We start from the raw sequence: 72,089 nt of genomic DNA on the forward strand, positions 1-72,089 counted from the left end.
CTGTCTTCAACACCCAAAACCCGGTCTGTTTATCTTCCTGTCATCCGCTCAGGTTATCCTGCTTGCTCCACACAATCAAACACTGGCTGAACTCTTTATTTGCCATCTCATCACCATTCTCGATGAATACATTGAACTTGTGCAAGTCCTGGTCTGGGTTCGGATTTTGAGTCCAGGAACCAACCAATCCTAACAAGAAACTCCTAAAATATTTGTTCTTGTAACCTTTCCTTGTATTTCCTTTTACCTGTGGCCCCTTTTGTCTCCAAGGAAACAGCAACATCCTTTAATTTTCTGGCTCCTTTGAACTGAAAAAATAATGACTAATTTGTTATCTTTATTTGGCTCATTAAAAAGGGTAATGTTGCCAATCATTTTGAACATGTTCTCCTGCTTTTAACAGTCACCTGAATAGATTGCCTGTCCACCTGTCCTTGGTTAACCCATATTTTTCAGGATGTCAAGCCGTGGCGCTGTAGAGTCTTGCCATTACAGCCATTATTTATGTGTATATGTTTATCCTCGCCTCCCTTCACTGCTGCCTGTGAACTTAACTGAACTGTTTGTTGGTCATGTTCCCTGTGCCAGTTAAGGGGGCCGTGTCCTTTTGTCTTGTGTATGTTACAAAAAACCCTTTCTCTTGTGTAATACCAACACTGACCACTGGGCGTTAATAACTCCCAGTGAATGTGCCCTTGAGGTTGCTCTACATTCTTCTTTACAGAAACTTATACAGAGAATACATTTAGACAAATAGTACAACAAGTACAACTACATCTTAGACTGAATAAGCTACATAAACGGCCTCCTCCATTTGAAGTAACTGCAGATTTAAAGAATTTACTTCAAGTATAAGGAACGTTATAAATCTAAAATCTGAACAACTGTTACTCTAAATTACAGTTTCCCGCAAACTAGATTCTCATATAATGTAATGAGTTTACAGCCTAGCAGCCACGTTTACTCAGCCTTGTGTAGCCAAGGCAGCAGGTTTTATGAAGCCAGATCCAGACTGATCCAGTTACACCTCTGCTGTCAACTGAGCTTTGATCGAAACGTGACAGGGTGCACTGCAGGGCTGGAGCTTTCCTCAGATGGCCCAGGTCCTAGAAAGATTTCATGAGAAGTGGAGGGTTATATAACATTAGCATTTTATGACCAGGTGTGGCAGAGTATGAGCAACTCAGCCAGAAGTGATGATTTGTATTAACACAGGACAAAGGGGCAGAAATTGTCATTTAATTGGTTGCAGTATTGACCTGTGTGTTTTATCATGTGTAAACAGTCATTAGAGGATCAGCTTTGCCTCACGAGACTAAGAAATAATCATCACACATTCAGTTGCTTGACTCAGGCCAGTCTGATGTATAAAGATAACTGCTTAATAAGGTTAATGGAGCAATTATCTGCGTATCTTTACCAATACAAGTTAATGTTTTAGAGGTATTCTCTTATTGAATGTGTCATTTCACATGAAAGAATATTCAGCATGTGGTCGTCATTGTCCTCCCAGAAAAGTATCTTAATACAGCTTGATAAAACTTAACAGTTGCACAAAATCTTAACCAGAGTTGCCATAAATCCAAAGTACTTACAGGATCAGATACTGACTTTCATGTGGTCGTCATTGTCCTCCCAGAAAAGTATCTTAATACAGCTTGATAAAACTTAACAGTTGCACAAAATCTTAACCAGAGTTGCCATAAATCCAAAGTACTTAAAGGATCAGATACTGACTTTCACCATTTTTAAGAAAATAGGAAATAAACGCCTTGAAATGATGAGACATTCACATTTTCAGATGTTTTTTAATTGATCCTTCATCCATCCTTTCCACATCTTCACAACATAGCTACCACATTATAATATTGTTTCTGTGCATACAGTACATTGCTGTGCACAAAGACAGCAAGCAGCCCCTTCAAAATATGTTACAGATTTAGTCTTTCGGATTACAATAAAATAAGTTAAAACGACTTCTCTCCGGCCTGTGAAACCAGGTAAATAACAACATCTCCCCTCACTACTGATGGTGCCCCTTGAGAGTTTTTTCTATAATATACAGCAGCTCCACAGCATTGTAAGGCATGGTGATTAAATGCCAGCTGATTTCACACTGCACCGATCAGGTATGGGCATTAAAAGCATTTACATGTAAATGTACCCTACAATTCTTAGCTGTAAGGAGGCAGTTAACAGTGTGTGACCCTTAAAAAACTCGTTCCGAGTCTGGTGGCAGGCAGGGAGTAGAAACAGAAGTTCAAAGGGGCTGCTCAGTAACCTATCAGATCAGTTGTTTTGGAGTCCTTAAATACAATAAGAGGTTTTGTCTAAAGTTTCAAAGGACAAAATATTCAGCCTGTGGAGTCTAAACAGCATTCACAGCAAGTGGTAGTTTCTGAACATCAATAAATAAGGACAGATAAAAGGGAGTGCAGAATGTTCACTCTGCATCGCCCCCTCTAAGGTTAGAAACTCTAGTTGGCATGAAAGCTGTGAGTAGACAGAGATTCAGTATCCGTCAGCCACCAAAAGTTTTCCACCCTGTATCACTCTTGTGTGACTGATGTTGACAATTTTTTAACTAAAAGGAGCTTGATGGCATGGCTCTGCAAACTGAAAGTACCAAGCTAGTGTTGTCATGGAAACAGAATACAATACAAGACTTGTTAAATAATGTGATTAGTTTGTTCGTCTTGTTAGAGTCAAAGTACAGTTTAGCCGAAAAAAAAAGAAGTTTTATGTTTAGCCACTTGAACGATTGTTTACAACCAGACTTTATAGAGGTGACACTTGCTGAATCATCCAAAGTGCCACTTTCCTAACCATATACACCATATTTAAAAATGACTAAACATAAAACCATATATTAAGCATGAGCATGCCTAAAAACAAACAAAAAATACAGTAAAATGGCATTAAATATTCTGATTCTGATGACTAGCTCATGATGTTGCTGATTTCAGGTATGCAACAAGGTCCCCGCGCTCTCCCTTCTTCTTGATGCCAGCGAAGATCATTTTGGTCCCAGGAATGTACTTCTTGGGGTTCTCCAGGTACTCCATCAAGGTGGCCTCACCCCACACAATACCTGAGAGCAGACGGATGATCAGTGATTAAAGGCGGTTTTAATTAATCTGATCAAGGCAACTGATAGGGACCTGACCTCAAAGCTTTAGGCGGAGAAGAGACCAGATATCAGAGACCCAAGTTCACACACTGCTTATGTAAAGACTTCAAGAGGAAGCTTTACACTTGCTTCATTCTAGCGACATATTGTGGATATGTGCCATTATAACACATATAATCCAGGAAGAGGGTTATAAAAAGTGTCTCTTCACCACCAGGGAACTGACCTTTACTCTTGTTGGCGTCTGTGTACGAGTAACCCTCCGCCTGCCCGGTCTTGCGTCCGAACAGACCCCAGAGGTTGGGGCCCACTTTGTGCTTGCCCCCCTCTTCTACTGTGTGGCACTGAGCACACTTCTGGACGAAAGCCTTCTTTCCCTTAGCAATGTCTCCCATCGTCAGCTGAAGGGGGGGAAAAGTTAAGACAGAACAGACAGAACAATAAGACAATAAGTCAGAGGTATAGTAATATCAAACTGTCACTATTATAAACAGTATACATCCTTGTGCTAAATGCACTCTGGCTAATACCACGTGTGATTTTAGATCTCTAAATACAACCACCCATCTATCTAATTATAGCCCATGGTTATGGGAGGAAGCCCATACACTGCTGTCTCTGACAGACGCCATCTTGCGAAGGTCGTTTAAGGTGATAACTTTTTATGCACCGGTAGTACTGCTTTTATTAACACTGCATTCATGGCATTGCTCCCTGTACAATGGCACCCTGCCGAGGTCATTTCAAGGAACAAGAAAACTGGACATAAAAAACAGCACTGAACCACCGTTACAAAAACAAGTCAGCCTCGCTTCTCCTCGCTCCTGCTATAGCACTGTAATAGCTCCACTCGGGTTACTCTATAGAAAAGCTCCCCGGCTGGTCCGGTAACTAAGGTTTGTATTAAGGGTTGAGCTCATGTCACCCTGGAGCGGAGCCAATGAGTATAAACGAGCCGACATTTATGTGCTTAAAATGTGTCTTAAAAGACTGGAGCCACTGCAGCAGACGACTGACAGGTGTTATGCCGAAATGTGTTATATTGCTTGTCTCGTCTTCAAATTACTGACATGTAAGCCTTTACGCTGAATGAATAAGGTCATAATTACAGTCTGAAAACTTTGGACGCTTCCATTATAAAGTATATATTGCTGTCGTGCTTTATGATAAATGCATGTCAAAGGGAAACATTTTAAAAAGGGATACACATTTTTCCGTAACACTTCCCGGGTTTAGCTGTCCTCACGTGACCCACGTCTACATCCGCAGCAACGAGACAAGACCAAAAGCAATTAACAACACTGTTATCTGAATTTAATAAACTAATGTATCAACAATATTATGACTTCTTATCGTATTTAACCAGGTCAGTTCACCAGACAATATGCCTTCAAAGGACAGACCGACACAGACAGACCTTAATTACATAATTTATAACAGTAATTTTCTCATCTATATCTTACGCACCTTAGAGCACACAAGAGCTTGGTTGAGCACTGAATCATTTGTTCAGTTAAGGTAAGTAAAGGGGGCGATATAGTCCGCTTCAGCCCTGTAACATGGCCACCGGCTGACACATCCTTCACTTAAAGCTTCAAGGACATAAAACTACATCGCTGTCAAACACAAAACGAAAGTAGCTTATGCACATCTTCGTTTTGATAAGGAAAAGCCCGCTAGATTATAACGGTATTATATACACGCCCTGGCTGGCCTGCTTGTAAGCTTAGCCGCGGATGTGTCACCCACCCAGGCTGTCAAGGATGCTTCAATGTCGGCGTCCGTAAATCGCCCTTATAGGCCCAACAGGCACGTCTGGAGACTACAAACAAATCTCTCCAGCAAATCTAATCCAATATACTATTACCGAGTCTAGTCTTGAATAACGGGCTAGGTTGATTAACCCTTTTCGTTTACGCAAAGACACCAACCGAGCTATTCACTAACACAAGAGCTATCCTACTGTCAGGGCTCAAGCATCTCCTGTTTCATCTCTCTACTGAGACATCATTTTCAACAATAAAACCGCAAACCAGTCTCTATTCACTATAACGAACAATAACAGGTGTAAAAGCTTACCTTTTGATTCAAATATGCAGAGCTAAACTCTCTCCAGTTAGGGTACGGGCTGCGTCTCGCGACCGATGAGCGGTTTCTGGCGGTCGGAAAGAAGGTCACTTCACTTTAGAGGCACCGGCTTTTGACGTCATCATCAAATCACGTGCCGGGTCCTCTATGTCATGACGCGAGCACTACTATCCGGCCCAGTCTCATTTCAGCAAATAGATGTTTCCTAACCTGACTCCTTGTCTGTAGTTTTATTTGGAAATCGCTGTTATTGTGGGACTGGAACTTACATTAGAGATAACTAAAACACCCATATCCAAAAACAAAGATAATGTCATTGATGTGAAGTTATTGATGAGACAAGGGTTCAAGGAAGGAAACTAAAATGGTGTTTGAGTACTGGTCCCTGCTTCTTGTCGCATTCCCCAGCCTCCATTGTTGAACTTAAGGCACCTGCTAGAGTATCTTTATAAGGAGATGAATGAATAGCCCACATTAAATTGAACAATTCTTAACTTAATTTTAGCATCCAAACAGAACGTTTTGTCCTTATGTTATATTCAAATTTCCAGGGTTCTTGAATATGTAAGAACTTAAGATATCCTTATATTTTGACTCTTTTTAAGATAAAATCCTTAGAGTAAAGCTGTTGGTGCTTTTATATATTATTCTATCTGTTCTAGGAGTGGGTTAATGGTCCTTTTTACGAACAGGATTCACATAATTTAGGATCAAATTACTGTAATTAAGTGGGAAAATTAAGACACAATTTGATCTCGTCCAAAGCATGATTTCAACCAAAATTCCGCACTGTATCTAATCTCATAGTTTATCTGTGCTACAACAGCAATAAAGATATGAATAACCCTTGTCCTCAAAGGGGTCGCTCAGCACTTGTCAAAGACACACACGCACGCACGCACACACACACGGTAGGTTGTGGCACAACTGTAAATCATTTATGAAACCCATAACCCGAAACAAGTCACAAGCCTCTGACGTCGCATCATCAGCCGACTGCCATATGTATGTGTTGCGTGGGTCAGTGACGTAATAATATACGTTATCCAATATATAAATTAAATAGCTTATTATATAGTCCACTTCTTATATATTTTGTGGTTGACACGTTTTACGTTTTTGCTCCACCACAATAATCTGACTATTTAGGCTACTGTACAGATAAAGATCTTTACAAATAAGATCATAAAACAAAAAAAACAAAAAATGTTTGAGATTATGAATCAATCGACAGTAAATACATTGGTTTAACTGAAATTATTGGTTAGAAATTTTGCACTATTAATTGGGCATAACAAGCATTGTGAAGGTGTCATTCCAGACTATATCAGTCGATTGATGGAGAAAATGGTCAGCAGATTAATCCAGAATGAAAATTATCATAAATTGCAGTCCTACACAATAATTCAAATTAGCTACACCTCAACCAACTTCAGTACAAAAATTCTGCTTTTACATAAATTCCTGAGAAAAAATAATCTAATTCTATAATATAATTATAATAGATGATCCACAGGGATCATTTTCTGAAGAGGCCTACTGCAAATAGCCATAATTTTCTTTGTAATACTTCAACATTGGGCTACTTTAACTTATGTGACATTTTTAAGATAAGATACGATAATCCTTTATTGATCCCCAGGGAGGAAATCCGGGTGTTACAGCAGTACCAAGGCAAAATAGCAAGTCAGTGAATGCAGTATAAAAAAAATAAGAATAGATAGATATAAAATACGAGGGATACATATAAAAATACAAGGTATATACAACTGTTATACAAGTAGGAGTAGGTGACAAGATAAGTAAAGTGACAGTTGTGGGATAAAGTGACATGGTATGCAGGATGAGGTTATACAGTATGGTATGAGCTTTAAGGTTTTAATATAGAACAATATAAGGTGCAGTAAGTAGGATAACGGTAACAATTGCAATTATAGTATAATATAGAATAGTGTAAATAATATAGTATACCGCATGGTATGGTAACAATAACAATATCGTAATAATGTACATTATGAACATATACATCCAGAATACTACAATATAACACGCTTAATGATATACTACACTTTGTAACTGTGACCATTAGATATAATAGTATAAGATAGTGCAGTAAAGTAGTAAGTACAGTACAGTATATGAAGATATAAGCACCTGGTAGATATAACAGTATATGGCAGGTATATACTGTAAGTAAATCAGAACAGCAGAGTCAGTGAGGTGAGAGTGATGAGACCTGTACTAGAGTTCAGCAGGATGACAGTTCATGGCTTCCACTGCTGTTGTACAGTCTGATGGCAGTGGGCACAAAGGAGCGCCTGAATGTGCTGTGCATCTGCCACAGCTCATCATGGAGAGGGTGAGAGGGGTTGTCCAAGATGGCTTTAACTTTGTCCCTCATCCTCCTCTCAGCCACTGACTCCTCAGTGTCCAGTTCAAGCCCAACCACAGTCGGCCTTCCTCACCAGCCTTTGATGTCACCCCACCAGCACACCACAGCAAAGAACAGTGCGCTGGCCACTACAGACTGGTAGAAGGTCTTCAAGAGCCTGCTGAAAACACAGAAGGACCTGAGTCTTCTCAGGAAGAACAGCCTGCTCTGTCCCTTCCTGAGGAGGGCGTCAGTGTTGTGAGAACAGTCCAGTTTGATTTGGACCCCAAGGTACTTACTTGTCTGAGTCCACCCTCTCCACTTCCTCTCCCTGGATGATGACTGGGGCAGGGGACCTCCTGTTCCTCCAGTAGTCCACCACCAGCTCCTTGGTCTTGCCGATGTTGAGCTTCAGGTGGTTGCTGTTGCACCATGCGTTGAAGCTCTTTATCAGTCCTCTGTACTCCTCCTCGTCGTCATCAGTGATGCATCCCACAATGGAGGAGTCGTCGGAAAACATTTGGAGGTGGCAGGAACCAGAGTTGAACCGGAAGTCTGAGGTGTAGAGAGTGAAGAGGAACGGTGCCAGAACAGTTCCTTGAGGTACGCCGGTGTTGCTTGTCACCAGCCTTAATGCTAGAAGTTTACTTTTAATGGCATTTACCAATATGTACCAAAAACATACTGTTTTTGAAGTGGGGTAGTGTTCAGGGCTTGACATAAACACCCGCCTACCTGCATTTGGCAGGTAGAAATGAGCAGTGGCAGGTGACTCACTCACTCTCACGAGCCACTCTGGCGGGTGGCATTCTATTTTTCTTTAGTAAGGAGACTGCTTTAAAGTAGGAACAAGTTAAAATCGTTTAAAAAATTATTAGAATAATTAGGGACAAAAAAGCTTTAAACAAGTTGAATGCTCAACATAAAAAGTGCATGGAGATATAAATATAAAAACAAGCGAATATTGTCTTAAATTAAAGATATTCCACCTTTATTGGATTCCCTTTTTGTAGTGAAAGGGACAGAAATTGCACAGTAAACATATCACCTATATTATTTGACATAAATAAAGGTTACAAGACTTTCAAAGATTAAAATATAAATCTAAAACTTTACAAAATAATCCTTTAAACTGCAGCAATTAACTGCAGGCTGTTAAAAGAAAACTGAAATATTCACCTCATTATTCAATTTCTTCTACTGATTCATAAAGTATCCAGTCTGTGAAGTTAAATGCTGAATATCATGAGTCGCATTTGCTCCTGAAGGGTGTGTGACTCTATGCTCCTCAATCTGTCGCCAACTAATTTGCCGAAAACATTATAAGGACCGTTTTGGCTTCAACTCAGGCTTTGAGCAATGCAGTTGTTTTAAAGCAAACAATTCAACATCGACTGCAGCATTACAACCACGCACCCACCTTCAGCTCAGGACATTTTTCCTCTGCTGAGGCAGGTACTGTGGCCAGCGAGGAGCCCTACCCATGCGGTTACGCTTATAATCTACCAGGTGGCGACAGAGCAGAATAAATAATACAGTCACATCAATTTAGCAGAAATTTACAAGAAGGTTATTTCTAATTAGTATGGCTTTGATTTTTTTTAAAATCCAGAACTTAGAAAAATGATGTGTTCCGAACCGAGGTTATAAGTAGGAGCTGTGCAGGTCGGACCACTAAGCCATGGCTTGTAGTGGTAAGAGCTGGGTTAAGACGATTTACCCCTCATCCCTGCTGGTCGTTCCGCTAGCCTCGTCGTCAGTGGACCTTGGTAAGTGAGAGGCTAGGACGATGGGCCGCTCCACCATGTCAGGTCGGCCCTGGGCCATGGCACTAGCAGATCTGGTAGTAGGACTGCACTGTTCTTCCATTGAATGGGTTGAATGGGTTCTCTGTCTTTCTCTCCCTCTTTCTCTCTATCCCTCTTTCTTTCTCCCTCAAACCAAATCACCTCTGAAACATAAGCCAAGTGCAGTATGTAATTATTTTTGTTTTACAAAAATAAATGCAAAGGTAATGTTTTATAACTGACAACAGTGTTTTTCACTCATTTGGGGAAAGCAATAATGGAGTTTTGTTATGTATTGTTTTATATCTGTCTGTGTTACATTTTCTTTAGTAAATGATCCGAATACTTCACCCAATAAAAGCCCTCTGCAGCATCTTTTTGTGTCTGACAGACACTGTCTGTCACCAAGAACAGTGCTTTTACACCTCCCACACAGAGGGTGGCGGTAAACGTTCACAGTCTTTACGGCTATATTGATAGCTTCATGACTATGGGAATTGACACGATTAACTTACTATCCTTTGCTAAGGCAACAGTAAGCCAAATTTACGAAGCAACCCATAGGGAAAATATTGCAAATAAAAATAATATTGAAGATGGTATGTAAATGGACACGGTAGAATTTCATTAAATTACTAACGTTTTTGAGTGATTAATAAAATATAGCGTATAACTGAAAAATCAAGGGTAGTACCGGGGAGCACTTGAAGGCAGCACCAACGGCTACCTGGACCATTCACTTTAGCGAGCATCAAAGATGGAGGAATACCCGTCTAAACAAGGAACCGAAAACCTCGACGACCCACCCAACAGCCGGCTTTTCGCCGTAACAAGTCGGTCCATAACTGAAGATGAGCTTCGGGAAAGTTTTTCGGTGTTTGGGGACATCCAGGGTGTTTGGGTTGTCAAAGACAAGCAGACAAAGGAATCCAAAGGAATCGCCTATGTGAAGTTCGCCAAGTCTTCGCAGGCCTGCCTGGCCATGGAAGACATGCACGGCAAGGTGTTGGTGGAAGGGACTAAACCCGTAAAGGTAACGTGAATGGTTAGGTCGCCAAGCCACTGGGCTTACTAGCTAGCTAACATCACCAGAGCATTTGACCGTTAAAAATGTTAAAGTGTCAGTTAAAACGTTTGAAGTGTCACTATAAACGTTCGAATCACTAAAAAAGTTGGTCAGTAACGTTTAGCTTGTTAGCTTGCTAGCATGATACAATACAATGTTTACGTTAATTAGCAAGAATTTTATTTCCAATTTTCTGAATACGGTCTAAGAACAGTCCGCTTGTTCAAATTAAAAAGTTACACTATATTACTCTATCTGAATGGTGTCAAGAGTTAGCAACGCAGATAGCTATTAACTGAATTGTTGGAAGCTTGAAATATACGTCGCTGATACTAATGCCCCGCCCCTATCCGCCAATACAACTGAGGTGAAGAGAATTTGAAACGTTATTTTATAGTATTTGTTGTTTTAAAATCTTTAGTAGACTGTTCCCTTTGGGAAGTTTAATTAACTGTCAGTGGGCAGATGAAACATGGCAACCTCTTTGTTTTGGACGAAATGTCAAGCTTTACAAAAGGGAATCCCAGTTGGATTACAAAAAAACATTCAATTGCGTTAGATACTATTTAGTTGACCATTTTGCGTTTGTAACCATTTTATTTCCTTTTTAGGTGTTTATTGCCCAGTCACGATCTTCAACGAGACACAGAGACGTTGAGGATGAGGAGCTGACCAGGATCTTTGTCATGATCCCCAAAACCTTTTCAGAGCAGGACCTGAAAGACACTTTCAAAGTAACATTTCTCACTTTGTCACATACAGTTTCTGTGTTTTTGCGTCTCATTTCTTACATATATTTTTGTAAATGTATGTAAAATATAGCTTAGATTAGCATGTCAAGTAAATCACATGGAGTTTTAGATTGTAGTTATTCCTTTTGTATTTACCTAAATTAAAAATGGCAGACTTCCCAGTTAATTGAAACAGTCTAAATGTTGATTTAAGACTCTCTTAATTATGTGAAAGTACTATATTGGAAATAACCATCATCTCTTGCGACATTATATGTTCATTCCTGTCTGTTGCCTCTGTCCGTGTCTTACAGGAGTATGGGGATATTGAGTATTGTGTGATTATCAAGAATAAGTCCACAGGGGAAAGCAAAGGACTCGGTTACGTGAGATACTACAAACCCTCCCAAGCTGCAATTGCTATAGAGAACTGTGACAAAAGTAAGATAGTGTTAGTTTATTGTGTAATTCTTAAACCCTTGTGTGTGTGTGTTTGTGAACTGCTGTGGACATTTTCCAGCGCTCAGAACTGTCTCATTGATGACGATGATGATTGTGTTGTCAGCTTACAGGGCCATCCTGGCTGAACCTCGCACAAAGACTACAACAACAGAAGAGTACAGCGGGGGAGCAGCCAGAGGTGATTACATGGGTGGCGGTGACTCTGCTAACCAGTATGCCTTTCCAATGGGTGCGTAATCATTTGTTATTATTCAGTACATGTTTTCTGTTATAATTGGGTAATTGTCAGACTTAGGACTTGGCTACATGGCTTGTAATGTCAAATCTCAAATTCGCAAATGCCCCAGCTGTGATTTCCAGAATGCAGCCAACTTCTGCAACTGGCAGTGCCACACACTTTTCCAATCTGTCTGTGTGCCTCTGACTTTAGCCAAACTTTGCAGCAGACAGTGGTTTGCTTGAAATTGAACGCTACAGAAAGGAAACACTTCCTATTTGCCTTGTAGATATTTTACCTGTGTCTGAAGAGAAATTCTGTATTAAGGGAGCTCAGGGAAACAATGGCCGCTCAGAATTGAAACTAGCGGGATAAAGTGAAAATGTATTTTCATTTTTAAGCTAAGCATCGTCCTAAACCTTAATTTCTTATTACTTGAAAATGTATTAATTGCCCAGCTCTATTTATACATAAGGCATAGCCCTGATTCTTTCATTTTGTGTATGCGGTTAGATACTTTAAAGTTATTTTGTACAAGTTAATGCAACCTGGGAACATGTTATTACATAGGTCATAAATAAGATCTGTTGTGGGACTGTTCAGAATATATAACAAATATTGGTAGCTAGTACTTAAAGGTGGAGGTTTTCCGACCTTTCATAGCGGTATGGAGCAATGTTTGTAAGACTAGAGTGAGTCCCAAATGTTTTGAGGATCTTTGAGTTTATGAAATCTATTACTGCCTTGACTCCATCCTGTTATTGACCCTGGTGTTGTTCTTCCCCTTTACAGCTGAACCTGGCAACTATCAGGTGATGGACTACCGCTCTGGTGACTTCACACGTTGCTTGATGATATCAACACGGGCTGCACTAACCCAGGAGCAGATTTTTGCTCTGTTTGACCTCATTCCTGGCATGGAATACTGTGAGCTGCAGAGAGACGCTTATGGAATGAGCAAAGGTTGGTGGTGAGACATAAAATATGGGCTTCATTCAGTTATACATTGAAATCTCAGAAACTTCCGGAGTCTTTGATGACCAAATTAAAGTTTGTACTTGGTGACACTCAAAAGAATATTTTTTCTGGGTGTTCTTCAGTACTCCTGTATTTTTGGTTGACCACCGGGGTCAGCCCTACACATGGGACTGTATGTGAGTGAGTGAGTGTAGTCTATATGGCTCTGGGTACTTTGTTTGGAGAGTAGGTGGGGCTGCTTGTCCGCTGTCCTCACCTATGTCCGCAGCGTGCACCTGCTTTCAGACATGTTGTCATCGGCCTCATAAGGACAGTTCTTGTAACACTGCCCACAAAAACACACATTGACCTGATGTATTCCCGACCGAAGACTGTATATATAGATGGACGACGCGTTAACAGCAGAACAGCTTCTTTGTGCTGGTCTGAGATTAACGTTTACAAGTATGGAAATTTCAATGTTTCCTCTCGCCATTTGTCCTCCACTCTGCTAATCCGCAACTGATTGGCTGCAGGAGCCGTGTTTGTCAACAGCTGTCATGTCGTCCATCTTTTTATACATTCTATGGGTCAGCCATGTACTAGGTTTTGACCTAGTCTTGTTGACTTTAGCTTTGAAGAAGAGGAGACAGAACAGTTCAGCAAATGTAGTTCTCCTCCTGTTGAGTAGTTTTTATAATGACATGAAATAAATAAAAGGCTGTTTTTGTTTCCTGCGTCTTGTGCCTTCAGGTCATGCTTTGATTCGCTACAGTAACCTTGGATCAGCGGTTTACGCAAAGGAGAAGCTGAATGGCTTTGAATATCCACCTGGCAACAGACTGGCAGTGAATTTTGTCGATGACGGAGAGGACCGCAGCAGGTACACATGCATGCATATAATTAAAGCGGCAGTACACTCTTAAAAATTTTTAAAAGTGAAATACTGACATTTTTACCAAATTTATAAAAATCAGCATATCGTGGATAGGCGATAGCTCAACGCCATCTACTGTTTGAAACCAGCCTTTGGAAGGCCAATGCGCACAGTCAACTGTCTCACCCCTTCCTGCTTTTCAGTATATTTAAAAATGATGCAGTGGGTGCAGCTAGGAACCTGGAGGGGGTGAAGTTAAATTTTAATGCACACAACAGCAAATAGTCACATTGTGTCTGCAGAAGGGTCATGATTAATGGACGTTTAGAGCAAAAATGCCCTTTAGAGTTGATATGTCCATTAATTTTAAAAGAAGCACCTTAATAGCACTATAATTAGCAGTAACCTTCTCTGCATGACTTCTTAATCAGGTTTTATTTATGGTTAATATTCATTGGTGAGTGTGACTATTATCCCCCCTGGGCCCAAGTGACCGGGCAGTTGTTGTCCCGAGTACTCAGAAGATGATGAAGAAGAAGAAAAGGTGTCTATATAGTAAACAACTTAGCATGTCGTCTGATGCAGTGGAAGTTGTCGCTACCACACATATATAAGACTTAGTGGAAAACCCCACCTGAGCCATTGATGTTTGATAAGCAGCCTGGGCAGTAAGCTGGTCGGTATGCAGTCAGGAAAGGTCACTATCTGAGTAAAAGTACACTAAAAAGTTTAAAATTTCTATAAAAAAAACATTCCACAAATGTAGTCACTCAAAATGAGGCAGCCTGGTCATTTAGAGAATGTTGTGAACAATTGATGATCATATTGAAACTGTCTGCTTCCTTTTCCGTATGTAGTCCTGTAGGTCGGATGGCCATGCAGTTAGTTGCAGCCCAGATGATGTCTACAGTGTGGAATGGACCCTCTCCCAGCCAAGTGATGAAGCCTCCTGTGAGTACAATCACTCAGTGCCTTATTTGTCAAGATGTATCTTATCACTTTAATTGAGTGATTTATACATTTTTAAAGACCTTTTTGTTGAAGCAGCGCTTTAGGTAATCTTGACTTCAGAACATAGCTCACAATATAAATATCAATTCAAGGTTAATCTGTTCTGTGTAATTAGTCCACCAGGCTTTCTCTGCCACCTTAATAATTTGAGAAAAATTAATGAAATGAAAGTTCCAATTTGCACACAATTTAACATAATATTTGATCAGTTAGTTTTATACAGTAAGGTGTTAAAAAAAGGGTTATAGGCAGTGTATCTGATCCTGTGTGTGTTTCCTGATATCCACCAGGGCTTCCCTGCTGTCTCCCCCATGCCCCGGGTTCAGACAGATGTCAACCTGCCCCCTCCAAAGAAGCTCGCTCCACCCGACAGCAAGTCGAAAGAGCGCTTGTTTGTTGTGTTCAGCCCGTCCCCGCTGCCCCCAGATGTGCTGGAGGATGTTTTCTGGTAAAATTTCACGTGTTGATTCGAAAAATTCTTTAACTATAGCGTTGTTAAAGTACATATTGTGCGACTGTCACAAAAGTCATACATTTTAAAAGTAATGGTCCAAAAGCTAGAAGGTATAAGGTTCAATTGACCTTTGACTCTAAGCATTGTCACGGCAAATGACTGGATGAGAGAATGAAGTTCTTTTCTCCCACTCTGTCTTGCTACAGTCGCTTTGGTTCCCTTATTGAGGTCCACTTGGTTCCTGGGAGGAAGGTTGGCTACATGAAGTATGCAGACAAACAGGTGAGACTTGAAGTGATGCAGAATAAACAATGAAAAAAGAAGGTCAAGTTGAAAACACAGGAAATAAGTAACACTTGATGTTACAATAGCAACAGGGATGGAAGTTTAGTGAAAAGTTTGGATAAATACAGTCAGGAGGGAGGATTAAATTGAGCTATTTCTCCCTAATTAAATTTCCCTCTGTGTGTCTCTTAGTGCGCAGACGAGGCCATGGCAGTGCTCCACGGACGGGTCGTCAATGGGGTGAAGATGAAGGTGATGCTGGCTGATCCTCCCAGAGAGGAGTCTCATAAACGTCCACGTACCTACTAGGACTGACGTGACGGAAATGACCGGTAAGTGCCAATTTTTCTACTGCAGGGAACACCAGTGTAAATAACTGGCCAGTTGAGTACAAAAGTATGATGTATTTTGGGACCAATGGATTATATAAAGTACAGTGTAAATGTGTAAGTGTAAAAGGTTTCTGAAGGACACTCAGGTACATTTATCACTTTCCTGCTTAGGAAAATATGAAGTCAGTTCTTTTAATGCATCAGAATCATATGCTTCAGGTAGTAATGCAAACTGGCAAATTAGTAAAGAAGTGTTCAATAACAACAATATACCAATAAAAAGAGTTACCATATGAAATGTGGTACATAATGTTTAGTAAGTAAAGCACTATCGGTGCAAACAAGGAAGCGGTCAGGGGCAGGTTGAGGACACAAAACATGAGACCTCACTGTAACAGTGTGTTGATGGAAATGCAGCTGACTAACTTTTCTTTATCCAAACCAATTTATTGAAAAAAAACAACACAATTTACCTTGTTTAACCTAAGATAAAGTACCTCTTCCAACTGTATTTCAAGGATACACTACAACTACAACTGTTTCAGACAGCATATGTTTATCAGACCTAGCGTCAGGTACTTCTTATTATAACATTTTCCCTCTGGTTGAACATGCAGACTTTCGGTGTACGATGATACAATAAAGAAAACAACAACCCTGCCCATTTCAGACTCTGCTCAGGGGCAATCAAATCTTGTTAGCATGCTAGCAGAGCTTTCTCTGAAGAATCTAGCATGGGTGCTACACATTTTCGTCCTGAAGTCTCGCACCTTAATCCTGCTCTCATTTTACGGTGTCAGATTAATGTTCAGTACACAAAATACTTTCATCCTAAGCCACACTATCTAAAAAAACCTTTAACTCCCAGTGAAAATACTTTGGTCACACCTGTGCACTGCTGTAAAACAGTTTTTACCATTTGTAGGAAAGCACCGCTTACTCTGATCAAGTGTCTGATGACAGTTGAGTTATCTCTGTTCCTGTGAATAACACTGCAGCTTCTTGTTCCCTAGGCGACTGTTGTCATGACACAATGACACCTGACCTGACAGACAGACCGAACGACAGACATCAAGACCTTCTCCCGACCTCTGACACGACCTTTGACACCTGTCTGACCGAAACTTCTGATCAGTGACCTTGCTGTGACTCACCAATAGAAGTGCACAGTAGCATGTTCCACTCAAATGGAGTCTTAATTACAACAGTCTGTGCAGCAACAACAGTGTCAGTGTGTGTAGTTTGTGCTCAGTGTCATCCTTCAATGCTTTTTAGTACATTATTTCAACCTTTATACTGCTGGACTAAATAATGTAGACTTAGCAGTAGCACACAGACTACTGAGGAAACAAGTTTAAGTTTTAAAATCATAAATGTTGGTTCAAGTAGTCGACAGCACTTTCTTCTTTAACTGTGGACAGGAAAACAGGATTTGTAAAGTTGAATCTACACAGTTTTGTTTCTTCTTCTTAAAGTATGTCCTGGTATTCCATGTTGAGCTTAGATCAAATGTGTTTATCAGATTGACTGTGAACTTTTTTTTGTCTAAGTAAAAATAAAGATAAGTCCAACATTCATTCTGTCATGTCTCTTTTTCTTCTGTTGTTACCTGATGCATATCTAGACAGTTCATTGTTGTTGCCAATTATTTTTTAATTTTGTTGTTTTTTGATCTTGTGTGTGTCATCATTCATCAGCATTGTGATGGGAAAATGATCACACATAGATTAAATGAGCATTAAGTAATATACCAAGCCTTCATTTATATATTGAAAATTGTACTTGTAATTCTTTTGGGAAGAAGATGGACTGTGTACATTAAAATAGGTTTTATGAGTCTAGTTGCTTGAATAATCGGGCGGCTGTGGCTTAGTGGAAGAGTCAGTCGTCTTTCAATCGTAAGGTCAGAGGTTCGATCCCCAGCTCCGTCAGGCTACATGTCGAAGTGTCCTTGGGCAAGACACTGAACCCCAAATTGCTCCCGGTGGCATAGCCAACGGGTATGAATGTGATATCTGATTGACAGTTGGGCACTTTACGTAGCAGCCTCTGCCATCAGTGTGTGAATGGGTGAATGTGATATGTAGTGTAAAAGCAGCTTTGAGTGGTCGCAAAGACTAGAAAAGCGCTATATAAGTACAGTCCATTTACCAATAATGAAGACAAGCTGCTCAACAAGCCTCCCTTGGTAAGTATGAATGTGTCACAGTTGTAAATGTTGGATTTTTAACAATGTGAGCTAAATTAGTTTTCTGGTTTAAAAAAAAAAAAGTTTTACATGTAGTTATGGGCCACTTTAATGAAATACTGTATGTATACATTTATATGAACCTCATCATGGGACACAAAATAATATCAATGAGGAATTGTTCAAATTTATTTTGAAATCAAACGTCACGGTCACCAGAGTATTATCCATCTGGAAAAATTGGCGACTGCCTGTAAGCCTTAGGTTCACTGTGATTTGCTTTGGAGTTATAAATATCAAATAAACCAGTATTAGCTTACAGGCAGAACCTGTGTAAGATTCTTGTTCTAAAACCTGAATTATTGAGTTATTACAGAGCTTTGCTTACATGATACACACCTATATGTAATGCATTCCTCAGTGAAACTACCACATTGATACATCGTGAGTTAATATCTTGCACTTAAAGCTGTAGCTGAAAAGGACACTGAAAGCAAACCATAAGATTCGGGTGTGGCCAACTGTTTCTGAATGATAGTGATTAATATGCTTAAAATAATAATGTGCATCATCCAAGAAGAGACACGCTGGATGTACAGTAATCTTTTATTTCTTCAGGAGGCATCTCATGAGAAAATTATTTACATTACAGGGCTGGTAATGGGACCATTTGGTTCCCCTGCTGGGGCGCAATTATAGCATTAATCTGGTCTCAGAAATAGGGCCAACACTTGTAATTATAAGGGGCTTTAACATCAGCTAACTGAAATCAATTTGAGGGAAAACACTGTTCCCTAGAACAATGACTGTGCACCCTGAAGCTTTTATTTTGGTATGAAAGCAGGCGAAGCGCTGAACAGATTCAGTTTCTTAAAACAGAATCATTCCTGTTCATTTGCCACGTTGTATGACTTCAGTTTGCAATAGATCTTTTCTCACAGTACAATCTAACGGGTATAGTGCTTTAATTTTAAAGCCCTTCCAATGTCTCACTCTTAGATCACCTTTTTTAATATTTAACTTGTGATCAGGTAGAGAAGCCTAATTTATCAACATTTATTTTAATTTCATTGTAAGCCAGCAATTTTGTTGAGCAACAGAACGTGCACAACAGCTTTTAAGGAAATTCGGAACATTCATGTGGAGTTGGCCCTGGTGAACTCTAATCGGCCGCTCTGTAGAAATTTGAACACCCGGTGGTTAAAAAGTCGAGGACGTGGTGGTATGTGAGAGGGGCAATACAGAATAACAGAAGGGGGCAGTGATGTCATGAAATTATCAAGCTTTATTACTGGAGTCTCTGAAATTAAAATCATCTGGTCTCTTTGTTGTTTAGCTCCATGCACCCATCAGTCCCTCCCTTTGTCACTTAGTCCGTCCTAAAGTCCACCTCACGCTCCCTTCTTCTCTCGCGCTTCCTCTCAGTCCTCCAGCGCCAGTGTGTTAAGCTCCTCGTCCAGCTCCTCCAGATCTTCTCCCGTGAATAGGTTCTCATCCACCGGTACCTCTTCTTCCTCCTCCTCCTCCTCCTCCTCGTCCTCCTCTTCCTCTTCATCCTCCCCTCCCCCGTCCTCCCCGCCTCCCTCTGCCCCCGAGAGCCCGTTGGCTTCAGCGCCACCGCATGCTCCGTTCAGCTGCTCGTCTGGAGGTGAGCGGAGGAGAAGAAGCATGAAAGAAGATAGAAACAGCTTTTTTAGTCATGTTGTTTTATATATAAGTGTAGCAAAAGTTCTCAAGTGTCAGTCCTGATTTTTAACAATTAATTTGCTGGGTAAAGATTGTTTTTCACTCTTAAGTTTATGAAAATCATTCACTTACCGTTGTCTGTTTCCTTCGGCTGAGTCTTACTCCTGGATGTGAAGCGGTCTGTGGATGCTACGGTAATGCCTGTGTTGTCGACCTCTTGTGGAACAAAACGGGATAAGTCTATGTCCTGGATCTCTGCAATATTGATCTGAAATAAAAAGTGTAAACAACGTTTAAACGGGAAAGTGAAATGAGAGTAGTTTAACAACATACGGTTATAAAACTGAACTCTCTAAAAGCAATTTAGGGTTTGTAGCAAATACAGATTTGTTTTTAGCTGTATAAGCTACCGTTACATCTGGATATTGAAAATATTCCCAAAAACTAAATATTTCAACTAAGTTAATTTACAAAAAAAACCAGAAACATTTTCGCTGTAAGAAATGCTTAAAAAAAATCCTGTTAGTACCATAGAAAAAATAATTAATTCAACACTTGTTTAATTATCTTCAGATGAATTGAAGGAAAGAAGAATGGTTTATTCAACAGCTCTTGTTCGCAGCCTGGATCTAATCAGCAGCACACAAGTGTACAACAGGTGCAGTTAATTAATGTGAAATCAGTTTCAGCAGGAAATTAAGAGCATTTGGAAACAGAAAAAAAATTGCACCAAACCACTTTGCATTACCTGTTAGTAAGAGAGCCGAACTATAATTGTTTACTGATAAGGCCTAATAGTGTACTGAAAAATATGGCTCTTATTTTTGAGAAGTGGGAAGTAAAGCGGTATGTATGTATTGTTCAGCCCAATTGATCGCCTTGTTATCTGTTGATAACTTTTTAACACTCTTCCTCTACATTTATGCAGCCAAGTATACATTATCTGTTTCTAGCAGTCTGTTAGCTAAATGTCATATTTACTGCAATGCTGGAGTAGCAGCCTTGAACAAGTTGATTTTGCTTGCTTTCATTCACGTATCTACAGTTTCAGCAGTACAGGAACAAACGTATTTTCTGTTAACTGTTTTTCAAAATATGTAACTACTTAATGGTGTCATTGAAATATTAAAAAAATATATACATATTCCAGGACCCACAGACAACTGCCTGACAACACTGACCTTGCAGCATTATTAGTAACTCACTCAGACTGGCAAACAGTGACGAAATCGGTGCCCACATAACAACACTGTTATACTGCAGTTATTTTGTTCTAACAATGCAAACAACATTAGACATCAAACAATGTTGAGAGCAGTTATTGTGCTGGGACATCTCATAGAGCACAAATGTAATATTAAGTTACACAAAGCCAAATTAAATAACCATTGACTGTAAGAGGTTATGATCTGCTCAGAGGGCAGAGACTTGCACTCAGTGCCACAAATAAGTTCAGTGAAGTATTGATCTGTTCATAATTACCTGTTCCTCATCATCTTCCTCATCATCGCTGGTGTATCGGGTGTCAGTTGCTTCAGCATCGTCATCGTCGACCAACTCTGGACGGAACTCGAACACCTCACGGCCACTTACCTACAGATACATGTGATTTTAATTAAATCCTGGATTACTGTGAAGGTGTACACTTATTAAGTAAACAGAAACACAAGCATCCATCCATCCTTTTACGCTTATCAGAGTAAGATCCTAACACCCTGAACTCCTTGCTTGGGGTGGAAACTCGTTCCCAGCAAGGAGACAGAAAACAAACAGTTTTCCATAAATCTTTGTCACCACACGCACGCCATTTAGAACCATACTTACCACTAACGATTTTCCAGCCTTAAAGTCTGCCTTCTTCTTCTCCATCTCCTCCCTGGCTTTGTCCACCTGTTAATCAACGGCACTTTTTAAAAAATGTCCAAGTGTGTCCACACAATCTTTAAGTTTGATTTAGTTATTGAAAAGAAATGTGTAAAAATGTCCTTAATCATTAGAAGACCTAAGAAGACATACAGAAGACAAGTACACAAAACTAATGTTATTTAGATGATTTAACACATTCCAACCTTCTCCTGCCTTTTCCTCTTCTTCCAAGCCAGGAAAGTCTCCAGGGTGATCCGAGTCACGTCAGCTCCCAGAGCGGCACGCTGCAGGGACAGAGACAGGCATCAGGATGTGGAGAGTAGAGAGAGCTTCCAGGGTAAAATCAGTCACACTGAGTGTTAAGACATCAGATCTGAGCGGTAGCCATGCTACATGGCACTCATATTTTGGGACATAATATTTGAAGTCAGCTTGTTACATTTTGTAACATTTCATTTCGCTGTTTCAAACTTGATTTATTTCAGTGTTGCATTTGAATGGCTGATGACCTTTCTTGTGCTTCCATTCCAACCGTTTAGATGGACATTTTACAACTTTTACTACTTACTTAATTGTTTTAGTAAGCCTGTCTTAAAATTGTTTAACTTTATTTTCTTGTATTATACTTTTATTTATTTTATGCACTTTTTGGCTTTTTTTACATTTTTTTTATGTGCAATAATAATAAAGTTTACTTGCTTAATACTTTCTAGTACTAATGTCAGCTGTTCAGCCAAAAACTTGGTAAGCTAACCAACAATGTTTTGCTAACACATCTGATTTAAACGCCAACTTCCTACTGGAAGCTAGCTATGGTTAGCAGTTCTGTATTTGTGTTTAAACTGTCTAATTAAAACACAATAGTAAAACACTTTTGTTTTAATCATTTAAGCCCACGCATATCTCCACTTGACCTAAAATCTGTGTCTCTTCCAAGCCCCTTATCTCGCTCTTATTCACCCCAAGAAAGGAAAATATTACAGTTTGTTCTTTCCCGAATCAATTAACTGCAAATTGCAAAGAAGGGGCATCTTTACCTCCTTTTCTATCAGTTCCTCCAGCGAAATTTCCTCCTCTTTCTCTTCCTTCTTCTTGTCTTTTTTCAGCACAAAGCCAGGCGGCAGGGCGTGTCGGTACATACATGTATCGCCACCTCCCGGACACACCCAGAACCAGCCGTACTTATTATTCTCAATGGCGTCCAGGAAGTGCTTACACACCTGAGGACAACACAACAGAGTAAATCATGTTATACAAGAGGGGACAGGGTTATATATAATCAATTACAAAATTGACTTTTGGTTGTCCAATTTCATGCAATTGATGTTTCCCAAAATTAATCCATCTCCACATTTCCCTGTCTTCATTCATCATCAGAACAGACTTACAATTTGTGTTTTGGCTTTCTTCTTCTCGGCCTCTCCGTGTTTTTTGTTGACCACCTCCTCCAGCTTCTTCTCATCCCAGTTCTCCATTGTGTCTAAAAGGGAACACAGCAAAGAGTCAGGTGGAAATCGTGTGTGAAAAAAAAACATGTCTATTTCAGGTAGTGTATAATTTACGCTTGACTATTCACTACAAATGACAAATTTGTTTTAAATATAAATAATCAGAGCCACAGAAAGTGTAATTACTGCAATTTTAATACTAAATTCTAAGTAATATCTCACGCTGTGGATATATGGACTGTTATATCATGCATTACAATTTTTGTTAAGGAAAAACTATTATGAGAAAGCACAGCACTTTGTAGTCACCTACACTAAACACTGACCTTTCTCCAGGTCTTCATCTCTTTCATCCACATAGACGCTTCTCTTCTCACATTTCCTCTCCATTGACAAATCATGGCTGAACTTGCACTTGTCACCTTTAGTACACTGGCCCTGCTTAAAGAATGCACACAGCACCGACTTTGGGTCGACGCCTGGAGAGAAAGAAGGAAAAAAACATGTAGTAGTCACATTACTTATTCTCTCTCTCTCTCACACACACACACACACACACACACATTCACACTCACACACACACAGGAACAACCAGAAAATATTAAGTGTATTTGTATGACAGAACTTAAATAAAAGACCAACAAAGTCAGAGTAGATTATTCCTTCTTTACTTTTACAGACTTGTAACTGTGTTGGTTACCTTTGCTGACTTTCTGGGCTGCGACCACAGGTTTAAACAGCTCGTTGAGTTCGTCCAACTCCTTCTTCTTATCAGTCTTCTTGCCCGTCTTGTCATCGCCAGCCTGCACAAACACACACAGCCGACATATTTCAGGATATTCTCATCCAATTAAGTGAGCTCACAAAGATTTAAATGGGTGGTTCGTTTTTTATCAAAAGCAGATTATCCACCACACAGACAGGTGACCAAAAACTCCTGACAGAAGGCGAAATATAGTCAACAATGAGCTGTCTTTTTCTTCTGTGCTCTCTTACTAATGTGACAATTTCACAGCTGAAATAAAAAAGATTTGGTAGAGAAACAGTGAGTCAGAGAGACAAGGATGTTTGATTTGATGGAGGCAGATGGTGCAAACACAGACAGTGAGAATAAGCGTTGTCTCTTACCTGTCTGGCACTTTGTTGTCCATACTTGACTTGCTGAGTGACGTTCTTGATGAACTTTTGCTGCTTGGCCCCTTTCTTGTTCTTCAAGCCAAATGTCTTGTCCTTGAAAAAAACAAACATTAAAACAGTTACATAATTAACTTCTAAAAACATCCCATGAGTAAGCAGTTTCAACTGAACAAAAACAAGTTCTTGTTGTCGTTTCCCTTTATTACAAATACACAAAATACAAAGGATGAGGGGAAACTAAAATCTATGAACACAGAACATAACGCGGCTCTTCTTAGGACACCAGCTTCACTGCTAAGGGTGCAGTACACAGCGGAGAAGGTCTTTAATTCAGCAAAAATACTGAATGACTCAAACCTACATTTACCATTGCACAATGTGATATGATTAAGATAAGATGACTCAAACTTTCAGAGAAACAAGATGCAAATTTGAAGGAGATTACTGTTGTTAAAAGGGGACCTGTCTGATTTCCCACTGATCCAAGCTGAAGATGTAAATGTTTTGTTTAATTTTAATGAAAGGGGTTTTGTAATTTCCCCAAATTGCCTGTCTTAACTATTAAGTTTAGTTATGGTTTTTAGGGACTAACTTCAGCCCCAGATTAACATGTCCCTCAGTGCACCAGAGTGGCTAAGTTTTCCATTGTTTTCTCAAAAGCAATGAAGGAGTACTCTTTATGATGCTTTGGATACACATACAATACTTTGTGGCAGAATAAAATGATTGATGAATATGGCCATTATACGTAGCCTGATTTAAAGTCTATCAAGCATCCTTTAAAATACTATACATGGCATACTAAGTCCTATCACACTATTGGGCTTCCTTAGTATTACTACCTGTTGTGAAATTAAACAGGAAATGAGATATTTGATAAAACTTGACAACTAATGATTGCCATACCATCCAAATAAACTATTTATAACAAGTCCCAAAGATAATATACAAACAGGCACGTAGCAGTACAATATGTGCTTGTGTATGTACAACAGCAAAAGGCGGCTAACGCTGACCTGTCGTATGGTTACGTTGACAGAGAGATAGGACTTTGTTTTATGGTTAGCTGAATCACCATCTGCTTTTAAAGAGCGATAAGGAAATTAGCAGTACACTGACCTTTGTCAACAAACAAATTATGTTTAAACATGAACAACTTTTAATCTGTTAAACTGGGCAAGGAAACCAGCTCAAATCTGGTCACTCATACGTCCTGAAGGGCCGACCACAAGCAGGCCCGTTACAGGCCCATTGATGCCCGCTCATGTAGAAAAACAAAATAAGCTAAAAACTTCTTACAACATAAAGACGTTGTGTAAGGGCTCCTTGTGTTAGCTTAAGTCTTTAAGGACTTAAATCAACCTTACTATGACAAGTGTGAACACTTTGATGCGGCATCACGGCCCTACTAGCGGCTTGACCGCGTTACACATTAGTCAAAAATGAACAAAGTCAGACACCTGACAGCTGGTTCACTCGTTCAGATTAAATAATAGTGATTAACACATGTGTAAGAATATATCTAACTTAATCCCAACGACTATTACACAATAAGGTAAGACTGACAACTACCAAGAGTCAAGTATAACTTAGACGTTCACTTCAGAGCTCTCGTGTTAGCTTCGGTTAGCACTGACAGCCAACCTACGGCGCGTGCAGTACGTTGGCTGGTTAGCTAACGCTAAGCACCGACATGCTAACTCGTGAAATTACCTCAATTATCTTCTCCTTTTTCTTCTCTTGAGTTTTTTTATTTCCCGCGGGCTGGGCGGGTTTCTTCGGAGGCATGTCGGCTCAGGTACAGATATGTACAAAAACACGTAAAGCAGATAAATAGATATTTTAATGTGGTGATTCGGCTGAGAAGTCAGCTCCACATTACCCAGTTGCTGCTAGCAGCAAAGCAACGGCGCGCCTAGGCCACATGTGAGTTGTTGATGTTCTATGGCGTCATTACGCACCGAAAGAGGCATCATGGGTACTGTAGTCTACACAAAATAACACTTTTTACATTTGAATAAAACCCACTGAATACATAAATTAAAATTGAACCTGCTTCTTTGAATAGATACACAGAAACACGATTAATCCGGGATTTATAATTTTCACAGAAACATTTAGAAAAACATTACTCTTTGTATTTGTCAGACAGTAAAACTGAAGCATATTTTCATTTTCCATCCACTGGTATTATTTTTTTTAGCTAAGCCAGTATTTGCTGTTCCTTCCTTTGCTGCTTTTTATTATATTTTGTTTTATAGCAGCTTTGCAGGCTTACAAAACTACCCCAGGGGGCTATCTAGTTTGGTTAACTACTTACAATAAGTAGTTCAAATCACTTAGTGATAAAAAATTAAAAATTACAGTTTGATAAATACATTTATTTATTCTTGAAAATATGCCACTCGGTTATTGCAAAATGTCTTTATAATTTTGGAATCATGTGGGAAATAGTGGGGAAAGAATAATATAGAATTGATTTCCTAGAAAATCATTCCAAAAACTATAATTTATACCAAAGTATTCTTGTGTATTAAATCTGTTAGCAACTCAACTGCAGGTGGGATAATTGGGCTCCATTCAGGGGATACTGTAATTGTATTGTAGTTCTATTATTATACCGCTAGGTGTCAGTGTTGCAATATCTGCAAGTTAAAGTGACACGTAACAGATTAGAAAGGTACTGACTAGTTTAGTGGTCGAGTATTGTCAAAGTTTAAACATATATCTTTAGAGAGCAAAGAGCTTATATCAGAATGAGAGCATGAATAAAATAGTCCTCTAAAGCAACATGTATGGAAACTCTGGATCAAAATGAACACTCTGGTGTTAATTTAATAAAAAGTATATATTTAGACTAATTATAACTAATATAATGAATAATTAATAAAATGTCCTTAATATATTAGTGTAGAAGAGCAGAATGGACCTATAAGTATTTGATTAACACAGACTCTCTAACACACACAATTCCTAGTAGGCTGTTGTCTGCAGAGGTAAGGTGGTAAAACTACCAAGTTTGTCAACTTCTATTATTACGATTCTACTTTGTGAAATTAAGTTACATTTTATTTTGCCATTTTCTTGCCAGAGCAAAAGCAGCCGTAGCTACAAAATAATCAAGACCAGAGAGTCAGAAATTCAGCTGGAAGTCAGAGTGGGGTTATGCCAAATATAGCTGAATTAAGACTGAATTAATGTTTTAGGACAGGTTTACACAGTTGGCATGAACTTGTGTTTGCATCTGACTAACATCACACTAAATAATCATGAGGGAAAAAATGTGTTTCTACCAGAGGTGGTTTACAAATAATTGTTCTAAGCATAAAAAAGGCTGTTACTGAAGCACCATCTGGCTTGTGGGTATGAGACTGTTTTATTAGCATTTTGCCTCTTTTTAATAGTTTGATTATATAGACTGCTGGTCAATTAAGACACCCCTGGTATGACTTTTACTGCCTGAGAATATTATGAAAATGTTCACCTACCTTGAAACCTTTGCTGTGTAAGACTCTAAACTGTCATTACTTTGGGGGGAAATTAGGAGAGAGTAGAAGAAAAGTGGCCACAGGGCTGTGGTCCTTTGTGTTTTTTTTAAGTCCCGTTAAGACTAAAACCCCATTTTGTTGTAACCAGAAGCGTGAGATGGTGTCATGGCTGCAGGGCGGGAGAGACAACCAGCAGTGGATTTACCGCCTCAGCTGCTGATTCAACTTGATTTAATTAGATTTCACTTAAGTTACTAATGTGATTTCATTTGGCACATTTGACATGAGTGGCCTTCATCCACATCCTGTTTCAGTTCATCGACCAGTTCACTATTCAGGCAGTTTGTGTGTGTGTGTGTGTTGCACAGCAAACTATGCTGCAGTTGCAAACCGAAATGGGTCACACACGCCTGCTCCTTTTGGGCTCTCATTTGCTCTCGTGTGTTTTAATGAGCCTTGGTTTTTTTCTGAGAGTAAAGGACAACATTAACTCAGTTTGGGTGCCCACATAATGACAGTACTAGTAGTGCGCTTTAATGAGTCCCAGAGTGAGACAATGAAATTACTCTAGTGTCACCATCTTAGGCTGCAAACATGTCGTGAAGCTATGTGTTAGCATCATCTCCGTGCTGCCTGTGTGCCCGCTTCATTTCAACTCATGTGGAGATCTTTATTTACAACATGTTCGTCATGCATGGCACCCTTCCACGGCTCTGCTCAGTCAGCCGAAGAATGCGTGTGTGTGTGTGTGTGTATATAATAACCTATATTGACACAACTCCTGACTGCATGGCTGAAGGCTAGATTTAAAGACAACAGAGGTGGGTAATAATGCCTGGAGCAAACTTTCTCTCTATTTCTTTCTCCCTCCCCCTCTCTCTCTCTCTCTGTGAGGATCTTTGTGCTTGTGAGAGCAGTATCATAAATCATTATATCTGCTACATGACTCTGTTTCCCTGTAACAGCCTTCTTCATATTCATACAAACATCGATCTTTTCTGCACAGGGCCATGAGTGTCGTGTACACACAAACACAAGCACACACACATAAATGCACTTGATTTCACCTGCAGATGGGAAGAAAACATCTCCTGCCTAATTAGCAAAGCACAACAGTCGATCTTCTTCCCGTGGCATCTGAGAACACTTGACACCGCACAACCTATCGCCGTCCAATTTTTCCGAGTCGGTAATCGAAAGCGTCCCGGTTTTCAGTCCGGCTTGGCCTCCTCCTGCTTCCAAGGACAAACCGCAGCACCTTGTCTGCGCCGCTGACTGCTGAGTGGGTCATCGGCTGTCAGCCGCTCCCCGTCAGGCAGCTGCAGGACACCGGGGGCGAAGGAAAGGGCAGGAAAGATTGCCTCCAGCCAGGCCCACCCAGGATACTACCTGCGCCGAAAAGAAAAAAAAAACTTTACATAGCATGGAAAAAGAGTGAACAGCTGCAAAAAGCCCCAGACCTCCCATCAGCTCACCTGCTTTTACCTGCGCACCACATGCTCCTTGCAATCTTTGAGTTATTTTGTGCCATAGACTGTATACAGGAAGTGGATGTAGCCTATGTGACGTTACCCAATGGTTTGTGTAGTTTTTTCGGTGTCACCATCTTTGATGTTTGCAGCCAGATTTGACCAAATTTGGACGTCATTCTTCTAACTCATTGTTACGTCTCTACCCTGGGTTGTCGCCATAGTAGCGACTTGTCAATCACATGTAGCGACACTCAAATCATACCCTGCTTTACATTTTTAACTTGACTCTAAATTGGACCATAATTTACAGAATAAACATCGTGCTCTGTTTTAGAAGACTTGAAACTAGAATTTGTGACCATAAACTCATTAAGAAAATGTTTACTCAGGTGATAAATCCAGTGAGAAATTAGGTCATTTTCTCATAGACCAGTGGAGTCGCCCCCTTCTGGCTAGTCGAAAGACTTCAGGTTCCATGCACTTCAGCACTGACTTCACATTTAAAATCCAACTGCTTCCACTTGTATACAGTTTCACGCTGTTGTTTTCTGCATAGTCAATTTAATCATTTTGTCTTTTTCTGACAATTACTTTATGACAACTTCCTACATTTCCCACAATCCTGAGAGAACAGGTGTGAACTTGTTGTATTACCTCTGCGTTTATGTTCAGGTAATGAGCGATCGTAGGAGCGGGAGTGATAGTGACAGCGAGAGAGCATGTTTTTTTCATCTGAGAAAAGAGAGTTTCGTATCCTTTTACTGATAACACAGTTCGTCTGCTGGATGTATTGTACTCGGCTCCCTCGGGGATACTGTAGGTGGAGAGATTGTTGTGTATTCCTCCTCTCTTCGTGGATTTCTTTCTCCCTGTGTGACGGTTGAAAGTCGGTGCAAAATGAAGAGTCTAGAAAGGAGCGCTTTGCTCAATAATCCTGAGGGACCGACACCAAAACAGGATGTTTAGACTATTTATGATGTTTTATAGAAATTTAGTGCTGCGTTTGCAGGCCTTTTAACTTTTTTATACATGTGTAGCTGCAGTGGAAACATCTGATGATACTCACAGATATACTGTTGCTATTTTTAAATGATGTTAAACTGTTCTCAGGAGGATTTTTCTTTCACTAGCTGTCCCATTATTCACTCACAGCAAAACTAAGTGTCTAGACTCCTTCTCACAACTGAATGGAGCTGTTTGTAAACCTTATTACTGTCAGTCATAAGTGCAACCAACAATGTTGTTTTGGTGGATCCACCAGCATAACTGATGCACTGATGACTGAGTTCTTTTAATGTTTTTTTTTTCTAAGTATATTCAGCTGTTGACGTCCTACATGGTTTTACAGCTCTTGTTGGTCTGTAACATAAACGTGTTTGTGATTTTAGGTGTGTTATTTTATTTTAGTGCATTTCTACAATGCTTTTTTATTGTGCATTTCTATTTCAGTGTTTTATTGTTAACTCCATCTGCAAACCATATTCATCCCAGGGGACGATAAAGATTGAATTGAACCGCACTGATGGAGGAATTGCGGGAGGTGTTTTACTGACAGAAAACAATGCACATTAATAAATAATGTAATTCCTTTTGAAGCGGTTATATTGATCAAACCATGTTATCTTGATCAGTTGATTGAATGTACATTGACCAAGTCCTTAAAATGATCAGAAAAAATGGACAGTTCCATGAACAAACACTGCAAACTCCATCTGCTCATGAAGACATCACTGTCTGAACTTTCAACCTCATAACAGCAGCTTCTAATGTCAGTTTTTTTGTAATGAAAATGCAGTGTTTCAGTAGATCTGGTGTGGTGCTTATTAACGGCTATGGCTGAGCTTCCATTTGGCTGTATTGACGAGCTGCTTGTAACGTTGCCTCAAGGAAGGGAAACATACTTAAAATGGGTAGAAGGCAGCAGAATAATCAAACAAAAGCAGGTAGTTGAGATGCTGTGGTAAACTGTTGCCACAGGCAGTACAGTGTCATTTATGTTCAGCCGTGACAATGCATGTGAAAAAAATATTGGCTGCTCTGGATTGTTTACAAAGATGTTGGCTGCTTGGATATTTTTGAACATTCACTACAAGCCATGAATTGAAGTTGGCACACGCTTCATTTGAAGGTGCAATGAATTTAAATAAAGTGATAATCTATGTGGCCCAAACTGGAAATTGTTGGGTAATGGAGCTCACCAATATTTCTTGGTTGGAGCTACAGCCAAGCTAATCAGAGCTCCAGGGGCGTAAGCTTTCTGTTTCACAGCCAGAAATATAACCGTGCATTCAAAGCAGTTTGTTTTGAATCTATTTAGATAAATGGCAACTCTTAAAGATCCAAACAGCTATACTCAGTGGAGCTTGTTGCAATACCAGCTGTTTTAAGGTCAATAACAACCTTATAACCCAAACTTTTAGGCCATAATGGACAAAGTATTAGTTTGTGAAGTGCAGGGAAAAAATATAAGTTTAAACGTCTACAATTCCTTTAAAGCTCAATTTAATTAATCTGCTAACCAAGATCGAGACTGCTCTTGGTTTGTTTAGTCACCAGTGCAAGCAGCATTTTACCAGCCATATTGGTAGGTGGTGACCTCTAGTGACTGTAGGAATTAAGATGGTGCAAAGCATGAAGTCAAATAACGTAGTTTACAGAGCCAGAGAGTCCGTATACGAGATCAGGGTGAATGGATGAGTTGAACAAACAGGACTTTCGACAAGAGGACAGATGTTCCTGTGTGAAACCAATAGTCAAGGTGGATTTAGTTTAAGTAACATCAGGAGTACAAGTTAAGAAACCTCTCCTATGAAGGTCTGTTCATACCAATGACTGTATATAAAGATGGACGACGCGTCTCCATCTGCTCCCATTGTACGAAAGTGATGCCAAAATAGCCCCTGTGATAGGCGCTGCCATCTTGCGATGGTGATGTCATATGGAGTCTGCGAAGTAGATATCAGCAGGAGGCACCACCGTAGCCACTTCCACTAACCAAAACGCACACTTAACTTACCGAAAAAAACAGCAAGGGTCTCGCAGCGTGTTTAACAGCAGAAGAGCTTCTCTGTGTTGGTCTGAGGTTAAAGTTCACAGAAGTGGAAACTTCAATGACTGTAGTGATTGCTTTAGTTACATCTCCTCTCGTCTTTCCTCCTCTGCTCTGCTAATCAGGAACAGATTGGCTGCAGGATCTGTATTAGTCAACAGAGCTGTCAATCATCCTTTTTACAGCATCAAATAACTAATTACAAATAAACTTGTCAGAAAAATTAGCACTTGGACGTAAATCAGCATGATAAGAACAAACTATAATGACAGAAACCATGTTTGAGAAAAATCTATTGGGCGTGTATTTTGATTTTATAGTTTGACTCATGTCCCATCTGTTAACATGGAGGAGGCGGGCTTTATGACCTATACTGCAGCCAGTCAGCAGGGGGCGATAGAGAGGGTTTGGCTTCACTTTTAGGGAGCTGTCATGTTGTCTATCTTTTTATACAGTCTATGGTTCATACAGAAAGCTCATTTCTTGAACATGCCCTGCGAATAACTTCAATATGTCGTTAAACAAAACTCTGTGGAGACGCACACAGCTCTGTTCGTTACGTGTTTTCCATTTTGTGTCATTCATGCATTACTTTGGACTTTGGATGTAATCTCGTTGCCCTAAAAATGTTCATAGCTTTTGGTCTGAACACCAATTTGGAGTGTAGCTGTATGAGTTAGAGGACCTGTTGGGAAAAACAGCTGCTGAATTGAAATTGACACACATAGAAAAGGAAATGAACAAGATGTCTACAATTAATGTTAAATTTTTGATTATATATTCCCTCATGTTAGCCACTAGTCAACACTTGTCGAGTCCTTTCCACAATAGTCCTCACATTAAAAATGTAAATGTCTCACTGTTGGATTCAGTCCTTCTTCATTATTGATACCAAAAGACAGTGAAGGATCATACACGAAAATCTACCGAGCATTTCATTTGCAGATTTGACAAAGGAACCGTTATAAATCACTGCAGGAAGATGAGGGAAGGTTACATATAAATGATTTTCATGCCTTTATAAGAAGCTCGTGTTTTTATGGGACTCAAATCTTTGTCCAGATCATGATAGCAGAGAGTTCACAGATTACAAATTGCCAGAGATTTCTTCTCTTAAATAAAAAATGAGGACTTTCATTCTAAAATTAGATATCACCTCTTGGCGAAAAGAAGAATGTATAAATATGTGATATACGTATATGTATCACTCCCACCAGCGGGTGATTGCTGGCAGTAAAGCTCGGCAGCATTAGACTTTAGAGTCATGTCACGTTTCCTCCACAAATTGTTACGATTTAAGGACTTAATAAACTGTGTTTCTGAAATATTAACAGATGAATTTCAGACAGTAAAGAGAAATTTACTGCGGCCTGAAATGAAACCTGTAAATCAGTTTCAGATCCATGACTGAGGCTCCTCTTATTGCCAATAAAACACTACAGATGAACATTTCACCTGCTGTCATTCACAGCTTGAGGGGACGGCTGCATTTTAATAATCTTTTGTTTTTATCAACGCAACATGGAGGATAATTAACTCATAAACTGTTTGTTCAAACTTCCACTGAACAAGGGGAATGATCCTTTTTTAACAGTCCAGTCACGTCCTGAGTGAGCGGCGTGCGGCTCCACTCAAACTATTTTGATTGGAGTCGAAATGAACTCGGCTTTAATGATCTGAGCGTTTCAGTTAAGATTTGCAATCAGCTAAATGACTCAATTTAGAACAACTGAAATAAACCAAATAATTAATTTGGAAGCGATGGAAAAGCGCTAAAAGATTAATTTTGAGAGCGACAGAGAAGTAAATGATTCATCGGAGCAGAAGTGGAAGGAGCTTAATGTTGAATGGAAGCAAGTGATTCATTCAGAGGAGTCAGTCCTATACGACTCTGAGCCAGTTTCATCCTCGAGTTAAAAATAGACTTTCTGTGGTTGAAGAAGATCACACACACACACATACACACTGACACATGCACAGATTCTTGCAGGCATGTTGGTACACATTCTGTCACACACACACACACACACATGCGGATATACACAAAAAATAGGGGTGCAGGGACCTAAAAGAACCCACAATTAAATTTTCCTGAACTCACTTACACACACACGGAGTCACACTTTCTGTCACCAGCTCTCTTTTTTGTTCTCTCACTTGCTGACACACAAATACACACACACATGTTCCCTGACACAATCCCACTCCCTAACACACACGCACTCACAGCAACACACATTTACAGACACACTCTCTCTCTCTCTCCTCTCTCGCACTCTGGCTCATGAATTAAAGAGCAGAGCTGGTCCAGAGGGAAGAAATTATTCAGGCAGATCTGCTCTCTGACAGAGGAGTGGGAGGGAGGAGAGGAGAGGAGAGGAGAGGAGGGGGGGGGGGGGGGAGAGGGACAGGGATGAGGAGAGGAAGGGAGGAAAAAAGAGGAGAGAGAAAACAGAAGGGAAGAGAAGAAGAAGGCCGTTAATAAGGAATGCACTGATTTGACATAGAGAGACGATCAAACCCGCTATACCACGCTGTGTGTGTGTGTTTCAGTTAAGATCTGTGTCCTGTATGTGTGCGTGTGTGTATGTGTGTACTTCTTATTGATTGTGTGTGTATGTAATGACTGTGGGAATGCATGTATCAATGTCTCCCAGTATATGTTCAGAGTTCAGTCTTTATCTGTGTAAGCATTTAAATGTGTGTGTGTCCAATCCACTTATATGTTATTCACTGACTGGCATCTCTGTTACTGTGACCTTACATGTTGCACTAAAAACAGGTGATAAAGGGCGTTTTCTGTCCAAGCTCCCCGATGAGGTGAAAATTAAAGGCAGGCTGATAAACCTGCTGAATATTCAAACATGTGGGTGTTTATGAAAGCTCCGACTCTCCGTATGGTAAAGGTCCTGGAGTAAAGATCTCCACTTATGTTGGAAAATATGACTCATATCTTTGTGCTAATCGTGGTAAATATAGTTTTATATCTTAGTGATATATAAATCAGGATACAGTCATTATTTTGTAAATTAGATTGAGACATTTGTTTATAATTACTAGTGTTGTTCCGACACCAATAACAATATCGGAAATCGGCCTCCGATAATGAGTGAAATGCACTAGCAGGGATATTTCATGGGCCAACAGAGAAGAGTCAGAGCTTGCATCACCAGGGATGTAGAGCCCCTTTTACACAGCCTGTTCAAGGCGGGACTGTTATTACTTCTTTATGTTTACTTTTCTTGTAATCTCAATCAATTCAGCATGACCAAATCAGTTATTTTAAAGAATAAGAAAAAAAAACCCGTACAAAGAATCTCAGAATTCTGTTATGTTGTGAGTATCTTTATTTTTGTTAATTCATTTAATCTACATGAATGGGCTTTCCTCTTTCCCAGTTTGTATTGATTTTTGTCAAACAGCGCCCCTCTGGACTGTAATAGCAAATACATGTAAGTACTTTAGTGTGGTGAAGGAGGGTACTGCACCTGTCGAGTCCCCAGACAGGAGACCAGGTGAAATTAATCGTCCTTGATTTAGTATCAGACCGTCGTGACTTTGTAAAAATAGCTAGCACGCAGTTTAAATTTAGAAACGGTAAAGTTAGCAAGTCTTAAATTGTTTACAATATAAGCTGAACTGTTAAATTAGCTAAGTAGCAACTGAATGTGGACACAACGCATTTGGAAATTATGAAATGGATTAACCATTTCGCCTCAATTAAGCAAAAGATAAAGGACGTCATGTGAGTCAGATACTCCCTATCTGTTTGTCTGTCTGTCTGTCTTTGCTTGTCTAAACTGCCTTAACGTCCCGCTGTGGATGTGTGTATTTAACACAGGGGTGACAACATGAACTGTGGCTTGTTAGCATTGACACTGGAGCTGACAGACTGTAGTTCGTCTGTTGAGGATCTGGATCACCTGTATGGATTATTAAGTCACCTGTTGACTTTGTGTGTGCTTTGTGAATAATGTAGCCTGTGCAGAAGCTTTGGTAATAGGCCTTTTTCACAGCGGACGTTTTTTTATTTTTTATTTTACATCCAACAGGAAGAACAACGCAGGTGTTTATAGTAGCATTAATGATGGCTGTATTCCACTTAGCTGCTTCAATTTCATGGCCCTGGTTGTGTGCATGCTGACTGCCTGTCATGGCTTTCTCAGACACCTGAATATAACAGAACCATTGTTCAAGTTATTATTAACACCTGTGCTTTTCCTCCTGTTGGATGTATAAATGTCTGCTGTGAAATAAGCCCATTGCTTGTTAGAACTGGCCATACGTCTTATAGGCAAACTGTATAATGTGTGATTAGCTTTAGGCTATTTTTTTGTATGCAAGGCAACCATACACTTGGTACTTTATATGTAAACATGGGCTTAAAAAGTCGTATTTACCTTCTTCACAAGATTTGCTCATAAGTAGTGTGTATTTTTGTAGTGCAGAACATATTAAACATGTGTTGTTTGTTTCACACATGCAGCGTTGCCATAGACTTTAAAAAAGAAGTGGACGTAGCTTAAAAGTGTAAAATATAAGGCGATGAACTGTTAACTGTAGGTGTAAACTAGAATCAGAATTTCTTAATGGAACAGTGCACAATTTAATTTTTTTTTATTCTTTATTTATCAACTGTGATTATGCCTCTCTCATTTCCTGTGTCATGACACTGCTAAAAGTAGCGCGTAGTCTCACAGTCATATTAAAAGCCCTCTCTAAAAGGATAGGATTTGTAAACACTTATATAACATGCTAATTTCGTGTTTTTCAACACATTAAAACTCGCTTAATGTGTTTTCCTTCCGTGCAAAGAACGGACACACTAGAACTAATATAATGTGTGACAAACATGTCTCAAAGTGTTTCAGGTGTAGGTACAAAATGCAAATGCTAATTGAAAGCCACAAAGAGAGGAGCAGTCACTTCCATGAGATGACATGTAAGTGCTGCAGCTGCTAATGACTGCTGATCACAGGCGCTGAGATCCCCAGACTGACAGCTCGGCTCGGCTCGGCTCGGGTAATAAGAGGTGAAAACATCAAAAAAAGGATTGTCAGATTGAAATTTGATGCTGATATCTAAAGACAGAGAAACACTTCGTCAGTGGAACTCCATGAGGACAAAACAAAAGAGCAATTTATCTGTCTGGTATCTTTGACACATGTGACATCGACTGTCAGATGTTTTCTTTTGTTACGTTTGCTGATTTAAATGGCTCAAATATAACAACTTTACTTGAGCCATTTAAATGCACAGTTTTGTCCATACAGAACCTGTGTCGCTACATAAATGTCCAGTCAAACGCCCTTTAGCATTTAATGTGATTGGATTTAAATTCAGTGCTTCATACATGTAAAAAAAACAAAAACACATATATAGATATTTTATTAATTACACTATACCACACTTTTCTACCAATTTTCTATTTCTGTCCCAGGGTTATTCAGTCTGGCACAACCGAAGCAGAAGAGCAGAAACATCCTCAATAAGAGGCAGTATAACAATGTTTTTTTCTGTTTTCAATACAAGGACACCTCAAAGTGAAAATGCTGACATCATAATCAGATTCCATTAAACTGGTGGTGAGGGCCATTTTCTTAAGGAGGACTTGGGCGGCTTGAGGTTAACTGTAATGGCTGTTTTTTGCCCTGCCATGGTAAAAAATACATCACATTATTGTTGGATTATTTGGCTGACCGCCGGTGTCAGCCCTACGCACGGGTCTGTATGTGACTGACTGACTGACTGACTGAGTGAGTGACGGTACTTTCAGAGACGTAGAGAGAGAGAGAGTTGCATCGCAATGGCGGATCACGGAGCATATTGGACCTCCACTGACGCGACTCTTTGTTTACATGGCTCTATATACTTTGTCCGGGGAGTAGGCGGGGCTGCTCCTCCGCTGCTCCTCCGCTGTCCTCACCTACGTCCGCGGTGCACACCTGCTTTCAAACACGTTGTCATCGGCCTCATAAGGACAGTCCTTGTAACACATTGCCCACAAAAGCGCACATTGACCTGATGCCAGACACATACTAGGTTTTGACCTAGTCTTATTTTCTTTAGTGATGTCATGATTATTGAGGCAACATATTTATATGCTTATATAGCTTTATAATAAACGGTTAACAAAGCCCTGGAGACAGCTTGCAAACATACTAACTCATCTCAACAGTTAAATATAAATCTGATCTAATATTGTCACTATCGACTAAAGTGTCATTAGCTTTATGATTGATTAGTTTTTTAAATACTGAAAAACACCATCAAGATTTCACAAAGCCATAATAATAATAATTATAATTTATTTGACTAACCAGTCCAAACTCGTTTAATTTAATTAATTAACAGCAATAATGAAAAGCAGTTAATCTTCTAAATTTTAGATACACTTTTCACTTGATACAAGTAGGCGGTTCATTAATTAATGTTCTTGCTCGTGACTAATTATATTTTAACTGAATAATTTATTGTTCCAGCTGTAGTTTTTTATAATTGAGGTTCAATTGATTAAACCATTAAATGCTTTAATGAAGAACCATACAGCGACAAGTTTGCAAATACATTTTAGTGTTTATAGGTCCAAGGGTTGACGAGTAGGCGGCTAGTATTATTTCTGATGTATTTTCACGTTTTTTGTTTCAATACAAAATTTAATAAGATGTGAAGTCAATAGAAAATAAAATTCTCAGACCTTAGGCTAACTCAAATTACAGAGATGGCCTATATGAAAAAATAAAGAAAAACCACACAAGCAGAACAAGACATGATCAGAATTGTTTAAAATAAAATTGTGCAGCACCTAAAAAATAGCAATAAAAATAAAATGTAAGATAAAGTTTAAAGGAAAATATGGAGAGTAATAGAAAAATTGCTTTACTGGTCATAAAACTGCATAAGTTAATTTCATTTGTTATAGTGAAATGTTGCTCTATTTAAAGCTCTTGTGAGGAGTTTTTAGCTGGTTATGAAACAGACTGAAATTAATACTGATGCCTCCTATATGACCTACAAAATCACAGCAGACCATCAGCAACAAGATTGATTATTTCTATTATTTGTTATTTTTATCGCTTGTAACCGCCGCTGGGGGGTAGGTGTCAGACGATGCGGTTAACTTTGCGCTGCCAAATTGGCCTTTTTTCTTTATTATACACGGCAAAGATTCACAGCGACTGATACTTTTGAATGTTCAAAGAAAACAGGAAGAGTTAAAAAACACTTCTTACACTTCGCAAAGAGATAAGAGGTCAACTTTGTCCACAGGGGTTGACGCGGGTGTTAATTTTAGACCCTGTGTCAGATTTTTAACATTAAAGTAATAATCTCATACTTTTTCATTTAAATAAATGTCTTTTAAGTCACTATCCATCACCGAATGAGTTAACACAATGGTGATTGAGACTATGGCTAACTGATGAAGCCTTCATTTGCAGTGTATCGTATTTTTGTGGACTGGGTGTCTGTGGCGACATTTGTGGAAAAATCACAAGCGGCGCCCAGTTAGTGACGTGTTGTCCATCACCCAGCAGTGGTTGGTCTGCCAGAGAGGGTAGGCGGAGCTAAGCGGCTGCTTTTCCGGTCTCAGCAAGCATTGCGAGGAAACGGTAATCTACTATGATTGAACTAACAAAGAAAAGACCGATGACTACAGATACAACTTCAAAAATAAGTGAAAATCCAAAGAAAAATAAACTAATTTGATGCTCAGATGAAGGCAAACAGTCTTAAAAGGAAAGCGAGGAAAATCAAGAGATAGAACTGTTACAAAGGGAGCCATTGGTAGATGTCTGGTTAAATTGGGAAGAGTGCTCTCATAATAACCAATTATCGCCAGTGGGAGGTACTCAAGAGCACAAAAAAAAATCTTAGAGATTGTTACTTTAATCAACAAGGTAGATTGGCAGGTAGGTAGACTGGCAGGTGTGGCCAGTTCAGTTAAATATGTTGGTACAATACCTATAAGCACAAATATTCTGAAATAGTAAATCAGAGAAATCACAGGATACAAAATGTTTTTCTCTCTCTGTATTGTTCAGGATTAATTGCACAGATACTGCCTTGCTACTTAAAAGCACTTGCCTGGAACCACTGAGCCGCACAGAGTTCCCTTAACTACTTTTCCACTGTCTCCTGCTTTGTTCTCATTCACATTCACAGTCGGCTGCTGAGTTTGTTTCAGCAGCAGAAGTTTCACACAGAGAGGGCGAGCAGTCATAATAGTACATAAAATCAATTCCTATCTGTTTCATCCTGTTCTGAGTGTTTTCTGCTCCTGACAGACACCCAAGGTTGGCGTGCGATGGCTTTTTTTCTGTACCTTTCAATATCAATATGGGCAGACAGGCGACCGTTCCTCTTGAGAAGTACGACCCTGGGCACAGAGTGAAAATATATTACATGGGTGCATCATGTTTGTATACTATACCGGAAAGAAGGGTAGCTTTTTTCTGCTTTTAGTGAAATATTAGTGAACATTGGTTCCTAGAGATCCTAACACAGCAGCTCATTATTCCTACACTCCTACAGAGGAGTCAAAGTGTCCTGCCGAAGGTGGTCAGAACATTAAATCCATTATGTTGTCTCTTCTTGCTTATGTTTTCTTTTTCATAAATTCTGTTGTTTTGGAAAACTACTTTGAAGCCAAACTGGCCCTGACTGCGGTATTTCACCTCCAGCTGCTCCATCAGAGCTGCAGAGCTCCGTCAGCCAGCAGGGTTGTATACTGGGCAGCTCCCAGAGTTTTAAATCTGGAGTTGATATGCGCGATCAATATCTGGACCAATCACTGCATATTGTAATGATAGCTGTTAGCTAAGTAGAGCCTGCCAAATCCATTTTCAGTTGTTTTTGGTAACCCCACGTGGCCCATGTACCCCAGCTGCCAAAAAACCCCGACCAGTTTCTAACTCAGAGAATTCCATGTAAAAGCAGCAGCCGATGAAATATCTACACTCACTGTATGCATCACTGAGCAATATGAGCAGTTTGGGTCGAGAACAGTTGCATCTATTTCATTTTAGTGAACAGCTGTTTAAAACACAGAAAAAACCCTAGCCAGTAAGATCTGCAGGTTTCAGCGTTGCAAAGCAGCACCTTTTAAAATGAATAGCACTTTTCCTTAATGTCGTGGTGGAAACACAGCTTTAGTTTTTCACACTAAGTTCTTTTGCCAGGGACTAGGAACCTTTAAAGATACTCAATGTGTTTCTACTGCAGTGCAGGGTCTATGTTACAGGCTAATTTATTACCCCTCAGTGATGTGGTATCTTATAAAGATGCTGAAACTTTAGGAGGGGCTTGCATCACTGAACATTTCTGATTGGCTGAGAACTTGTGTGTGTGTATATATATGTATTGTGTGTGCCCCAAACAAGTGTATTGGTTTGTGTTGGATGAGCTTCCAAGCATCAGTGGAGTTGCAGACAAAAAGCATACAACTAATAGACCAATGATGAAACCCAGGCCCTCTTGACCATTTAGGAGCAACTTACTAAATTATAATGAAGGAAGAACAACTAAAACTCTCCCATGTTTACCATTGTTACAGATCAGCACAAATAATGAAAGTTCCTGCTACTTTATATGGAAACATGAGCCCTTTTTACACTGCCAGTTCAAGGCGGGATTATTACACCTCTGAACGCACAGAGGTGTAATGGTGGGGCGAAGTCGTTCCACCTCTGAGCCAACACTGGAGGTGGTAACAGAGGCGAAACGGCGTCAGTGTAAACTGCAGGGCGGAACAGCATCGTGTGTGTATTTGAAGCATGTGCTGTTTGTTTACACCTCGCGCACGGAACGGATCTTAATACTTCCTCCACCACTGAATATAGGCATAATTTCTAGCAATACTGGGCGGGTTGTATTGAAGCACTTTGAAACAAATGATTGATGTTGGGCTGTATTGAAAACATTAATTGACTGAACTTGATAACTATAAACCACATCACAGAATCACTATTTGACATGTATTAAGACAAAGACAATCATTAACAGCATCAGAGACCAAAGGCCGAACATGACTGAGGCTTCTGGTACGTCCATGTTTTACAGTCAGCCAGTGTTTCCGCTGACCCTGACTGATTTATCTGCCAAAGACAAATTTTACTGCCATTTTCCTCTTGATGCTGTAATTTTGAACCTAGCCCATAACCAAGAGTGTAATTAACATGTCTGGTTTATACTGAGGACCATAAAGATAATGTCAGTCGCTCTCGCTGTATAAAGGGGCTTTCAGATAGGACGCAGTGTCCAGTGAGATTGTTAAAGTTGAATGAAGAAAGGTACAAGAGAGAGGGCAGAAGACGGTAACCCCTCACATTATGTAGGAAAGTTAATGATTCAAACTGCAATAAAAGAGCGATAAAATACGCAAACACATTTTAAAGCTCCAATCCATGATGTTCAGTGTATAGGCCTGCTGTCTGTGGATCATGAATGGCAGTATACAAAACTGATTTTCAGCTGAACTGTGTCTTTAAAATAAATACTAATCGTGTACATCGCTTCCTTTCATATAGAATCCTGTATAACTCAAGCTGCTAGGATCAAAGTCTTTAGACGGGAATATCACCAACTCTGCAGTTCCTCTCAGCTCTACAAGCATTTCAGCTTTTTCATGTATTATTTTAGTTCCATATCCATTTTCAGTTGTTTGTGAAAACCCATTGGGCCCCCCGTACCACAGCTGCCAAAAGAACAGATCAGTTTCTAACTCAGAGAATTCAGTGTAAAAGCAGCAGCCTGTAGTTTCAATGGAATATCCACCTCACTGCATGCACTGCAGAGAGGGTGATATTTCTCTTTCTCTTTGCCAACATAAGAAACACCTACAGTGGTCTGACGGTTTTAACTCTCAAGGTAAATAATGTAAAAAAAAAAATTTAAAAAAGGCTCTTGAAACCCATAAGTACCACCCGACCAGTAGAAATGCAGACAGACAACTGTATCCTTTAGTGAGTTCAGTGACGTTGATTCAATGCAGTGAGTCCTCACAACCCACAGGGGGTGATTTGAGTGGGTCCCTGGGAAATTTAATGGGTCCCCAATACAATGTTTGGTTATTGAGAAATTGAGGTGTTAAACTCGTGTTTGATGTTGGTCTGGTATGATACAGTTGTAATTAACAGATGTATTCATGTATGTTCAAAATGTATTGAAAATTAAAAATAAAATTGCAAATCTTTTGCACGACGTACAACGTCAAATAAAATAGTGTTTCTGTAGCACTAAAATAAATCATAAATAGGAGTGCTGATTTTAACATGAACATAGCATTGTCATCACCCTGACGCAGTCTACAAGTAAACCAGAATAACAACACAAATCTTCTAGTCTGAACATCTACTAAATCAAATTTGATAATTAGTGATCAGAAAAAAAACTGAGTCAATCACTGTGAAACTTTGATCACAAAAATGAAACTAACACAGTGGAAGAAAAAAACAAAATTATTATTATAAAAAATTCAGAAGAGCCTTAATGTAATCAACGATTTTCCTTCAAATAAATGTCCGTTAAGTCTCTATCTATCGCTGAATGAGGTAACATAATGGTGATTGAGCCTATGGCCCACTGATGAAAGCCTTTGCATTTGCAGTATTACAGACTGGGTGTCTGGTGTGACTTTTGTGGAAAAAATCTTAAGTAGCGCCCAGTAAGTGAAACGTTTTCCATCACCCAGCAGTGGTTGGTCTGTCAGAGAGGGTAGGCGGAGCTAAGCAGCTGTTTTTCCGCTCTCTGCAAGTGTTGCGAGCAAATGGTAATCTACTATTGCTGAACAAACAAAGCATCAGAAAATGGCGGCTGCCATTGGAAAATTACTACAGCGCGTCCTCTAGACGTTAAAACATCAGCGACATGAGTGAACACAGCGTGAGCGATGAAAATGCGAGTTTGTAAACCACTATGAAGTTCGTATCCTTAATTATTGAAGTTAAATCCGTGGTGATTGGCTTGTTTTTGTTGTAGCGGCTAGCATGTTGCGAGACTGTACATGTGATCTTGTCTTTGCTGATTCGATGAGCAGAGGGCTGAAACAGCAGCGCTCTGATATGTGCTAGATTAAGAGTGAATACTGTGCTTTCATTAAAAGGGTACCCAGAGGCACGACTAATGCTAATGTTGTGCTGCGGCTAAATCTGTAAAAAGTGCATTTTTGCTTACAAGGTTACCAAAATTATTCAGGGTGTTTTCACACTTGTAGTTTGGTTTATTTGGTGTGACCCTCATTCATTCACCTTTTGACACACATACTCGTGCACTGATAGCCATATCTTCGAAAGCAATTGTCTTACATGACACTTTAACAAGTTGACTGCAGGATTTTTCTGTTTGGTAGACAACCTGCTCTACCTCTAGGCCACAGTCGCCCTTCTGAAGACTCTCAGTTAATGCAGCACTTTAATGCTTATGATGCCAATATTTGTTACTTGGACTCAAAAGGGTGTGAAAGCACTTTAAGACGGTTACGAGATGTCAGCCAGCTTGTTTTTGAAGTGGCCAAAAAATCTGTTGATGCCGGTTTAAGTTTGATATAAGAGACTTCAATTTTTATGGTCATCCTGAACTTCTTTGTCATTTAATATCTACATTATGAAGCTCAGCCCAAGTTCCAGCACAAAAGTTTTGAGGCCTTATTCATTCTTTTATTAAATTATTATCACTCCCCCTCTCCTTTTCTGCTTCTCTAATTAGCCGATCATGAACGACTCCTTCAGTATGAACCAACCCGATTTCTCCATGGCCTTCATCAGCCAATCATCCTGCTGCAGTCGAACTTTACTTCTGTTCTCTCTGCTGCTGTCAGTTGTCATTTCAGTGCAGAGTTGGTGTGAATGAAAAATGTCCACATTACTTTTTCAGTGCCTGTCGGTAGTATGTCCTGTTCCTCCTCTCAGCCTCACCAGCATCTCCCGGACACATCGCTGCAGAAAACACTGACACAGTCCTCCGGCATCGGGCAGGGATGTTAACTTCAGCCTGTCTTCTGCTCTTGATGCTTCACCTGTTGAATGACAGACTGTCTGCGCTCATCTTCAGGGATCCGCATCCTGCTTGTCCACACCACAAGAATGTTTTATTTATTGCAGCCCTTACGCGCTTTCGTGCAAGCTGAAAAAAGTCAAACACTGGCTGATATTTATACAAGAAAAGTAAATGTGATGAGTAGCTGCAGGCTGAAAAGTTTCTGTCACATACAGTGTTTGTGGCAGCTAGAGTAACTTTAATGCTGTTTGAAGAAGCTCTTTGCTCCAGTGCACGCATACATCTCCAGGAGTATTTTGGTGGGAAATCATGGTAAATACAGGGATTTCTATTCCCCTGCTTCTCCTTACTTTTGTTCGTATGGAGGATTTGTCACAGTGTGCACTATAATGCAATGCTTATCTGAGAGCACCTTTAGGATCATAACCCTGCCGGTTGTGTGAATACGCTCCCGTATCGCGGCTTTGACTCCCCCGCTCCGAGAGCGAGGTTTTATCTCTCCACCAATTTCACAAATAATTCAAGAAGTTATACGACAGCAAAGTACACATAAACAAGTTCCCGTCTGTCGCCATCACCCATCTCATTACCTGCAGCATTATTCATCAATACTCCCACCTCGATACCCCTCTCCCTCCCCAGCAGCACACATATACCCCCACAGGGAGGGATGGCAGCCTCTGACAAGCCCCGAGTAAATGGGCACCTCGTCTTTAGTGTGTGTGTGTGCGTGTGTGTGTGTGTGACAAGTGCTGACAGTCCAGGAGCCTGGCCTCGCACAAGGTCAGCATCTGTGAGTTCCATCAGTGTGTACGAGTGTGTGTGACTGTGTGTGAGTGTGTGTGGCTACAAACAATATACCACCTGTGCCCCCCTGCCATGCCCGCACCCAGCAGATGCTCTGAAAGTCATGCTCAGTCTTATACGCACACACACGCTCACAAGCACGCACGCACACACACACACTTAGTCATGAGTACCATGCAGAGTTATCAAAGTCAGCCGAGGTTAGTTGTAGTGTTATGAGTGTGATAAATATGATAAAATATGGACCATAAATTCAGCTCATATGGAGGGAGGACATTCAAGCGCACTGACACACACACACACACAATCTCACACACACACACACACACACACACACACACACACACACAGACAGAGAGAGAGAGAGAGAGAGAGAGAGAGAGAGAGAGAGAGAGAGAGAGAGAGAGAGAGAGAGAGAGAGAGAGAGAGAGAGAGAGAGAGAGAGAGAGAGAGAGAGAGAGAGAGAGAGAGAGAGAGAGAGAGAGAGAGAGAGAGAGAGAGAGAGAGAGAGAGAGAGAGAGAGAGAGAGAGAGAGAGAGAGAGAGAGAGAGAGAGAGAGAGAGAGAGAGAGAGAGAGAGAGAGAGAGAGAGAGAGAGAGAGAGAGATACACACGTCTTGGGACAACTGTGAACCACAATGTTTGATATTCTCACATTTTGAAGGCTGACCTAAAAGCGGACATGATTTAAGGTAAGATAGAACTTTCTCCAAAGGGAGCACGAACGTTGTAGAAAAGAGTACAAATCTATGGAAATATACAGCCAGAAATACCAACAGGTTAATGTTGAGGATGATTCTTGGTGAGAAATAAACTTAAGATAGATCCAAATGGTGGAAGGGGAGCTTATTCTGAGGCAGATTTGTTCAGTGTTTTGACAGATTCACATCTGACCTGGTAAAATGATAAAAAAAAGTTTTGACATAATATCCTGCCACATCAGTATTTAGAACTACAACCTCCCTTTACCACTTCCTTATACACAAATAACCACTTTTCCATCAGCCCAGTATCAAGCCGAAGCATGTTATAGACCTATAAGCCTGTGCTTCAATTTGCTGTGCCAGCAGGGGGCGATAATGACAGGACTTTGATGCAGGAGACTGGAGTCTGTTTGTTTTGTAAAACCTGTAGTTAACTTTTATCTGTGACGGAACTATTTTCACACAAATAATGATTCATACCCATAGACTGTGATGGACGACATGACGGCTCCCTAAAAGTGAAGCCAAAACATTTTGGGCGCCCCCTGCTGACTGGCTGCAGTATAGGTCATAAAGCCCGCCTCCTCCATGTTAACAGGTGGGACATGAGTCAAACTATAAAATCAAAATACACGCCCGATACATTTTTCTCAAACATGGTTTCTGTCATTATAGTTAGTTCTTATCATGCTGATTTACATCCAAGTGTTCATTTTTCTGACAAGTTTATTTTTAATTAGTTACTTGATGCTGTCGAAATGATGATTGACAGCTCTGTTGACAAATTCGGCTCCTGCAGCCAATCAGTTCCGGGTGAGCAGAGCGGAGGACGATCTGCGAGTGGAAACGTAACTAAAACAATCACTACAGTCACTGAAGTTTCCATACCTGTGAACGTTAACCTCAGACCAACACAGAGAAGCTGTTCTGCTGTTAAACACGCCGGTGTGCGGGATCCTTGCCGTTTTTTCGGTAAGTTAAGTGTGTGTTTGGGTACACAGTAAGTGGCTACGGCCGCTTCACTCACTGATCTCTACTGCGCAGTCTCTGGCTCCATATGACGTTGCCATCGCAAGATTGCACCGCCTATCACAGGGGCTATTTTGGCATCAATTTCGTACAATGGGAGCAGATGGAGACGCTTCGTCCATCTATATATACAGTCTTTGTTCATATCTAAGTAGTTTTTTGGTGCCTGAAACCCATCAAACTGCAACTGTCATGACCACTGACAAGTGCCTATTTATAATTGCTAACTTAATCACAGTATCACCATTGACTGTATAAAAAGATGAACAACATGACAGCTCCCTAAATGGCTGCAGTATAGGTCATAAAGCCCGCCTCCTCCATGTTAACAGATGGGACATGAGTCAAACTATAAAATCAAAATACACGCCCAATAAATGTTTCTCAAACATGGTTTCTGTCATTATATTTAGTTATGATGCAGATTTACATCCAAGTGTTCACTTTTCTGTCAAGTATAGTTTTAATTAGTTATTTGATGCTGTCAAAAGGATGATTGACAGCTCTGTTGTCTCCTGCAGTTGATCTGTTCCGGATTAGCAGAGTAGAGGATGAACGGCGAGAGGAGACGTAACTAAAACAATCACTACAGTCATTGAAGTTTTCATATCTGTGAACGTTAACCTCAGACCAACACAAGAAGCTGTTATGATGTTAAACATGCCGGCGTGCGGGATCCTTGCTGGGTTTTTTTTCGGTAATTTAAGTGTGTGTTTTAGTTAGCGGAAGTGGCTATAGTGGCCGCCTTTTGACTTGATAGCGGATGTTTCTGCCACACAACTTATACTAATGATATTCTCTGCAGAATTTGGTTCAGCGATAATACCGCAAATATATTGAGTTAAATGAGGGAACTGACACCTATTAAGATTGTCTCTACTAGGAAATCTCTCCTCGTCACACATTTTCCCTGATACCTTATGGTGTCATCCAGACTGTGGACCATCACAGGCAAAGCACACATCAGTTCAGAGTGATTAAAACTTAAATCAAACGTATTTTAAAAATCTGTAGTTCAGAGTCAATGTGCTGGTTGTAATGTTAACATCAAACCACAATCGTTATAAACATCGTCATGTTTTTCACTTGTAAATGGTTTCAAACAAACTCCAATGAATGTTTTATGCCATTAATGATATTATAATCAAGTTAAAAAGTTTTTGAAAAACAAAAATGTACATTCTAAATGTTGACAAAATATTTCAACCCTCTCTCCCTTTTGAGTTTTTCAAACTACTTTGTTTCCCCGGCAGGTCATGACAAAGCTCCCTCTAATAACAAAAATGAGTTACAAAACATTGATTAGAATTGTATTAACACTTGAATAAAAGCGTCTGGTATGTCAACACCGAATATTTGAATTTTAAACAGGCCTAAAACAGCGAAACTCGACGGGAGGCGATGCTGTGACAGCCACAGCCAGAGGGAGGCTTTATTGTTATTGTCTCCCTTGGTGGTGACTCGCCTGCAATGTTGCATTGCTATTAGAGAGCAACATAAAAATAAAATCAGATTTAATGCACATGTCAGGAGGCAAAGTCTCCAACTGGAGTCAGGTTTGTGACAAGCTTGTGTCATTTACCGTGACTGCATGATTTATTTGTCCTGGCTGGGAGTTCAGGAGGCAAGCTGGGAGGTTTCTAATTCCTTTCTCCATCATTTCTACAGCCATCAGTCAAAGCTGCAGAGAGCAAATGTGAGCGCTCGATAAACGGCCTGTTAATGCTGCCAAGCCACATTTCCACTGTTTGTTATTTCAAGCCTTGTTGGAGATTTACGTTTTGAACTTTCTGTATTCATGTTTTCACCTTTTTAAGAGACTGACAGCTCCGATTTTTCAGTTTATTTCCCTCTCAGTGGTTTGACATGAGGGGTGGTGCCAGAGGTTAGTCAGCAGCTCAGACTGCCAAGAGACCTGTTTGGAATTATGGGAAAGAGACACCTAATTCGCCCTTTCGTCACAGTTTATCCTGTGCAGGATGCAGCGTGTGTTATGCACAACCTGAAATAGTTGTCAATGAGACAGTTCTCCTAAGACCCCTCAGTAATCTGTACAGACTCTACATAATAATGTAGAATCTGTACACGCAGGAATGGACGGGTCTACAAACAAACTAAAATCACATATCAGCAGGTTTTCGGTGTATGCAGGGAAAACAGTCCGTGTGTTGAGCAAAAGCAGGCAGAACGTTATCCGCTGTAATGAGTTATATCACTCTAAAAAAATCAAGGAAAGTCTGTTTAATTTTCAGGTTCATACCGCTTTAGTAAACCAGAGTGAAGCCTCTCTACAGGGAAACTGAGACTCACCACAAACAGATCAACAGGCGCTTCCCCGGGGGATGTAATGAACACAGAAATGACTGCTTTTATTCTGCAGACATATCTGGAGGAGCTAATTTTGCTTTGCTCTTAATCTGCTCTTGGTCGCTTCTCAGTTGCTATTTGGACTGTAAACAATGCAGCGCATGGAAAAGGTTTTGGTTGACCATCGTTCCCATTGGCATACATTGTTGTCAGACAATAGCCGATTGGTTCTGGAAATGACGTCTGAGTAACGATGGCCTCTACGAGCTGCAGGAATTTGTGATGGTAGAAAAAGGCGAGGGCAGGTGACGTTTGAGCGACAAAGTCCAAACATTGAGGTGGTCAGGTGGCGATCTCTACACCGGGGGAAACCCACTGTGATTGGCTGAATGAAGCTGATACAGTTTTCAATTTCTTATTTTTCTACTAACAATCTATTCTGTCAGAATAATTTGAGTCGTTATCGCGTACTAAGTTTATACAACGATGCCATTTAAAATGTGGATATTCAGCTTTGAACCGCTGAGCGAAATTATATACTTTTACTTATTTAAATTTTAAATTTTTATTTATTTAAAATTCACATTTATTTTGGTCACTGAACAGTTTTTATCATGTGATGTTTCCAATTTTTTTAAACAAAAATGACAACATTCAATAGTCATTTAATCGTCATTTATGATTCAATAGTAGAAACGAAATACGAGCCTAACTCCTGTGAAACCATCTTTTGTTTTTGCTTTAATACATAGAGTATTTAAACATTCAAATCCTCCTTTTTTCCACATTTACTGTCGTCCTGATCATGACTTTAATAATGTCTCCAACTTGAACTTGTGTAAGTTTAGGTTTGTTGTCTACAGTCCACTGTCAAACATGCTCTGAATCAAGTCTGCAATTTGGCTCTACCAATTACCTGTGCAAGCAGTTTAAAACAACCTGTGTTTACATTTACGTTAGGCGGCAATTTTAGTGGCCGTAGTACTCGTGGTCAGAGGAAAGAAGGAAGTCAGGTAATGTGTGTAAAGTTTGCGTAGGGAGGAGGTCAGGGCTGATGGACGTGTCAAACAGGACTAAGAGCACAGGTGTTAAACGACAGTCAGCGTTGACTTATTATATTTTATGTGTCATTTAGGAAGGTATGTCGCGTAATAAAGCCAAGTACTAAATTTAGTTAATCTTGATAGTGAATTTATTCTAACCCAAACCATGAACTTGTTTTTAAACCTCCCCATGTACTTTTGAGTGTAAATCTAACTGCTATAGTTTTCCTTTCCTCTGATAGAGGGTTGAAACATGCGACCATGTATTTGTATGGATGGGAGGACTTGTTGTCTTTAATATATTCTGTGAAGAGCTTCAAACTGTGGTTATTAAAAATTTAATGAGAAACTATTTAAAGATGGTGTTTTTAATAATCTAAATTATTTACTACTGACTTATTCATACATTATATTGTTTCAGATGTTCTTAATTTAGAGCAAAATGTCCTTAAGTGCTCACTTAGAGGTCATGAAATTAAATTTTCCTCATAAAAAGCGAAGCAGGCAGACCGGAAAAAAACACCTAAACAAAATTAATTTTCTTTCCCTGCAGACAGATTCTGCTGAATACATTGACTAAAGTGCAAGATAATCTACAGCAAATACAAGTGAAGGGAGAGACATTATGTATGTTTGGTATTAATGAGTTTACTGCTAATATAAAGCATCTTATATAAACATAAAGCATGGGAAGCAGATAAACAAACGCTTCAGTGTTGATGTGAAAGACCCTTAAAACACTCACTCACCCAGCTTGCACTCGTAATCACATTGATGAGAAAAAACTTGGAAAGCTGTATTTTTGCTCCATAATTATCAAGCATCTCTGAACTGGAAGACTTTTCCTTTGATTCTATTTATAAAAGTGAAAGCAAAAGCAGCTCTAAACTTTGTTCACCTTGTAAATCACTTCAGGAATCGGAGGATTTCGCGCGCTGCAGAGCTGACCTCGCATGTTCGGAGCTCCCAGCAGGTGCGCAAACATGTGTGGGAGGTGTTGACATGTGAGGAACGACTGATCTATGAGAAAAACAACTATTTCAAAGACTCTGATTGGATTCAAACTTCTTGCGACACATTTTGTTTAGGCACCAAACAAACCAGTTTCCTGCATTTTAAATCAAGAAAAACAGACACAACATAGAAGATTCAGGTACCATTTGATGCACCTCAATGGCACATTTACATTTTATACTTTTTACAGCAGCTGGTCCAAGTATTTTATGGTCCCATTTGATGTTTTGAGATGATATTGGTTTAGGAAACTCCACAATAGATTATTCAGGTGGAATATTTAGCCTTCAGGCGTTGGTATATAGTTTGAGCCTTTGAGCCTTTCACTTTGAATCCATGCATTTTCCTCTGACGTCATGCTGAGGGTGGCAAGCTCAAATGCTGTTGTAATGCTATACTAGTGTGTTTGAGGTTGTAAGTTGTAGGAAGTAGGAAATCTGACACATCATTTATCAGCCACTGAAAGACATCTGGTAGTGATAGTGTGAGATTAATGTGCAAGATAAAAGTTTTTGTAGCAATAATAAACAGGAAATTAATTTTCTTTATTTCTCCAGTACTGAGAGCAGAACCGATAACGTCTGAAGTTTATCAATACTGCGGTCTTTCATAATTCAGCCCCAGGGCTCGTTTAATACCGGGTTTCGGTACCCATCCCTAATTATGAAACAGTAATGTAAGCTTTAAGCCACTTCTTAGCTAAAAGTGACATTAGCGAGGAAGTGTCATAATGCTAATGTTAGCTTATGGATTATCAAATAGAAATGATTTATTCATTGTTGATTGTCTCTTATTTTGTCATTAATTCGAAAGTAGCAAAATGATAAGATGTCAGATTCCTTACATTTATATGACTAACAATCATTTGACAACAATATAGCCACGAGTTGCGACATCGAACCTTTCGGGGGGTTCCAGTGAGCCATGGGTTAGAGATAATGGACCTCTGTCCAAGCCTTTATTTTCCGTGCGCTGCATTGTTTACAGGCAGCAAGAACAGAGTTGGAGTTGAGATACAACTTCTTAGAACAGATTGTTAGCTGCACTCATGCAGGTGGATGTGAGATTGATAAATAGTAGGGCTGTCAATCGTTTGAAATATTTAATCGCAAATTAATCACCCATTTTTTTACCTGTTGTAAATGTACCTTAAAGATATATTTTTCAAGTTTTTAATCCTCTTATCAACAAGGGAATGGACAAATATGCTTCCTTTATGCAAATGTATGTTTATTATTATTATTATTATTATTATTATTGCAACATTTCAAAACAATGACAAATACTGTCCAGAATATTCTACAGAATAACCTCAAAGGTTCTGCACGCTCAAAATATATGCTGAAAGCATAACATTGCAAACTGAAGGCCAACAAGCAACAACAGACGGCATATTGACCTGAATGTAACATTGGTCAGTAATAAGTCATTGAGTCTGCAGTAAGAGATAAAAATAACATCACTTAAAGACACAACCTGAGGCTCTCTGCATCAGCTGTGTGCTTGGCCAGCAAGTGGTATTTAAGGCTCGAGGTACTCCGGTGGTAACTCCGTTCACATCGTCAGTAAATACAAATAACTTTTGTCTTGTGGAGAGAACCGTCCAGCAGGGCTTTGAGGCTGACCTTGACATTTAAAAGACCCTTTTCTTTATCCATTTCTGCTCACAGAGGTTTGTTTCTGCTTGCTATCCACAACATTACTGCTGCATCGCTTCCTGATTTCCCAAACTACGGGGCGGGTTGAGGGTCATAATAATAGAACACTGGTGCGTTACTCATGCATCAAAATAAATAGTGCCGTTAAAATTAATTTGCGTTTACGCGTTATTAATGCAGATTTTGCCTTTTTAAGCAAAATCTGTAAATAGAGATGATATGACCTGGAACACAGCAGCACTACATAATGACATCATCAGAACCGGGTGTCAGAGGAAAATGGCCGCCTTGTGAATATATACGATACCAGCAGAAGATACCTGCTTTTGCCATTTTCAAAATTCTCCGGCTTTAACATCAATAGGAGCATCTTCAAACACAAAGAAGGCTCACAGTGCTTTACAAAAGGCAAAGAAAAACCAATACATAGCTTAAGGATTGGTTACTTTATTGAGCACTACTGCAGTGTTCAGAATGCAGGAGGTGCTTGTAGATAGTTTGTTCTGACGCCACTATTCCGCCAAATTCAACACTTCACTCCCTTGGGTCCTGAGCAACACAACCCCCAAGTGTGAAGTGGATCGGATGAACGCTGAAGTGCTATAACTGTTTAATAGGTTTAACAGGAGTGAAGGATGGAGGAAAGGAAAGCATCATCCCCACCAGCACTAACATACATCTGGTCCACACACTGTGGCTTTGGTATTCTGTTTTAACTTCCCCACCATCTCTTAGTGTAATCTCATGCTGACTTGACCTCATATCAATAATTAATTTAGCTCTGGAAAAAAACCCTGAACTTGCTTGTGAGCTTAAAACTTTTAGTTGAAGCGTTGGCACTTCTGCCACGGCCAAACTTTAGCTTTGGATAAGCGGTATTTCCTCCTCACTTCAGACACATAGCTCAGGTTGTCTCTTTTTCTGTCTCCTTGCTTTGTTTTGTTACTCTCTACTTCTACAGAACCATCCCACATGCACTCAGGCCTCTATTCTTCGATTGATCCCCTCTTTTTATCCATTATTTGTGTCCATTTGTTGTCCGTCGGCTCGACCTTTGTACCTGGAGCATGTCTGCAGTGCGTTATTAAATATCTGAAAACCTATACCACAAACTGAACTTGTGTTCAAAAAGAAGAGTAGAGTTTCTCCACAAGATGTTTACTGTCTCACGCTTTGATCTACCTTCTTATGATGATGGTTTCAAGTCAAAGAAATATTGGGGCATTGTACCACTTAATGCAGCTTTCTCCATTAGCAGACACTGTATAACTCTTAGAATAGGTAGTTTAAAAGCTTCTAAAGAAATGGCCTCATGAGAGGAAAAACTGAAGAGCTGCAAACATGTAGTGAACAATTTCATCAACAACCTCCTTCAAAGACATCAATGGGGATCTACGAAACTGTGTCCACACCACATAAAAAAACAGTGCTTCAGGTTTAACTTGAACAACAAAATACACACACACAACTGTGTGAAGACTCGGGGCTTCGCTTAAAGGAGCAATTCGCCCCTGGAAAAAGCCACTGTCAGTCAAAGCTGGTGTTCTCTGACATCGATAGAAGCAATAATATTTGAAATTGGCGCCATAGCTGTGGAGAAAGTTGCAGCTCGTGGTTTCGACCATTCTACATTCCTACAACACCCAGCATGCATTGCGCCCCTCCCTGTGAAAGGAACGGCCCAGCGAGAGATGCTGTTGCACTGCATGCAACGGCTCAGAGCGGTACAGAATCCGAAATACGACGAGAAATACCGGTGGATTGTCTAAAAAATCTTCAGGTCTGCAGTCTACATTTCAAACCTGACGATTTTGAACGAGACATGACATCGGAGGCGAGCGTCCTAGACTGAGGAAGTGTAAACCTCAAAACACTCATGTGACCTACGTTTCAAGTGACCATGAGTCTGGAAGTCAGATTTGGCATCGTGAGTCTCTAGTTCAGGCAACAAACACACTTTGTTGGGGAAAGATTGTAGTTTTGGTTATGATCGTACACAGTGTGTCTCAAGTCAGAGTGAAGGGAAACTGTGGTCTTGGTTTAAGACTTCATATAAGTGGTTTTAGTTGCCATAAGTATTGATAAGTGTCATATAGCTGCAGTGACGGCTGGCAGATGTTTTATTGCATCTTACAGGAAACCAAATGAAACATGTTGTCACTGAATGTTTTGCAGAAAGGTTTAATATAACACCATGTGACATGAGAGCTAAATTAATTTAAAATGCGTTTCTTAATTATACTTATAATTAATCTGTCCTGTGTGAAGAAAATAAGCCGCCATTGATCCTCAGAGGAGACATCAGGTTGTTGCAGCAGCACAAGAAAAGAAATACGGTTTGTACAGATAAATAGAGAAAGTACAAAATAAATGACACATGAGAAAAACAACAATTAAAAGCAATTAAAGAAAGGAGCATGACACAAGTGACAAGGTGGCGTTGTGGTTAATGGTGTCGGGAAGTTTATTATATCTAAGAACATCTATCAGAATGATGTATGAATTATTACACAGTTATACTTAGTACTTATTGTTCAGTACAACATAGTATGGATACAAAATGTAGTATATACTAGTGAATTGTAAACCATAGAACAGCAACATGACATACAAGCTGTGTCTCAATTCAGGGGCCACATCCTTCCGGACCGTTCTGAGGAGGATGGGTCATTTGTTTCATTTGCCTGTGTAGACCGCTGAGGCCGAACTGAAATGAGACGTCTGGTCTACGGATGAATTTGTGTCACCAGCTTTCCTGCTCTTATCCTTGCATAACAAAGTGCCATTCCTGTTGTCTAGCAACAGGTAGCTAGCTGGCTAACTAGCTAAGACAACTAACGTCATGTAACTTAAAGATAGTTCAAAGATCTCAATTTCGTTCTCGTTGGCGGCACCTATAGCGATAAAAGGTTTGTTGGAGCGCACTTCCCAGATTTCCAGACAGTGTTGCATGTGTGACGTCTACATTGGCTCCGGTTGTAACTCTTGATTTTCCTCGCTGACGGTCGCTTTCCTTTTTTTTCTTTGGATTTTCACTTATTTTTGAAGTTGTATCTGTAGTCATCGATCTTTTCTTTGTTCAGCCATAGTAGATTACTGTTTACTCGCAACACTTGCAGAGACCAGAAAAGCAGCCGCTTAGCTCCGCCTACCCTCTCTGGCAGACCAACCACAGCTGGCTGATGGAAAACGCGTCACTAACTGGGCGCCGCTTGTGATTTTTTTGGTTTTTTTTTAAACCCAGTATAATTCTGCAAATGCAAAGGCTTTCATCAGTGGACCATAGGCTCAATCACCATTGTGTTATTTCATTCGGCGACTGATCGTGACTTAACTTTCAATACTTTAACCTATTATTTTAAAAATAATTGTAAGTTTCAAGGCCCCTTTGTGTTTTTAACATTTGTATCGCTAGCTATTCGATTGAGTTGAAACCAGAAACTTTTACATTTAAAAGTGTGTTCCTCGGCCCCTTGAGAGTCCGCCTCCTCATTTGAATAGGCACGCAATGAATGTCGGGATACGTTGGGCCATGAAGGATGTACCTGATGAATCCTTTGTGGCCCGGGAAAAGGAGGACGCATTTGTCGGGAGCATCTGAAGGAGCGTTTGACGCGCCGCTGTGACGCAATAGGCCTTTAAATACGTCCTTCGAAAGATGCAGCCCCTGACTTTGACACAGCTATAGTATAGTGTCAGAAGAAGTATACAATAAAACAACATACAATAAAAGTATATTCATTAATATGTAAACATGTTTTGTAGGAGACAGACTTCTAGTTTAGGATTATTTTTGAATGACAAGCATCTAAAACTGTGATAATCGGTATATTGAAATTTAAAAATGAGTGATCATGTGACCTCCAGTCCTGTCTGAGCAGGTTCACGTCGTACCATCAAAAATCTTTGGTTTTGGTTTGAAAAATGAAGAAGAAAAATATAGAAAACAACATTTCCAGATGAATCTATAAACGGTCTGAATCTGAGATGCTTCTCTCTTAGTTTGCTCTCATCGGGCAGTCAGTGATTTAATCTGAGCTATAAAGAGTGAAAACATAATGCAAACATACAGCAAAAATCCCCCTGACGCACAGAGTTTACGACTACAGGTTAACTGATGCTGGCGTCTGACAGGCAGCAGCTTCAGGAGCCTAAACACTGACTCCATGCGTATATTCAGCTTTTTCCTCAGCAGAAAATGATGGCAAGAAGTACAGACAACTCGCCTCCTCCCCTGCTGCCAAAATCTCAAAAGGAGCTGACAGGTTACCAGAACTTTTATTTTTTTTCCTCCTCTCCTAGTTCAGGAGCTGCTGCTTGTGAATCATTTTCACTGTTGTTTACAAGCTCCGTTATGCTGGTAATTTTTTCAGAGTGAATGTATAAGAAGCAAACTCAAAAACCTGTATTTCTGCACATCTGAAGACATCAAACTGTAGGTGTTGGAGGAGTGTGTGTGTGTGTGAGGGAGAGAAAGACGGAGAGTGATCTCACAAAGATGCTAAAAAAACAGCCTCACTATGAATAAAAACAATTTGTGTGAAGTTAAGAGTCGACGATGCGGATAACAAGTTTTCAATGACATAAAATGTCCTCACAGATACAGTAGTGCAACAATGTGCTGCAAGTGTACGTACAAGCGTTGATATTTCTGTGTGTGTGTGTGTGTGTGTAGGTGTATGACAGGGCAGCATATGGCTAGCCCTGCATGTAGTGAAATATTAAAAAGCAGTGTCAGCAAGAAGGGCACTGCGTGTGTGTGTGTGTGTGTGTGTGTGTGTGACAGAGTGTGTGTTTGAGCGTGTGTGTGAGGTTTGTGTGTCCCATGGGGAGTAGAAATCTGCCGGACATAGACAACTGGGCATGACAAGCTCCCACTGTGGCGCACACACACACACACACACACAAATATGCTCTCTCTCCTCTGTCTCTGCCAACTTGTCCAGTTGGCCTTATGTGCAGGGGAGACTAAATGCCATCTCTCTCTCTCTCTCTCGCACACACACACACACACACACACACACACACGCGTCGAGGGTTTCATAAACACACTGTGCCACGTATCAGAAAGTCTTCATACCTATTCAGTATGCATCAAGTGGAGTAAACCTGTGACCGTGTGTGTGTGTGTGTGTGTGTGAGAGAGAGAGAGAGAGAGAGAGAGAGAGAGAGAGAGAGACAGGCCAATCCAGGTTTCTTTTCCTCCGTTCCTCACCTCCCTGTCTCCCCTGTGAATCACACACTCCTGCCTTAAAGTGATATTTACAAATCTGTTCTTACCGGATCAGTTTGGGGTCGAAGGAATATTATGTCACCATTTGGCGTCTATTTTAAGGAGATGTCACGCTCCGACCAAATTACACCCCTCGCTTCTGTTTGCTCACAGCGCCTGATTCATGCTGAGAGGCGAAGCGGCACCTAAAAGGTTTTCTCACGTCCATCTTCAGGAACAGATGTGCTTAAATTTTAGCTTTAATTGCCACTTTTTTCTATATTTGTAAGCATTTAATCCAACAATTTGCGGATATGCAACATCAACAAGGTTTTTTTTCTTACTCTTTTAAATACCCGTTTGTATTTTCTGCCGGTATATGCTGCGTCTTCAGTCTTTGGTCAACAGAGCTCTAAATCAGATGTTGGTGAACGTTTCTAACAATCAATTCAATTCAATTTAAAGCCTTTTATCTGTCCCCGGGGGACAGTCAGAGAGAAACACAGTCGTAAAAGTAAGGAATAAATCTGAAAATATTCGTTAAAAAGCAGCATTGCTGATTTAAAGTTATGCGGTGCAAATATGGGCAATACATATTATGATAAGCCTAGAATACTTTAATAACACAATATTATTATAGTGCAGTATAAACAGTATTGATTAGTGGTTCTATAATGTATGGGTGCATGGTTATTTGATAGCATAGTTCCAGGTCTCTCAGGGTGTGTGTGGAGGGGGGGTCAGTCTATGAGGGGGGACGGGGGTGAGCCGAGTGTCGGAGAGGGGGGTGAGCAGAGGGTCGGGGATGTTAGGAGCTGAGGAGCTGGACAGCCTCGGGGACAAAGGTTGCCCTTCTCTTCTGTGTCCTGCAACCACTCAAACGCAGGGGACAGGACGTGCGAGGCGTCCTGTAGGAGCCTGCCAGCTGACCTCAGCATCTGCTGCTCACAGAGGGAGGAGACGGCTCGGCCGGGGAGACTGATAACTCTGCAGCAGACTTTATGAATGAGATAGTGGCTTTGTAAAAATCCTTCCAAAAAAATCATGTTCATTCTGTTTGTAAGGACCATAATATTTAAAGCCAGGTTACAAAGCTCAGTTATATACCTGCTGACCTGAGATTATAAATACAGTGCATTCACAGTATTTGCTCTGCCTGAGAGCATCAGGTGAAGTTTATTATGTTGGCCATTTGGCTGCTGTATCGCTTTGACTTCAGGAGTGTTGTAGTCATGAGAGAGAGGATCCTCTGTAATCAGATCAGCCTTATTTATATTCCAGTAACACAGTGCTTATGTGTTCTCTATTGATCAGTGCTAATCACGGGTCTTCACTGATGCACTCCAGTATTACACATAATGATAAACAGACCTTATTCTGGTTAATGAATAAGACCTGACCTGGACTTGATGACAGAACCTGGACAGGTCCCAGGTTGGGCCTTGGGTCCCAGAGTCCAGGCAGATCCTGGGAAGGCATCTACATAACACATGGAGAATCTTCACATCATTCATTTGGAGGCATGTTCTTCTGATGATCGTAAAATCTAATTTTAGCTCTGATTTGGTCTCCACCAACTTGTGACAGAAATGTCTCGCTCTTTAGCTGCTAAATATCAGCGTCCTGCTGCTGCTGCAGGTAACAGTGTTGACAAGACTGAACTATACTGTAAATATGCCCTTAAACCAAAACAGTCAGCTAAGAGGGGCTGCAAAGGTCTCCAGAGAAACAATACTCGCATAACAAAGTCATTTGATTACTTTTTCACTGAAATGATTGACTTTGATTTTCTTTTAAGTCCACAACAACATAGTTCATCATGAAAATGAAGAAGTGTGTAATGTCCCTCTTTACTTGCAGTTCTACGAACAGCAGAATGAGTAATGTAGTGACTAAGAGCTGCAATTGATTGACAATTGATTCATCACTTTTTGGATATTCTTTAAAAAAAAGGACATCATGTTGAGGACATCATCTTGGGCTTTTGGAAACAGTTACTGGCATCTTCTTACCAAACTCCTCATTGATTTATCATGAAAAAAGCCAATAGATAAATCAACAACAATAATAATGAGCTGCGCCAAACCTGCCACCAATGCTTTTTCTTCTTTTGTTATTTAATGGCGCTTAGCAAACAGCTTTCAGATGCGCTACAGCCAGCGTCTGGCAGTAGTACTGCTTATTAAAATATATCGATTTTTTTTTATCAATTAATGACTATTCAAATATTCCAAAATCACGACCCATTCCTAGTTGCAACCCTAGTGATGATTTCCTACGCTACAGTAAACAATAGTAAAGTTTAAATATTTCTTGTGTACAAGTGGGAATTTTCAGGAGGTCAGGGGTCACCAAAATCATTAGGAAACATCCTCTTGAGATTGTGAATACTCGGGGCAAATTTAATGGCAATCTGTCTTTTCGGGGACATCTTGCTGTGGACCAAAGCGTGACACACGGACAGAACAACTGACTGTGACATCTGTTGGCCCGTCTGCTCGCAGGGCAGCAGAAACACGTTGGCCTGGCACTAATAGGAACACAGAAAGATGGAACACTCGAACCAATAACGCTCTATTTCATTGTGTGTTGTGTTGAATAGTTGAGTTATTTGACCACCTTAATTCTCCATGGTTTGATACCCGCTGATCTGAAGTGGCAGGCCGAATATGACAAGGCTTATGTGTGCAGGCCAATTAGCCCTGCACAGTGAAAGTACGGTGAAAATGTCAGAGCGTTGTGTCGATTATGTTAATAGACCTCCTGTTTTGCAGGTTTAGAAAGCACTGACAGAAACTGTGGCTTAAATCACAGCTGACATATGAGTGACGGTAAAATGAATCAATGACATGCATTAACAACATGATAATCGATTAATATTGGCATGTGGAATTCATTATTTAAATCCTTCTAAGAAAGATTTATGTTGTCATCAGTTTGATGTTTTTAATCTTATAATAGTCTTATTTCTTCCCTGGTAAACCAGCACTGTGGCTGTGAGGGAACAGCACATATTTGTGTGTTTTACAAGGTCGAAGAATTGTTTCGAGTTCTCGTGCTGAAAGAAAAGAATATCATTTTAGACTTGTGTCACTTGAAGCTAAACCAAACCTTTTTGCAATGAGCTCAACCAAGACATTATGTTCCTCCTTTACATTTTAGAGAGAGAATAATGAAATAAACCTTTTCATTTAACCTTCTCATGACCTCTCAGATTTGACCCGTTTGGAGATTTCGACAGATTTTTTCCGCCTCATTATTTGTCCTAAATTATGCTTACATTAGAAGATGTCTGTTTTGTAATTTCTCTTGAGTGTCGCTGTGTGTCTGGCTCTGGTGCAGATGAATGACATTCTGATCAGGCGTGTGCGGATCAATCCCCAAACAATCAATACTACTGATACAAAGTCTTGTCATGAGTATCAATACTGGCATCAATAGGATCGGTACAAAAACTAAATTGGATCCATCACTTGTTAGATGAGATCCTGAGCACAGAAACCTTTTCAGTGTTGCAGTATTTGCATTTAATGATCGCCTATTTAACTTACCTAATGAACATCTGTTGTCTCGTTGTCTCTAAACTCTGAACATCTAAGTCTTAAACAGAGATTTCTTTAAAGGAAATGTTTGTTTGATGGAAATTAAAAAATATTTAATGTGTCAATGTGAAATCATTAGATTTAGCTGTTTTGCATGTGGGCATATCAGCTGCTTTTACCCCCTTCCTGGGACTGGAAGTGGGAACTGGGAGCTGTCTGTCTCCCAATGTGGGACGTGATGCGTCCAAACCTTAGACTGTATAAGAAGTGGATGTAGCCAACTTCACGTCACTCATTTGTTTGTGGACGACAGTTTAGAAGCTTCATGTTTGACATTTTTGCCATCGCCGTCTTGTTTATGACTATATTTGGATGAGAGGTTGGAAACATTTCACTACTCCTCTTTTCTGATTGACACCATGCCATGGTGGTAGTAAAACATACCCTGCTTTAACGTCAGTTTCACTCTTAAAAGGACCATCATTTACTAAATGAACATCATGCTGTACTGAAGAAGACTGGGAACTAGACAATAAACTCATTAGAAAATTATATCATAGATAATAAACCAATGCGAAGTGGGGTCATTTTCTTACATAAGGTTTAAGGCTCAAAGGTATAATAAGGAGGATTTTTCCTTGTATTTTGTCAACAACACATTCAAACTGCGCCCCTCCTCCTGGGCTCTTCGTCACCAGAAGCTCAGTCTCTCGTGCGAGAACACACCCAGCACGCCGAGCTAACACTCACAGCATCACGGTTACCTTTGCGCCGGTCTGAATGGGGCCCAGTTGCTAATTTGAACCACTCCCACACTCACCTATACGCTGTGATTGGCTCAGGGAAACACAGCAGCCCCCCTCCTGAAAACGTCCGGTGCAAAGCAAAACGACAGAATAGATACAGAGGGAAGGGTCTCACAAGGGTCTGCACATACACTCACCAACACACGTACGGAAGCCCATAAGTGATGATTTATATTATATTATATTTGTAAAAGTCTATTTTTTATTTTTCTAGGAAAATCCTACTTATTATACCTTTAAACATTAACTTCTTCTTTAAACAATCTTTGGTCCTTCCTAAGCTATAACTTATTAATATTTGATTAACAGTAGCCTCCCTCTGGCACCATAAGGAACAACTGAATAGCTATCAGTAGATTAACATATTTAAGCGATTTAAATCTGATTGGTAGCTGAAAATATGACATCACCTTTTTCCAACAAGGCCCCTCCTACTTCACAGCAGCGAGACGAGCACAAATACAGATATCTCGCTTAAAAAGTAAACAATGTGGTTCAAACTGTCAAATAAAAGTGTTGCTTTGAGTTGGAAAAAATTGTTTCCAGGTTCTTTAGTTTCATGTTAACCAATGAAATGTCTATTTGTGTCGTGTGAAGCAGGAAGTAGCTGCTCCTGAACTCAGCATTCAGTGATTCTGTAAGCATAGTTTACAGACAGCAGGAGCCTCTTTCTTCTCTAATGGTAGCAATAACTCACACACATACACACACGGGGCTTAATGGCTTTTCTAATGAATGGCCCAAGATAGTGGGCTAAATGGTGGTTGCCATAGTGATAGGGTCAATCGATCAGAGAGTATTGATTGGCCATCGATAAGTTCCAGACGGCAAGCTACTGGAATAGAGAATGAGGAGTTACGTGTGGGTGTGTAACTATGCGTGCGCATAAGAGGGGGGGATTAACTGTGTATGTGCTGGTGTGTGTTCATACTGTATGTGTGCATGTGAGTTAATGGTGTGTGTGTGTGTTATACAGACATTCCTCTGCAGTAGTTATATTGCTGTATTAGATTCACGTGTCATGGCGTCACCTCCTGAACTCTGAATCTGGCTGACGTAAACGACTGCATCAACTTTAATTTTGTCCATGAGTCACCAACGAGACTCGGTGCATGATGGGAGCAAGAAACCAGAACCATCTTGAAGTCTCAGGGATCAGATGATATGTCTTGAAAAATACTTAGTTGTGTTTGAAAATTTCAATATTGTTCCAAACTACAAAACCCAGAGCCTTGGTGCTGTTGGTGCCTCTCGTCTCATCCCTGCAGTTGAACTCATGTTTTTTCTATAAAAAAGATTTGCTTCCTCTCTGATTCTTAATTTGAATGTTTGTGATGTACTGAAGGATTAAGTGTTCTTTTGAAGATGGAGAAATTTCTCCTTCTTCTAAAGCTAAGTAGAAAATGAAAACAAACTTTTTAATAGCTGGAAAATGCATTGACTCAAAGCTGAAAACTTTGTTCTTCCAGGACAGCAACACGACAAAGAAATAGTTATTGAATACAGTCATTAGGGGTGTCCCGATCCCGTTCTCAACTCTCGGATCAGAGTCTATCTGGGAAGTTTTTAACTGATCTGGGATCAGCAATTTGAGATGATTCACTCACCCTGATCATTTATGTCAGCTGTCGTAAAATGCGCAAACGGGCGTGTAACTTTGCATTAACAACCCCGTGGCTAAAATGTCAGCAGTGTGGAAATATTTTAAACTAGAAAGCAGAAAAGTCCAACAGCCACTTGCAATATATTCAATACGATTGTTTTTGGAGGCGGTAGAGGTACAGCAGCATTCAATACTACTAATTTGATACATCTAAAAACATGCAACGGAGTACGGCGCGTTCACTAAAGCAACAGAAAAGGCTGCTCCGCCAAAGCAACAAACTATACTTTAAAAGGAAGGATAAATATCCTCGAGAGAGCGAAAGTATTACAATATTACAGGTTGTTGAATTCATCGCTTTCAACAACCAGCCCATCTCCGTGGTAGAGAATGCTGTTTTTTTCTACCACAGTAAGAGCAGGCATGATTTTAATTCCACTACAGGGGAGACTTGATGTTCTTTGCAATTAGGTGGAAAAAAAACTTGTGCCTAATATATCAGTATCGGAATCGTCATGTGGCAAAAAGGGTTGGAAAATATCAGCACAAAATCCATTATCGTGCATCCCTAAAAACTATTTGAAGACATTTTCTGACCAAACAATAGTGTAGTCTATTTATCCAGAACATAGTTGGCAGATTTATTGATTTTAATCAATAATTTAATGTTACATAAAGGAAACAGGAAGTCATTTAATATAGCCATTTGTGTCCATAAGGCAGGTACAAACTGCGTCATGTCTTCTTGTATGTTTCATAAAGCTCTGACTTCATTTCCACACGTGGCTGAGTGGGCGAAAGTACAGCAGACCTATTTCCAGCTTCATCTCAGTGGCAAATTAGATGGAAAAAGTCAACCTCTGCATCTCTTAGACTGCTAAATGTCAGTCTGTAATATTCACAGTTATTCTGTCGCTCTGTAATTAACTTTGAGGTGTACTTACTCAGAAAAAAAGAAAAAACATCAGAAACCGAGTGATGAACCTTTGTCATTTCAAATGTTACTAAAACATTACAAACCATTAAAAAGCTCCAGGAGCCATTAGACGTGGGTTTAGGACTCTGATCTGATGGTTTCCGCTTCGTCTTTCAGCCGTGGTTTTGTAATGGTTTCCATTACAGGCTGCACTGGTTACTAATGCTTGTGTTAATTTCCAGTAGATTACGAGAGACAAACCAACACACAATTATGCTGTAGTTTGTAGGAACCCATCTCAATTATGGATAAACCATTAAACCTGCCAATTCCTTCCAGCAGGTTGTTTTCCACCAGCCTGGCTCATGTTCTCCTTCCTTAGTTTGACCATTTTTTTGACACACCTTGTAAAATATCTTCTTCTTTATCAAACTTTTTAGTTTTATGATCGAGCAGACATTCTGTATTTGCATAAAGGTTCATAAAGTCTGCACAATGTTCTTTTATTTTCCAAACCGCATTTCTCGCTGACTCACGGACTGACAAACTTGTTAGTCATGACTCGCATTACAGCTTTTAGGCGCTTATAACAAAATGTTTGTTGGGGCTCTCTTTATGCACAGAGTTATTCTTTGTGAGCTCTTTGTATCTCCGGAAATCAATCCTTTGACATCTTATGAATAATTTAATGAATGTGTCCCTGATGCTGCTGGGTAATCAGTGGGTCGGTAAACTAGTCTTCTGTGTGTCCATGTGACTCCATGTTGACAACTCTTTGTCCTGTTGTAATAAGACATGAACCCCAGACCAAAAAGTTACAATGCATCTGTTTTTCTGAAACTGGGCAGACAATTCCGGCTTTAATAACTTTGTGTTGACTCACACAACACGCTTTGATCAGCCTCAGCCGAATCATATGGCAGCGACGCTCAATCTCGTGGTTAATGTTGTGAAACGGTGGCAGTTTGGTTTAGGCACCAACCTGGGTTAGTATTTGAAAAAAAGACTTTGGCGATGGTTTAAATACAGTACTTAAAGGAAACTATAAAATAATGAAGTGAAGTCAGGTTTTCTAATGCCCTATGCATTGTAGTCTCACTGTTAATATGGGGCCATCTACCTTACAGATAGATAACGGCCTACTTAGCTACTGATAATGCCATTTCCAGCTCACTTACAGCTGAATGTTGAACAGGTCCTTTGACGGCAGCCGTGTAGGAAATCAGACCACTGAATGGAAAAGTTCCATCAGACAGTCTGACAACCAGATGGTTGATTGTTCACGCATTAAATCAGGAAATATACCTGATCATCCTACCATACCGCTGAAACGACAAGCCATCACTTCTATAATTAGCTGTTATTCATTTGTGGTCATTTATGAGTTATCACCATTGTAACACACTTCAACACGCTTTTGATTAAAGTTTTCTTTTTCCTTTCTGAAGAAGAACCTGGAAGTTTCAGTTTAGAAACCAGGGTTCGATTCTGTGTGAAACCAATAAGCAAAGTTCACCTCTTCTAAGAAGTCAGCTTTTTTACAAATGCAAACGACTAACATTAGTTACATCAAATATGGTGTATTCGTTGTTTAACACACATTAGTAATTATTTTAAAGCAACTGCAAGGAACTCTCTCTGAAACGTTTTCAAGAACTTCCACCAAGTTCAGTTGCCTTTTGGATTAAGCTTTAATTACCATGACCTGGATGTAGGGCTGGGCGGTATGACGATATATCTCATCAAAACGATATGAAAATGTCTATCGTATGTGTTTTTCTATTTCGTCTCTATCGTGATGTCGCAATACCAGCAGAGTGTGACTGCTGGGTGCATGTTGACTGTGTGTGGCTGCAGAGTCAGCTGGGCTGATCCACCCAGCCCCGTCTTTCTACATGAGTTTTACTAAAATAAACTAAATTAATATGTATACGTTATTTAGATTTATTATACCGGAAAGAATGAAGAGGCGTCTGCTCAATTGTAAATAATAATTAATACACGTAAATAAAAAATATATTTATTACTCTTTACTTTACCTGGCTGAATGCCATATCCAGGGGTAGTTTTGGGTCTTTGTTTTAAAGGTTTCTGTGGGTTGGTCTGACCAAAGAACGATCTTATTTACATTAGAAATTGGACCTTAATAAACACATAGCAATAACAACCGTATGAGTCGAGACAGAGAGAAAGATCACTAAACAACTGCCCCGGAAACACTTCAAAATAAAAGCATTGTGAACAAACGAGGGGAGTCAGAAAGCTAGATTGGGCTTTTACTTTGAAAAAGCATACTGGATGGGTTACTTTCCATGTTACTTTCGTGCCTTTGAAATTCTCTACAGGAAGAGATGTAAATATTGCTGTCAGATACCAATACATATCATTTTCATATTGAAGGCTAGGGCTATATTTTATTTATTTTTCGTCCTTAAAGTCGAGGTGAAATGAAAAATGTCATTTTAATCCTTTTAGATCACATCCCCGGTAATATTGTGCATCTATTTGACAATATAGGCCAAAAAAATACAGAAAATCATTTCTTCGTATTCTTATATCAAAATCCGATCATTGTTTCTTCCGGTAAAACTACATTTCAACCAATCAATCTGCAACATTTAGCCGCAGAGCACCAAGAACGCTCGGTCAGTTAGCTAGCTACTGCGCTGTGGAGAATGTCTGTCTACGCCCACTTCTCAACGATCAAATCAAATCCCTCTAATGATATGTCCCGCCTGCACGTCCTGTTTCACTTGGAAATACGTCACGATACGGAAGCTAGATACTCTCGAAATGCCGTTTCAGCTCGACTTTAAATTGACTTGAAATTGTTAAGTTTGCACTAAAGGTTTCGATAAAATAAGAAAATACTCTTATTTGTCAAGAATTTAATTCACACAGGATTATCCAAAAATCGGATTTACCATGTGGTTAGTTCATATAGGCTAATTATTTGTGAAATTACCAGAAAACAATCCATATCGTGATATATGATTTTTTTCCATATCGCCCAGCCCTAACTGGATGACTGAGAACCTTCACAGACATGAAAGGAACTCTCATTTTGTGTTGGTTTTGGGGACCCGTGGACAAAGCAGTTTGTCTTCTATCTTTTTTGCTGATCTTGTCCTATACATTCCTACCATTCACCGTCACCACATGATGATGATTGTTGCAGGTCAAAAGTCATAAAATGTGCAATGTTTACTGATAAGCTTTATTTTGACTATGTAACTGGCTGTTGTTTATTATTGCATAAGTCTTGACTGCTTTATTTAAAGTCTAACTGCAGCCTTTATGTGCAAAGGTCTAGCTAACACTTCAACCTCAGCTTCATTTTATTATGAGTGAGACTGTGTTGGAGTTACACAGCATAAACAGTTTGCACCAGTTTCAGTCAGCAGAGTCTTGCCCTTGACTCTCTATTTTTTGTCACTGCAGGACTTTCAAACTGATCATTTTAACTGAAATTAAGTCAGTCACGGCTCCAGAGTCTCAGCCCTGCTCCTGCATCACTTCAAAGAGGCCTGGGCATTGATCCATGATCAGGTTCTGCTCATCAGCTGTTTTTGTTGGGTGTCAGGGCAGGCGGCCGCAGAGCAGCAGCTCATTTAATTAATGCGGATTTGACTGGTCACGCCGCTGCTGCAGACTCACGGCTACCTGCTGCCACCGAAAAACCTTCAGCCGTGTCACAACACCACATCAAAGAGGTCTGAGGATTTCTTATGTAATTAAGTCGGACCTCTCTCCGCGCGGCAATCAAGCAGCTCATCGTGCAGCTGGCGGGAGAGTTTTCTGATGTTCCCTGCGGCCTCAAAATCACCTCCGTCCTGTCGTTTTTGACAGCTGCCTGAGTTTTCGGCACTTGTACGATAATTGTCATCTGTTATGTTTTAATAAAGACACAGACGAGCCGATGTTCAATACGGTTGACTTGTTGCCCATCAAACTGTCGGCTCTCATTTGTTGCTGGCCTGTATAATCATTTGCCTAGGCACCAGTGATTTTAGAATCAAATTAGTACAGCCTGAGAGGAAATGTAAGAGACAAAAAGAGAAGGAGAAATTAGCGGACAGAGGAGCTAGAAAGAGCAGAAAGTAAAGTATTTCCAACAGTCTGTTATGTTAAGATAATTCTCATAAATCTTATAAACTTTACTCGGTGTTCACGTTGTTTATTTGTCAGCAGAAGTTTCCAACAGCTGCCTGGATAACTCAGTGCTGAGTGCTCTCTCTTTCTATAGGTCAGCGTGTTTCTCTAATAGCCATAAATATTCATTCAAGTCTGCTGATGCAAACATTCTGTAATTTGTGTATCGAGTATATATAGATGAATCTATATCTGTGCGTGTGTGTGTGTGTGTGTGAGCTATCTCCTAGTACCAGCTGTGAAACTATCAGGGATTTAAATATTTAACATCTTGAGATTATTTTCACAAGCTTCACTCCGGCATCTCTCTCTGCGTCCATACGAGGCTGCTGTGGGTGACTCTCCGCTATATGTCTGCGTGTGTGTGTTTCAACATGTTTGTTGTTTACAGGCCTGTGTACAGTATGTAGGTGTGTTTACAGTTTCTACAAATGTATTTATACGCCCAACAGGGCCAACACTGTATCACTATTTGGCCACATTTTCAAAAACAACATCTGCCTGTGTGTGAATGAACCCTCATCATACCAACATCCGACTTCACCCTTCGTATTGATGGCTCCACTGTTCCTGCGTCCACCCACATCCGCAACCTTGGTGTCATTTTCGACCAATCTCTCACATTTCAACCTCATGTCAGCGACATCACCAAAACTGCCTTCTTCCACCTCAAAAACATTGCCCGTCTTCGCCCCTCCCTCACCTTCTCAGCTGCTGAAACATTCACTCATTCACGCCTTCATCACCTCACGACTGGACTATTGCAATAGCATTCTTTATGGCACATCCTCCATAATCCTTAATAAACTCCAGTACATCCAAAACTCTGCCGCCCGTCTGCTCACCCACTGTCGCACCAGAGACCACATCACCTGTCCTACAACACCTCCACTGGCTTCCCGTCAAATTTCGTATACAATTCAAAATCCTACTAATCACCTACAAGGCCCTTCACAATCTTGCCCCCTCCTACCTCACCGACCTCCTTCTCCAATACAGACCTCAGATCGACTGATGCCAACCTCCTCACCCCTCTCACCCGAACCAAACACTGGACCTGGGGGGACAGAGCCTTTCCCACTGCTGCCCCCTCCGTCTGGAACTCTCTCCCCCAACACCTCAGAACCTCTTCCTTCCTTTAAAACCGCACTCAGAACCCACCTATTTAAATCTGCTATTAACCAATGACCTGTTATTTGTGCATTGTATATGTTCTTAATGTATTTAATGTATTTGCTATTGTTGCTTCTGTTCTTTCTTTAATGTAAAGTGCCTTTGAGTACCTTTTAAAGCACTATATAAATAAAATGTATTATTATTATTATTATCCAACACCAGCAGACAAGGACTATGGACACGTGTCCCTGGGGACCACAGTCTGCTTCAAAATGTCTGGCAGAGTTCCCTACCCCCCTGATAATGTGTGATACTTTAAATCAGGACGGCAAACCTGAACTCAATATATCTTGGTGCAGCTCTAAGATCTTTTGTTCTTCCTGCACAGGGGCCATTCGACCTACATGGTTGTCTGGAAGAACTACAGGCATTTTTTTTGTCTACGCTAGGGCTGCAACAACTATTTAGATGATCAATTAATCTGTCGATTATTTCTACGATTAATTGATTATTAATCAGATAAAAAGGAAAAAAGCTCAATTTTAGTATTAGCATTTTATTGCAATGTAAATATATCAATTATGTAACTCAATTATTATCTAGTTGATCTACTTAATAATTTCACATGAAAAAGGACAGTACAGACGAGGCCACTACAGTAAAAAAGGGACATTGGGGGTTTCAGCCATGAACTGAGTATAACGGGCAAATGTAACTAACCAGATATATTTAATCAGACACTTTAGTCTGTCTCTGAGTAACAGCATGAAATACTCCAGTGTCTCTCCCACTGATTTTTAGCTTTATCTGCTGTCTCCGGCACATTTGTGTCCTTTCTGACAAACACATGATTACAAGTTAATTTAAACACAACATGACGGACAGAAATACATTCCGTCAGTTTTCTCTCCATGTTGTGATGTTTAATGAAGCCGGGCATTAGCTTTATCAAGAATTGGCATTAAATTAGCTTTACCTGTGGTGTTAGCTTATTAACAGCTTTACTACCAAGGCATGTTGTCCTCCGCTGCTTTATCAGCGGACCGGCTACATCGGCCCGGCTACATCGGCCCATCACAAAACAGA

At 40.0% G+C, this 72,089-nt stretch overlaps 3 protein-coding genes across 3 annotated transcripts; 1 reads left to right on the forward strand and 2 right to left on the reverse strand.

The window, feature by feature from the left end:
• Positions 1-1,788: 1,788 nt before the first annotated feature.
• On the reverse strand, positions 1,789-5,308 carry LOC138588973 (cytochrome c). Its single transcript, XM_069659232.1, has 3 exons — positions 5,210-5,308; positions 3,357-3,531; positions 1,789-3,091 (listed from the first exon to the last, which is right to left on the reverse strand). Exons 2-3 carry the CDS (start codon positions 3,523-3,525, stop codon positions 2,946-2,948), a joined length of 315 nt encoding a protein of 104 aa, XP_069515333.1. The 5' UTR covers positions 3,526-3,531; positions 5,210-5,308; the 3' UTR covers positions 1,789-2,945.
• A 4,824-nt stretch (positions 5,309-10,132) lies between these two features.
• Positions 10,133-17,345, forward strand: rbm45 (RNA binding motif protein 45). Its single transcript, XM_069658677.1, has 11 exons — positions 10,133-10,409; positions 11,054-11,176; positions 11,488-11,614; positions 11,739-11,864; positions 12,645-12,815; positions 13,563-13,692; positions 14,544-14,637; positions 14,988-15,145; positions 15,358-15,433; positions 15,629-15,768; positions 16,782-17,345. The coding sequence occupies exons 1-10, from the start codon at positions 10,134-10,136 to the stop codon at positions 15,743-15,745; spliced, it is 1,398 nt and encodes a 465-aa protein (XP_069514778.1). The 5' UTR covers position 10,133; the 3' UTR covers positions 15,746-15,768; positions 16,782-17,345.
• Positions 17,346-18,544: 1,199 nt separating this feature from the next.
• Positions 18,545-25,995, reverse strand: zc3h15 (zinc finger CCCH-type containing 15). Its single transcript, XM_069659151.1, has 11 exons — positions 25,807-25,995; positions 24,085-24,186; positions 23,657-23,759; positions 23,283-23,435; positions 22,897-22,988; positions 22,546-22,728; positions 21,712-21,792; positions 21,467-21,532; positions 21,125-21,235; positions 19,775-19,910; positions 18,545-19,598 (listed from the first exon to the last, which is right to left on the reverse strand). Exons 1-11 carry the CDS (start codon positions 25,879-25,881, stop codon positions 19,378-19,380), a joined length of 1,323 nt encoding a protein of 440 aa, XP_069515252.1. The 5' UTR covers positions 25,882-25,995; the 3' UTR covers positions 18,545-19,377.
• Positions 25,996-72,089: the final 46,094 nt, after the last annotated feature.

Source organism: Semicossyphus pulcher, unplaced genomic scaffold, assembly GCF_022749685.1.
Source record: "Semicossyphus pulcher isolate SPU_LCO1_2020_fin unplaced genomic scaffold, fSemPul1.0.p SCAF_12, whole genome shotgun sequence".
Taxonomy (NCBI): Eukaryota; Metazoa; Chordata; class Actinopteri; order Labriformes; family Labridae; genus Semicossyphus; species Semicossyphus pulcher.

Excerpts from the sequence above, each read along its gene's own strand:
- LOC138588973 (XM_069659232.1), bottom strand. The coding sequence starts at position 3,525 with ATGGGAGACATTGCTAAGGGAAAGAAGGCTTTCGTCCAGAAGTGTGCT. Across the intron at positions 3,092-3,356 it reads AGACGCCAACAAGAGTAAAG|GTATTGTGTGGGGTGAGGCC; the intron begins GTCAGTTCCCTG and ends GTCTGCTCTCAG.
- rbm45 (XM_069658677.1), top strand. The coding sequence starts at position 10,134 with ATGGAGGAATACCCGTCTAAACAAGGAACCGAAAACCTCGACGACCCA. Across the intron at positions 11,865-12,644 it reads CCAGTATGCCTTTCCAATGG|CTGAACCTGGCAACTATCAG; the intron begins GTGCGTAATCAT and ends TCCCCTTTACAG. Across the intron at positions 12,816-13,562 it reads CGCTTATGGAATGAGCAAAG|GTCATGCTTTGATTCGCTAC; the intron begins GTTGGTGGTGAG and ends TTGTGCCTTCAG.
- zc3h15 (XM_069659151.1), bottom strand. The coding sequence starts at position 25,881 with ATGCCTCCGAAGAAACCCGCCCAGCCCGCGGGAAATAAAAAAACTCAA. Across the intron at positions 23,436-23,656 it reads AGCCCAGAAAGTCAGCAAAG|GCGTCGACCCAAAGTCGGTG; the intron begins GTAACCAACACA and ends CTTTCTCTCCAG. Across the intron at positions 22,989-23,282 it reads AGATGAAGACCTGGAGAAAG|ACACAATGGAGAACTGGGAT; the intron begins GTCAGTGTTTAG and ends GTTCCCTTTTAG.